Genomic DNA, 72,089 nt, shown 5'->3' with positions numbered 1-72,089 from the left:
CAATACAGCAAATGAAAGATAAACATCTTGTTAATCTACCCATCGTGTCCGATTTTTAAAATGTTGTACACTGCGAAAACACAACATATATTTATGTTAGATCACCACCAAATCCAAAAAAACACACCTTTTTTCCCAGCCAAAGATAGTCACAAAAGCAGAATTAGAGATAAAATTAAACACTAACCTTTGATAATCTTCATCAGATGACACTCATTTGACATCATGTTACACAATACATTTATGTTTTGTTCGATAATATGCATATTTATATCCACAAATCTCGGTTTACATAGGCGCCATGTTCAGAAATGCCTCCAAAATATCCGGAGTAATTACAGAGAGCTACGTCAGATAACAGAAATACTCATCATAAACTTTGATGAAAGAGACATGTTTTACATATAATTAAAGATACACTGGTTCTTAATGCAACCGCTGTGTCAGATTTTTTTTTAAACGTTATGAAAAAAGCATACTATGCAATAATCTGAGACAGCACTCAGACGTAAATATATTGGAGTCAACAGAAATATGAAATTACATCATAAATATTCCCTTACCTTTGATAATCTTTCATCAGAATGCAGTGCAAGGAATCCTAGTTCCGCAATAAATCGTTGTTTTGTTCGATAATGTCCATTACTAGTGTCCAATTAGCTACTTTTGCTAGCACGTTTAGCTCACATGTCCAAAAGCTGGCGCCGTTCCAGGCGAACTCGGACGAAAACTTCAAAAAGTTATATTCCAGGTCGAATAAACTGGTCAAAATAAGTAGAGAATCAATCTTCAGGATGTTATTATCATATATATCCAATAACGTTCCAACCGGAGCATTCTTTTTGTCTACAGAGTAATGGAACGCAAGGCGATATAATAAGTACTGTGCGTAACCAGGAACTGGCATTCTGCCAGACCAGTGACCCATCCGGTCCCACATCACACTAGAGGCTTCATTCTACGTTCTACTGACTGTTGACATCTAGTGGAAGGCGTAGGAAGTGCGAACAGATCCATATCTTATTTGGATGTGAATAGGCGATGAGTTGAAAATCAACCAGCCCCAGAATTTCCACTTCCTGTTTGGAAGTTTGCCTTCCCTATGAGTTCTGTTATACTCACAGACATAATTCAAACAGTTTTAGAAACTTCACAGTGTTTTCTATCCAATAGTAATAGTAATATGCATATATTAGCATCTGGGACAGAGTAGGAGGCACTTCACTATGGGCACGCAATTCATCCAAAGTGAAAATGCTGCCTATCCCTAAAAGGTTAAAGTAGCCATCCTTTGACTTGATGACAGCTTTACACACTCTTGGCATTCCCTTAACCAGCTTCATGAGGTAGTCATCTGGAATGCATTTTAATTAACAGGTGTTTCTTGTTGGAAGTTAATTTGTGGAATTTCTTTCCTTCTTAATGCGTTTGAGTAAATCAATTGTGTTGTGACAAGGTATTGTTTGTATACAGAAGATAGCCCTATTTGGAGAAAATAAACAAGTCCATATTATGGCAAGAACAGCTCAAATAAAGCAAAGAGAAACAACAGTCCATCATTACCTTAAGACATGAAGATCAGTCAATCAGGAAAGTTTCAAGAACTTTGAAAGTTTCCTCAAGTGCAGTTGCAAGAACCATCAAGTGCTATGATGAAACTGGCTCTCATGAGGACCGCCACAGGAAAGGAAGACCCAGAGTTACCTCTGCTGCAGAGGATACGTTCATTGGAGTTACCAGCCTCATAAATTGCAGCCCAAATAAATGCTTCACAGAGTTCAAGTAAACAGACACATCTCAACATCAACTGTTCAGAGGAGACCGCTTGAATCAGACCTTCATGATCAAATTTCTGCAAAGAAACCACCACTAAAGGACCCCAATAATAAGAAGAGACTTTCTTGGGCCAAGAAACACAAGCAATAGATATTAGACTGGTGGAAATCTGTGCTTTGGTCTGATCAGTCCAAATTTGAGATTTTGGTTCCAACCTCCGTATCTTTCTGAGACGCAGAGTATGTGAACAGATGAGCTCCGCATATGTAGTTCCCAGCGTGAATCATGGAGGAGGAGGTGTGATGGTGTGGGGTTGCTTTGTTGGTGACACTGTCTGTGATCTATTTAGAATTCAAGCACACTTAACCAGCATGGCTACCACAGCATTCTGCAGCGATCCACCATCCCATCTGGTTTGCGCTTGGTGGAACTAATCATTTGTTTTCAACAGGACAATGACCCAACAAATCAAATCAAATTTTATTTGTCACATACACATGGTTAGCAGATGTTAATGCGAGTGTAGCGAAATGCTTGTGCTTCCAGTTCCGACAATGCAGTAATAACCAACAAGTAATCTAGCTAACAATTCCAAAACTACTACCTTATAGACACAAGTGTAAGGGGATAAAGAATATGTACATAAAGATATATGAATGAGTGATGGTACAGAGCGGCATAGGCAAGATACAGTAGATGGTATTGAGTGCAGTATATACATATGAGATGAGTATGTAAACAAAGTGGCATAGTTAAAGTGGCTAGTGATACATGTATTACATAAAGATGCAGTAGATGATATAGAGTACAGTATATACATATACATATGAGATGAATAATGTAGGGTATGTAAACATTATATTAGGTAGCATTGTTTAAAGTGGCTAGTGATATATTTTACATCATTTCCCATCAATTCCCATTATTAAAGTGGCTGGAGTTGAGTCAGTGTATTGGCAGCAGCCACTCAATGTTAGTGGTGGCTGTTTAACAGTCTGATGGCCTTGAGATAGAAGCTGTTTTTCAGACTCTCGGTCCCAGCTTTGATGCACCTGTACTGACCTCGCCTTCTGGATGATAGCGGGGTGAACAGGCAGTGGCTCGGGTGGTTGTTGTCCTTGATGATCTTTATGGCCTTCCTGTGACATCGGGTGGTGTAGGTGTCCTGGAGGGCAGGTAGTTTGCCCCCGGTGATGCGTTGTGCAGACCTCACTACCCTCTGAAGAGCCTTACGGTTGTGGGCGGAGCAGTTGCCGTACCAGGCGGTGATACAGCCCGAGAGGATGCTCTCGATTATGCATCTGTAGAAGTTTGTGAGTGCTTTTGGTGACAAGCCGAATTTCTTCAGACTCCTGAGGTTGAAGAGGCGCTGCTTCGCCTTCTTCACGATGCTGTCTGTGTGGGTGGACCAATTCAGTTTGTCTGTGATGTGTACACCGAGGAACTTAAAACTTACTACCCTCTCCACTACTGTTCCATCAATGTGGATAGGGGGGTGTTCCCTCTGCTGTTTCCTGAAGTCCACAATCATCTCCTTAGTTTTGTTGACGTTGAGTGTGAGGTTATTTTCCTGACACCACACTCCGAGGGCCCTCACCTCCTCCCTGTAGGCCGTCTCGTCGTTGTTGGTAATCAAGCCTACCACTGTTGTGTCGTCCGCAAACTTGATGATTGAGTTGGAGGCGTGCGTGGCCACGCAGTCGTGGGTGAACAGGGAGTACAGGAGAGGGCTCAGAACGCACCCTTGTGGGGCCCCAGTGTTGAGGATCAGCGGGGTGGAAATGTTGTTGCCTACCCTCACCACCTGGGGGCGGCCAGTCAGGAAGTCCAGTACCCAGTTGCACAGGGCGGGGTCGAGACCCAGGGTCTCGAGCTTGATGACAAGCTTGGAGGGCACTATGGTGTAGTCGATGAACAGCATTCTCACATAGGTATTCCTCTTGTCCAGATGGGTTAGGGCAGTGTGCAGTGTGGTTGAGATTGCATTGTCTGTGGACCTATTTGGGCGGTAAGCAAATTGGAGTGGGTCTAGGGTGTCAGGTAGGGTGGAGGTGATATGGTCCTTGACTAGTCTCTCAAAGCACTTCATGATGACGGAAGTGAGTGCTACGGGGCGGTAGTCGTTTAGCTCAGTTACCTTAGCTTTCTTGGGAACAGGAACAATGGTGGCCCTCTTGAAGCATGTGGGAACAACAGACTGGGATAGGGATTGATTGAATATGTCCGTAAACACACCAGCCAGCTGGTCTGCGCATGCTCTGAGGGCGCGGCTGGGGATGCCGTCTGGGCCTGCAGCCTTGCGAGGGTTGACACGTTTAAATGTTTTCCTCACGTCGGCTGCAGTGAAGGAGAGTCCACATGTTTTAGTTGCGGGCCGTGTCAGTGGCACTGTATTGTCCTCAAAGCGGGCAAAAAAGTTATTTAGTCTGCCTGGGAGCAAGACATCCTGGTCCGTGACTGGGCTGGTTTTCTTTTTGTAATCCGTGATTGACTGTAGACCCTGCCACATACCTCTTGTGTCTGAGCCGTTGAATTGAGATTCTACTTTGTCTCTATACTGACGCTTAGCCTGTTTGATTGCCTTGCGGAGGGAATAGTTACACTGTTTGTATTCGGTCATGTTTCCGGTCACCTTGCCCTGATTAAAAGCAGTGGTTTGGGCTTTCAATTTCGCGCGAATTCTGCCATCAATCCACGGTTTCTGGTTTGGGAATGTTTTAATCGTTGCTATGGGAACGACATCTTCAACGCACGTTCTAATGAACTCGCTCACCGAATCAGCGTATTCGTCAATGTTGTTGTCTGACGCAATACGAAACATATCCCAGTCCAAGTGATGGAAGCAGTCTTGGAGTGTGGAATCAGATTGGTCGGACCAGCGTTGAACAGACCTCAGTGCGGGAGCTCCTTGTTTTAGTTTCTGTCTGTAGTCAGGGATCAACAAAATGGAGTCGTGGTCAGCTTTTCCAAAAGGAGGGCGGGGCAGGGCCTTATATGCGTCGCGGAAGTTAGAATAGCAGTGATCCAAGGTTTTTCCAGCCCTGATTGCGCAATCGATATGCTGATAAAATTTAGGGAGTTTTGTTTTCAGATTAGCCTTGTTAAAATCCCCAGCTACAATGAATGCAGCCTCCGGATAAATGGATTCCAGTTTGCAAAGAGTCAAATAAAGTTTGTTCAGAGCCATCGATGTGTCTGCTTGGGGGGGAATATATACGGCTGTGATTATAATCGAAGAGAATTCCCTTGGTAGATAATGCGGTCGACATTTGATTGTGAGGAATTCTGAATCAGGTGAACAGAAGGACTTGAGTACCTGTATGTTGTCATGATCACACCACGTCACGTTAACCATGAAGCATACGCCCCCGCCCCTCTTCTTACCAGAAAGATGTTTGTTTCTGTCTGCGCGATGCGTGGAGAAACCAGTTGGCTGCACCGACTCCGATAGCGTCTCTCCAGTGAGCCATGTTTCCGTGAAGCAAAGAACGTTACAGTCTCTGATGTCCCTCTGGAATGCTACCCTTGCTCGGATTTCATCAACCTTGTTGTCAAGAGACTGGACATTGGCGAGAAGAATGCTAGGGAGTGGTGCACGATGTGCCCGTCCCCGGAGTCTGACCAACACACCTCCAGGCTGTGTATGGGATATTTGAACAAGAAGGAGAGTGATGGAGATCTGCATCAGATGATCCAACCTCCACAATCACCCGACCTCATCCCAAGTGAGATGGTTTGGGAAAAGCAGCCAACAAGTGCTCAGCATATGAGCGAACTCCTTCAAGACTGTTGGAAAGGCATTCCAGGTGAAAATGGTTGAGAGAATGCCAAGTGTGTGCAAAGCTGACATCAAGTAAGTCTAGTAAGTTCAAGACAACTGGTAACTCGGGAAAAAGGAGCTACGACTTGGAAAATACGTTTTCGTATTTCATCTAGCTCAGAATTGTACATTTGGAACTCGGGCCTCTTTAAAGAGCTACGGCCTGAAGATCACTGACGTCATCATGATTCAAGCTTTTTTTTGTTGAGTTCCCAGTTGTCTTGAAAGCACCATGAATCCAGAGAATGCCAGACCTTGATGACAAAGTTTGATAACAAAATTTGCCCACGATTGACCGCCGCACCACCTTCCTGTTCAAGTGAGCACAGCACAACAAGTTGAGTCCAAAAATGTTTGTATGATTCTTCATAATTGATTTAATTAGGCAGGGAGAAATGTATACTGTAGCTAAGAAATTCATACTAAGTGTATGTTGTGTAGTAAGCTGCTAGTAGCCCATGTGCCTCACTGGATGAATGAACTATTTCGCTGCCAGACAAGGCTCTAGCTGATAGCCACGTGTAGCAGTGGTAAGGTGTTGGGACAGCTTTTAAAAATCCCCTTTTCCAAGTCTCTCACCATTTGCCGCTTGTTATAGATCCCCCTCAGCCCCCAGCGGTGCCCATGACACCATATGTGAATTTATTACCCCCTATCCATCTTCAGAGTCCGTACTGTTAGGTGACCTAAACTGGGATATGCTTAATACCCCGGCCGTCCTACAATAAGCTAGATGCCCTCAATCTCACACAAATTATCACAGAACCTACTAGGTCCAACCCTAAATCTGTAACCATGGGAACCATCATAGATATCATCCTGACCAACTTGCCCTCTAAATACACCTCTGCTGTCTTCAAACAGGATCTCAGCGATCTCTGCCTCATTGCCTGCATCCGTAATGGGCCCGTAATGGTCAAACGACCAACCCTCATCACTGTCAAACGCTCACTAAAGCACTTCAGCGAGCAGGCCTTTCTAATCGACCTGGCCCGGGTATCCTGGATATATTGACCCATCAGTAGAGGTTGCCTGGTTGCTCATTAAAAGTGCTTTCCTCACCATCTTAAATAAGCATGCCACATTCAAAAAAATGTAGAACCAAGAACAGATATAGCCATTGGTTCACCCCAGACTTGACTGCCCTTGACCAGCACAAAACATCCTGTGGTGTACCGCATTAGCATCGAATAGCCCCCGCGATATGCATATTTTCCTGGGATATCAGGAACCAATATACACAGTCAGTTACTAAAGCTAAGGCCAGCTTTTTCAAACAGAAATTTGAATCCCATATCACTAATTCCAAAAAGTTTTGGGACACTGTAGTGTCAATGGAGAATAAGAGCACCTCCTCCCAGCTGCCCACTGCACTGAGTCTAGGAAACTCTGTCACCAGCGATAAATCTACGATAACCAATACTTTTAATAAGTATTTTTCTACAGCTGGCCATGCTTTCCACCCGGCTACCCCAACTCCGGCCAACAGCTCTGCACCCTCGCAGCAACTTGCCTAAGCCCCCCCACCCGCTTCTCCTTCACCCAAATCCAGATAGCTGATGTTCTGAAAGACCTGCAAAATCTGGATCCCTACAAATCAGAGGGGCTAGACAATCTGGACCCTCTCTTTCTATAATTATCCGCCAAAATTGTTGCAACCACTATTACAAGCCTATTCATCCTGGCCAAGGCTTTCAACGATCAATCACTGCATTCTTATCGGCAGACTCAATATCCTTGGTTTCTCAAATGACTGCCTCACCTGTTTCACCAACTACTTCTCAGATAGAGTTCAGTGTGTCAAATCGGAGGGCCTGTTGTCCGGACCTCTGGAAATCTCTATGGTGGTGCCACAGGGTTCAACTCTCGGTCTGACTCTTTTCTCTGTATATATCAATGATGTCGCTCTTGCTGCGGGTGACTCTCTGATCCACCTCTACGCAGCCGACACCATTCTGTATTAGAGGTCGACCGATTAATCGGAATGGCTGATTAATTAGGGCCGATTTCAAGTTTTCATAACAATCCGAAAACTGTATTTTTGGGCTTCAATTTGCCGATTTATAAAAAGTGAATTAATCTATATACATATATATATTACCTTTATTTAACTAGGCAAGTCAGTTAAGAACACATTCTTATTTTCTTTCAATGACGGCCTAGGAACGGTGGGTTAACTGCCTCGTTCAGGGGCAGAACTCCAGATTTTCAACTTGTCAGCTCGGGGGATCCAATCTTGCAACCTTACATTTAACTCGTGCAACCTTACATTTAACTCGTCCAACCCAATAACGACCTGCCTCTCTCTCGTTGCACTCCACAAGGAGACTGCCTGTTACGCGAATGCAGTAAGCCAAGGTAAGTTGCTAGCTAGCATTAAACTTATCTTATAAAAAACAATCAATCATAATCACTAATTAACTACACATGGTTGATGATATTACTAGATATTATCTAGCGTGTCCTGCGTTGCATGTAATCTGACTGAGCATACAAGCATACAGTATCTAAGTTTCAAACGTCACTCGCTGTGAGCCTTCTAGTAGTTGTTCCCCTTGCTCTGCATGGGTAACGCTGCTTCGATGGTGGCTGTTGTCGTTGTGTTGCTGGTTCGAGCCCAGGGAGGAGTGAGGAGAGGGATCAAAGCTATACTGTTACACTGGCAATACTAAAGTGCCTATAAGAACATCCAATAGTCAAAGGTTAATGAAATACAAATGGTATAAAGGGAAATAGTCCTATAATTCCTATAATAACTACAACCTAAAACTTATTACCTGGGAATATTGAAGACTCATGTTAAAGGAACCACCAGCTTTCATATGTTCTCATGTTCTGAGCAAGGAACTGAAACGTTGGCTTTCTTACATAGCACATATTGACCTTTTACTTTCTTCTCCAACACCTTGTTTTTGCATTATTTAAACCAAATTGAACATGTTTCATTATTTACTTGAGGCTAAATTGATTTTATTGATGTATTATATCAAGTTAAAATAAGTGTTCATTCAGTATTGTTGTAATTGTCATTATTACAAAATATATATATATATAAATTGGCCGATTAATCGGTTTCAGGATTTTTGGTCCTCCAATAATCGGTATCGGTGTTGAAAAATCATAATCGGTCGACCTCTATTCTGTATACATCTGTCCCTTCTTTGGACACTGTCTTATCAAACCTAAACTCTCCTTCCAGACTCACATTAAGCATCTCTAATACAAAATTAAATCTAGAATCGGCTTCCTATTTCGCAACAAGGCCTCCTTCACTCATGCTACCTGGACTTCGGCGATGTGATTTACAAAATTGCCTCCAACACTCTTTTCAGCAAATTGGATGTAGTCTATCACAGTGCCATCCGTTTTGTCACCAAAGCCCCATATAATACCCACCTCTGCGACCTGTATGCTCTCGTTGGCTGGCCCTCACTACATATTCGTTGCCAAAACCACTGGCTCATCTGTAAATATCACACTCAACTACCTCATCCCCATATTGTTATATATTTATTCTCTTTTGTACCCCAGTATCTCTACTTGCACATGATCTTCTGCACATCTATCACTCCAGTATTAATGATAATTTGTAGTTATTTCGCCTCTATGGCCTATTTATTGCCTTACCTCCCTAATCTTATTACGTTTGCACACACTGTACAAAGACTTTTCTGTTATGCTATTAACGGTACGTTTGTTTAACCCATGTGTAACTCTGTGTTGTTTTTGTCGCACTGATTTGTTTTATTTTGGTCAGGTTGCAGTTGTAAGTGAGAACTTGTTATCAACTGGCCTACCTTGTTAAAAACTTCTTGACGCTATCCATTCCATTAGCGGGATAATTTTCAACAATAACTGCTGAATTGCAGAGAGCCACATTCAAATAATATTACTAAAAATATTTATATTCATGAAATCACAAGTGCAATATAGCAAAACACAGTTTAGCTTTTTGTTAATCCACCTGTCGTGCCAGATTTTGAAAATATGCTTTACAGCGAAAGCAATCCAAGCATTTGTGTAAGTTTATCGATCACTAGACAAAACATTATGAACACCTAGCATCAAAGTAGCTTGCTCATCTATCACTCCAGTATACTCCAGTACTTACCTTTGATGATCTTCGGATGTTTTCACTCATGAGATTCCCAGTTACACAATAAATGTTCCTTTTGTTCCATAAAGATTATTTTTAGATCCAAAATACCTCCATTTGTTTGGCGCTTTGTGTTCAGAAATCCACAGGCTCGAGCGGTCACGGCAACGCAGACAAATTCCAAATAGTATCCGTAATGTCCATAGAAACATGTCAAACGTTTTTTATATAATCAATCCTCAGGTTGAGTTTAAAGTATATAATCGATAATATATCAACCGGCACTGTCACTTTTTCAGTAAGAGAGGGAGAGTCAATGGCTGCCCCACTCTGTTCGGTAAGCAAAACTCATTCGAACACCCAGCTATCCACTACGCGATGTTATCTTTCTCGCTCATTTTTCAAAATAAAAGCCTGAAACTATGTCTAAAGACTTGAAACCTTGAGGAAGCGATAGGAAAGGGAATCTGGTTGAAGACAAATCCAGATCCAGACCTGATGGAGTCTGCAATAATTTTGCACGCCCAATTTTTCAGTTTTTGATTTGTTAAAAAAGTTTGAAATATCCAATAAATGTTGTTCCACTTCATGATTGTGTCCCACTTGTTGTTGATTCTTCACAAAAAAATACAGTTTTATATCTTTATTTTTGAAGCCTGAAATGTGGCAAAAGGTCGCAAAGTTCAAGGGGGCCGAATACTTTCGCAAGGCACTGTACATTGTAATCAATTATCTCAATAAATATGTACCAAATATGTACCTATTTACATTCAGTTGCTCTCAAAGGCACTCAAAGAGAAGACGTGTGATTAAAATAGATGAAACTGTACAACACGTTAGGTCCATGATGGATATAGAGTCACTTTCTTCCCCCAAACACCTTTTTGAATGATATTATAGAAGTGATTAGTGTGGTTTGTGAGAACCAGGACCAATATGGAGTGGCGTTACATGAGGGGGTTGAATAAGGCTCAGAAGTAAGGTATCACAATGATATCACAATGATCATCACAATGATGATGTCATGAAGGATATTGTGCACATAATGATAGGAACAGCCAAAATCGATTCATTTGAACTTGGTCGCTTTTCCAGCAGCCACATTTTTACTAGTATTTCAGATAAATCTATTGCGTATTCATCTCTGTATTGGGATTGTCACTTGCTTAATTGTAAGTAAACGGGAGGAAACGTGTGCACATCGTAAAGAGATGTATTATTCTTTGTTTAGCAACACACCACTTACTACAAGGTTTTGTATTTTCCAGAGTTATTGTTAGCTAGGAGGAAGACATGGAGGGTTCAACGCTGACACAGAGGAGGGCTGAGTGTCAGTTGAAGGAAAGGGAGATCCAGACAGACTACATGATGGAGCTGGGAGCCAGGTTGGCTCTGGTGAGACAGATCCAGAGGGAGCAGGAGAAGGAGATAAAGAGGATTTGGTTTGAGACGAGGAAAATGCCAAGCCTGATTGAGGAGGTAACTTAAGTCTACTAGAGTTGATGACCAATATTGATTAAAGCAAATATATGTCAATATTCGGGCAAAATGTGCCATATGCCATGGAATGTAAGTTAACAGTATTTTGTCTGATAACTTTTCTTGTGTTGTATTGTGTATGTCTCTAATTATTGTTATGTACATTGTCCTCAGTTATTATGGTTTCCTTGTCTTTAAAAAAATAAAAATAACAAGACCAAGCGATCTCTCGTAGACCTTCAAATCAGGATAATGTAGTTGTCCCACCTAGCTGCCTTAAGTTGAATGCACTAACTGTAAGTCGTTCTGGATAAATGCCTCTCATAAATGTCTAAAATGTCAAATGTTGTGCTGGGTGTAGTGCATGTATTTTTACACTTAGTTGACCCGTTAGCTAGAAGACCCAGGGTTGGTACAGACTGGTGCAGAGCATCTGAGAGGACACTAGATATATACAGTGTCTTAGGAAAGTATTCAGACACCTTTACTTATTCCATCTGTTGTTACTTTACATCCTCATTCTAAAATGGATTAAATCAAATAAAAATTCTCAGCAATCTACACACAAAACCCCAAAATTACAAAGTGAGCAAACTATTTTACATGTTCTTGTTGCTTATGTATTAAACTTAAAAACAGAAATATCTTATTTACATAAGAATTGCTATGAGTCTCGAAATTGAGCTCAGGTGCATCCTGTTTCCATTGATCGTCCTTGAGATGTTTCTACAACTTGATTGGACATGTTGTAAATGAAATTGATAGGACAAGATTTGGAAAGGCACACACCTGTCTATATAAGGTCCCACAGTGGACAGTGCATGTCAGATCAAATACCAAACCATGAGGTAGAAGGGATTGTCCGTAGAGTTCCCGAGACAGGATTGTGTCGAGAAACAGATCTAGGGAAGAGTACCAAAAAATCTATGCGGAATTGAAGGTCCCCAAGAACACAGTGGCCTCCATCATACTTAAATAGAAGAAGTTTCGAACCACCAAGACTCATCCTAGAGCTGGACGCCCGGCCAAGCTGAGCATTCGGAGAAGGGCCTTGGTCGGGGAGGTGACCAAGAACACGATGGTGACTGACAGAGCTCAAGAGTTTCTCTGTGGAGATTGGAGAACCTTCCAGAAGGACAACCATCTCTGCAGCAGTTCACAAATCAGGCCTTTACGGTAGAGTTGCCAGATGGAAGCCACTCCTCAGTAAAAGGCACATGACAGTCCACTTGGAGTTTCCCAAAAAGGCACCTATTGACTCTCAGACCATGAGAAACAAGATGCTCTGGTCTGATGAAACCAAGATTGAAATCTTTGGCCTGATTGCCAAGCGTCACGTCTGGAGGAAATCTGGCAGCTACGGCACAGTGAAGCACGGTGGTGGCAGCATCATGCTGTAGGGATGTTTTTCAGCGGCATGGACTAGGAGACTAGTCAGGATCGAGGCAAAGATGAACGGAGCAGAGAGAGATCCTTGAAGAAAACCTGGTCCAGAGCGCTCAGGACCTCAGACTGGGGGCGATGGGTCACCATACAACAGAACAACGACCTTAACCACAAAGCCAAGACAAGGCAGGAGTGACTTTGGGAAACGTCTCTGAATGTCCTTGAGTGGCCTTGCCAGAGCCCGGACTTGAACCGGATCGAACATCTATGGACAGACCTGAAAATAGCTGTGCCGCAACTCTCCCCATCCAACCTAACAGAGCTTGAGAGGATCTGCAGAGAAGAATGGGAGAAAGTCCCCAAACACAAGTATGCCAAGCTTGTAGCGTAATACCCAAGAAGATTCTATGCTGTAATCGCTGCCAAAGGTGCTTCAACAAAGTAATGAATACGAAAGCATATTCCCATTATTTTAATTTCAAATGAATTTGGAACTATTCTGTTCTTGCTTTGTCAATATGGGGTATTTTGTGTAGATTGATGAGCAAAAAAAATTATTTAACCAATTTTAGAATAAGGCTGTGAGGTAACAAAATGTGGAAGAAGTGAAGGGGTCTGAATACTTTCTGAAGGCATTGTATATGTGATGTATAAGTATATAGTGTTCACTCATAAAGTATGTATGTACTGAATGTGATCACTTTCATCATGTCTGTTTCTTTTATCCCACAGAATGTGAGAGATGTGACCAAACGTCCACTCACTGAGTTCATGGCTCCCTGTATTGACTCCCTCCCACCACTGGCTTTCACCAATCGGAGGCCAATACCAACCATGTTGCATCCCCCCTCTCCATTGGTCATACGCACTCAGGATGCACAGCGGTTCATTGTATTTTCCTACTTTGTCCCTGCTGAGTGCCCAGTTGCCACAGAGGCCACTGCAGATGTATCTGCTGGTAAAAGAGAGGACTTATCAACAGATACACATCTATCTTCAATACTGCATCGATACCTGCCACACTTCTTTAACGATGACTCCATTCCACCACAGCAGACAGTAGAGGGAACCCCTGAGGTCTCAGTTGCTCCAGTAGCAATATCTAATATCAAGGAAGAGGACAGATTCTATCCTTTCTCCCTCCCACCACTGGCTCAGCGGTTCATTGGCAATTCATTCAATGTCCCGGAAACATCCCAGCTTGCTGTTTCAGCCACGGAGTGCCGAGTTGCCAAAGTGGCCACTGCAGGTACAGCCACTGTCAGGAGAGAGAACCGATAGGCAGCTAGAATTCTTCCTTCAGTGCTGCCTCCAGAGCACACAGTAGAGGATGCCTATGAGGTCTCATTTGCTTCCACTTCAGGCACAGCTACTGTTGATGGAGTGGACAGATCAGCAGCTAAATGCCCTGTCCCAATGCTGCCTCCAAGTCTGCCACGTGTCTTTGACATGGACTACAAACTGCCAGCATGACTCTATGTAATACCTGCCTCCATAGATGTTCTGGACTTGAGGACTGTGAGGAGACCTCTTGTGGCATGTCTTGTGGGGTATGCAAGGGTGTTGCAGTCCTTTCAGTCTCTGTAGTAGCTGACATGTATAGAGTTGAGTCATTCTTACTAGACACCACTGGCTTTAAACAAAGCCAGTGGCATGTCATTAGTAAAGATTTTTTAAGTAAATGGGCCTAGAAAGCTGCCCTGGGGAATTCCTGAATCTCCATAGATTATAAAAATAATTATAATATTTAACCTTTATTTAACCAGGTAGGCCAGTTGAGAACAAGTTCTAATTTACAACTATGACCTGGCCAAGATAAAGCAAAGCAAAGCAGTGCAACAAAAAACAACAACACTGAGTTACACATGGGATAAACAAATGTACAGTCAATAACACAATAGAAAAATCTATATACAGTGTGTGCAAATGTAGTAGGATTAGTGAGGTAAGGCAATAAATAGGCCATAGTGGCAAAATATTTACAATTTAGCATTAACACTGGAGTGATAGATGTGCAGAAGATGTGCAAGTAAAGATACTGGGGTGCAAAAGAGCAAAAAAGAATAACAATGTGGGGACGAGGTAGTTGGATGGGCTATTTACAGATGGCTGTGTACAGGTGCAGTGATCGGTAAGCTGCTCTGACAGCTGTTGCTTAAAGTGAGGAGATATGTCTCCAGCTTCAGTGATTTTGCAATTCGTTCCAGTCATTGGCAGCAAAGAACTGGAAGGAAAGGTGGCCAAACGAGGAGTTGGCTTTGGGGATGACCAGTGAAATATACCTGCTGGAGCACGTGCTATGGGTGGGTGTTGCTATGGTGACTAGTGAGCTGAGATAAGGCGGAGCTTTACCTAGCAAAGACTTATAGATGGCCTGGAGCCAGTGGGTTTAGCGACGAATATGTAGCGAGGGCCAGCCAACGAGAGCATACAGGTCGCAGTTGAGGGTAGTATATGGGGCTTTGGTGACAAAACGGATGGCACTGTGATAGACTGCATCAATTTTCTGAGTAGAGTGTTGGAGACTGTTTTGTAAATGACATCGCCAAAGTCAGGATCGGTAGGATAGTCAGTTTTACGAGGCTATGTTTGGCAGCATGAGTGAAGGAGGCTTTGTTGTGAAATATGAAGCCTAGATTTAATTTTGGATAGGAGATGCTTAATGTGAGTCTGGAAGGAGAGTTTACACTCTAACCAGACACCTAGGTATTTGTAGTTGTCCACATATAAGTCAGAACCTTCCAAAGTAGTGATGCTAGTCAGGCGGGCGGGTGAGGGCAGCAATCGGTTGAAGAGCATGCATTTAGTTTTACTAGCAGGCCACGGAATAAGTGTTGTATGGCATTGAAGCTCGTTTGGAGGTTTGTTAACACAGTGTCAAAGAATGGCCAGATGTATACAGAATGGTGTTGTCTGGGTAGAAGTGGATCAGAGAATCACCAGCAGCAAGAGCGACAATGATATATACAGAGACAAGAGTTGGCCAGAGAATTGAACCCTGTGGCACCCCCATAGAGACTGCCAGAGGTCCGGACAACAGGCCCTCAATTTGACACACTGAACTCTATCTGAGAAGTAGTTAGTGGAGTAGTCATTTGAGAAACCAAGGCTATTGAGTCTTGCAGATAAGAATGCGGTGATTGACAGAGTTGAAAGCCTTGGCCAGGTCGATGAAGACGGCTGCACAGTATTGTCTTTTATCGATGGTGGTTGTGATGTCATTTAGGACCTTGAGCGTGGCTGAGGTGCACCCATGACCAGCTCGGAAACCAGATTGCATAGTGGAGAAGGTATGGTGGGATTCAAATGGTCGGTGATCTGTTTATTAACTTGGCTTTCGAAGATTTTAGAAAGGCAGGGTAGGATGGATATAGGTCTGTAACAGTTTGGGTCTAAGGTGTCTCCCCCTTTGAAGAGGGGGATGACCGCGACAGCTTTCAATCTTTGGGGATCTCAGACGATACGAATTTTGAGGATAATTTTAGAAAGAGAGGGTCCAGATTGTCTAGCCCAGCTGATTTATAGGGATCCAGAATTTGCAGCTCTTTCAGAACATCAGCTGTTTGGAATTGAGTGAAGGAGAAGCGGGGCGGGGGAGCATGGCCAGCCGTAGAAAAATGCTCATTGAAATTCTCGATTATGGTGGATTTGTTGCTAGTGACAGTGTTTCCTATCCTCAGTGCAGTGGGCAGCTTGGAGGAGGTGCTCTTATTCTCCATGCACTTTACAGTGTTCATCAACCCTTTAATAATGGGGTGAGAGACAGTGTTTCCTATCCTACAGTGGGCAGCTTGGAGGAGGTGCTCTTATTCTCCATGCACTCTACAGTGTCCATCAACCCTTTAATAATGGGGCTAGTGACAGTGTTTCCTTTCCTCAGTGCAGTGGGCAGCTTGGAGGAGGTGCTCTTATTCTCCATGCACTCTACAGTGTCCATCAACCCTTTAAGGGGCGAGTGACAGTGTTTCCTATCCTCAGTGCAGTGGGCAGCTTGGAGGAGGTGCTCTTATTCTCCATGCACTCTACAGTGTCCATCAACCCTTTAATAACCATGAGCTAACTACATGTAAACACCTTGAACTGTCTTGATTTGTTGTTGATAACATTGATAACCCTGTTGTTGTTATTGTTGTTTATGTTGTGTAGAACAGCTTACAGCCTGAAGAGTCCAGCCTGTCCTCAGACCCCAAATCCAGCCCTCGCATGTCCAGAGCTAGCGTCTTCATCACACAGATACTACAGGTAACACACACACACACCTTCACACACCTTCACACACACACACACACACACACACACACACACACACACACACACACACACACACACACACACACACACACACACACACACACACACACCTCCTCAGTAAAGTGCAATGTGTGTGTGTGTGTGTAGTTTGTCAGCAGGGTGGATAATAAGTATAAGCGTATGAACAGCAGTGAGCGTGTTCGCATTGTGAGCTCAGGAAACCCAATGCTGCCCAGACCAGGCTTCGAAACCCTGAGACAGGATGGTAAGCCTTGCACCCTACACCCTAAACACTACAGGAAACCCAATGCTGCCCAGACCAGGCTTCGAAACCCTGAGACAGGATGGTAAGCCTTGCACCCTACACCCTAAACACTACAGGAAACCCAACGCTGCCCAGACCAGGCTTCGAAACCCTGAGACAGGATGGTAAGCCTTGCACCCTACACCCTTTTATTTTATTTATTTATTTTATTTTACCTTTATTTAACCAGGTAGGCAAGTTGAGAACAAGTTCTCATTTACAATTGCGACCTGGCCAAGATAAAGCAAAGCAGTTCGACAGATACAACGACACAGAGTTACACATGGAGTAAAACAAACATACAGTCAATAATACAGTATAAACAAGTCTATATACAATGTGAGCAAATGAGGTGAGAAGGGAGGTAAAGGCAAAAAAGGCCATGGTGGCAAAGTAAATACAATATAGCAAGTAAAACACTGGAATGGTAGTTTTGCAATGGAAGAATGTGCAAAGTAGAAATAAAAATAATGGGATGCAAAGGAGCAAAATAAATAAATTAAAATTAAATACAGTTGGGAAAGAGGTAGTTGTTTGGGCTAAATTATAGGTGGGCTATGTACAGGTGCAGTAATCTGTGAGCTGCTCTGACAGTTGGTGCTTAAAGCTAGTGAGGGAGATAAGTGTTTCCAGTTTCAGAGATTTTTGTAGTTCGTTCCAGTCATTGGCAGCAGAGAACTGGAAGGAGAGGCGGCCAAAGAAAGAATTGGTTTTGGGGGTGACTAGAGAGATATACCTGCTGGAGCGTGTGCTACAGGTGGGAGATGCTATGGTGACCAGCGAGCTGAGATAAGGGGGACTTTACCTAGCAGGGTCTTGTAGATGACATGGAGCCAGTGGGTTTGGCGACGAGTATGAAGCGAGGGCCAGCCAACGAGAGCGTACAGGTCGCAATGGTGGGTAGTATATGGGGCTTTGGTGACAAAACGGATTGCACTGTGATAGACTGCATCCAATTTGTTGAGTAGGGTATTGGAGGCTATTTTGTAAATGACATCGCCAAAGTCGAGGATTGGTAGGATGGTCAGTTTTACAAGGGTATGTTTGGCAGCATGAGTGAAGGATGCTTTGTTGCGAAATAGGAAGCCAATTCTAGATTTAACTTTGGATTGGAGATGTTTGATATGGGTCTGGAAGGACTACACACTATACAATACAGGAAACCCAATGCTGCCCAGACCAGGCTTCGAAACCCTGAGACAGGATGGTAAGCCCTGCACCATACACCCTAAACACTACAGGAAACCCAATGCTGCCCAGACCAGGCTTCAAAACCCTGAGACAGGATGGTAAGCCCTGCACCCTGCACACTACACCCTAAACACTACAGGAAACCCAACGCTGCCCAGACCAGGCTTCAAAACCCTGAGACAGGATTCACAAACTACATCCTACCATAAACCTACATCCTACCATAAACCTACATCCTACCATAAACCATGTACACTACTACCTATACGCCCTGTTTCTCTCTCTATATACACACACACCTATACACTACACCTGTTTCTCTCTCTATATATACACACTCACACTTATACACTACACCTGTTTCTCTCTATATACACACACACACCTATACACTACACCTGTTTCTCTCTATATACACACACACACCTATACACTACACCTGTTTCTCTCTATATACACACACACACCTATACACTACACCTGTTTCTCTCTCTCTACACACACACCTATACACTACACCTGTTTCTCTCTCTCTCTCTACACACACACCTATACACTACACCTGTTTTCTCTCTCTATACACTACACCTGTTTCTCTCTCACACACACACCTATACACTACACCTGTTTCTCTCTCTCTCTCTATATATACACTACACCTGTTTCTCTCTCATACACACCACACCTATACACTACACCTGTTTCTCTCTCATATATATACACACACACCTATACACTACACCTGTTTCTCTCTCATATATATACACACACACCTATACACTACACCTGTTTCTCTCTCATATATATACACACACACCTATACACTACACCTGTTTCTCTCTCATATATATATATGCTGTATATTATTATACACCCTACACCCTGTTTCTCTCTCTCTCTCTATACACACACACCAACAGTGGGGAGAACAAGTATTTGATACACTGCCAATTTTGCAGTTTTTCCTACATACAAAGCATGTAGAGGTAATTTTTATCATAGGTACACTTCAACTGTGAGAGACGGTATCTAAAACAAAAATCCGGAAAATCACTATGATTTTTAAGTAATTAATTTGCATTTTATTGCTTGACATAAGTATTTGATCACCTACCAACCAATAAAATTCCGGCTCTCACAGACCTGTTAGTTTTTCTTTAAGAAGCCCTCGTTCTCCACTCATTACCTGTATTAACTGCACCTGTTTGAACTCGTTACCTGTATAAACGACACCTGTCCACACACTCAATCAAACAGACTCCAACCTCTCCACAATGGCCAAGACTAGAGAGCTGTGGAAGGACATCAGGGATAAAATTGGAGACCTGCACAGGGTTGGGCTACAGGACAATAGGCTTGGTGAGAAGGCAACAACTGTTGGCGCAATTATTAGAAAATGGAAGAAGTTCAAGATGACGGTCAATCACGCTCGGTCTGGGGCTCCATGCAAGATGACGGTCAATCACGCTCGGTCTGGGGCTCCATGCAAGATGACGGTCAATCACCCTGGGGCTCCATGCAAGATGACCGTCTCACGCTCGGTCTGGGGCTCCATGCAAGATCTCAATCACACTCGTCTGGGGCTCCATCAAGATGATAATCACGAATGCAAGATGACGGTCAATCACCCTCGGTCTGGGGCTCCATGCAAGATGACGGTCAATCACGCCCTGGGGCTCCATGCAAGATGACGGTCAATCACGCTCGGTCTGGGGCTCCATGCAAGATGACCAATCACGGTCATGCATGACCAATCACGCTCGGTCTGGGGCTCCATGCCAGATCTCACCTCGTGGGGCATCAATGATAATGAAGAAGGTGAGGGATCACAGAACTACATGGCAGGACCTGGTCAATGACCTGAAAAGCTGGGACCACAGTCTCAAAGAAAACCATAGTAACACACTAAAATAACACATCCTAGATCTGAATGAATGAAATATTCTTATGAAATACTTTTTCTTTACATAGTTGAATGTGCTGACAACAAAATCACACAAATTATCAATGGAAATCAAATATATCAACCCATGGAGGTCTGGATTTGGAGTCACACTCAAGATTAAAGTGGAAAACCACACTACAGGCTGTTCCAACTTTGATGTAATGTCCTTAAAACAAGTCAAAATGAGGCTTAGTAGTGTGTATGGCCTCCACGTGCCTGTATGACCTCCCTACAACGCCTGGGCATGCTCCTGATGAGGTGGCGGATGGTCTCCTGAAGGATCTCCTCCCAGACCTGGACTAAAGCATCCGCCAACTCCTGGACAGTCTGTGGTGCAACGTGGCGTTGGTGGATGGAGCGAGACATGATGTCCCAGATGTGCTCAATTGGATTCAGGTCTGGGGAACGGGCGGGCCAGTCCATAGCATCAATGCCTTCCTCTTGCAAGAACTGCTGACACACTCCAGCCACATGAGGTCTAGCATTGTCTTGCATTAGGAGGAACCCAGGGCCAACCGCACCAGCATATGGTCTCACAAGGGGTCTGAGGATCTCATCTCGGTACCTAATGGCAGTCAGGCTACCTCTGGCGAGCACATGGAGGGCTGTGCGGCCCCCCAAAGAAATGCCACCCCACACCATGACTGACCCACCGCCAAACCGGTCATGCTGGAGGATATTGCAGGCAGCAGAACGTTCTCCACTGTGTCTCCAGACTGTCACATGTGCTCAGTGTGAACCTGCTTTCATCTGTGAAGAGCACAGGGCACCAGTGGCGAATTTGCCAATCTTGGTGTTCTCTGGCAAATGAAAAACGTCCTGCACGGTGTTGGGCTGTAAGCACAACCCCCACCTGTGGACGTCGGGCCCTCATGGAGTCTGTTTCTGACCGTTTGAGCCGACACATGCACATTTGTGGCCTGCTGGAGGTCATTTTGCAGGGCTCTGGCAGTGCTCCTCCTGCTCTTCCTTGCACAAAGGCGGAAGTAGCGGTCCTACTGCTGGGTTGTTGCCCTCCTACGGCCTCCTCCACGTCTCCTGATGTACTGGCCTGTCTCCTGGTAGCGCCTCCATGCTCTGGACACTACGCTGACAGACACAGCAAACCTTCTTGCCACAGCTCGCATTGATGTGCCATCCTGGATGAGCTGCACTACCTGAGCCACTTGTGTGGGTTGTAGACTCTGTCTCATGCTACCACTAGAGTGAAAGCACCGCCAGCATTCAAAAGTGACCAAAACATCAGCCAGGAAGCATAGGAACTGAGAAGTGGTCTGTGGTCCCCACCTGCAGAACCTATAATTTCCACCTGTTGTCTATTCCATTTGCACAACAGCATGTGAAATGTATTGTCAATCAGTGTTGCTTCCTAAGTGGACAGTTTGATTTCACAGAAGTGTGATTGACTTGGAGTTACATTGTGTTGTTTAAGTGTTCCCTTTATTTTCTTTGAGCCGTGTATATTAGCATTGTATATATTTATGCTGTATAGTAATCAAAATCAAATCAAATCAAATTTATTTATATAGCCCTTCGTACATCAGCTGATATCTCAAAGTGCTGTACAGAAACCCAGCCTAAAACCCCAAACAGCAAGCAATGCAGGTGTAGAAGCACGGTGGCTAGGAAAAACTCCCTAGAAAGGCCAAAACCTAGGAAGAAACCTAGAGAGGAACCAGGCTATGTGGGGTGACCAGTCCTCTTCTGGCTGTGCCGGGTGGAGATTATAACAGAACATGGCCAAGATGTTCAAATGTTCATAAATGACCAGCATGGTCGTATAATAATAAGGCAGAACAGTTGAAACTGGAGCAGCAGCACGGTCAGATGGACTGGGGACAGCAAGGAGTCATCATGTTAGGTAGTCCTGGGGCATGGTCCTAGGGCTCAGGTCCTCCGAGAGAGAGAAAAAAGAGAGAATTAGAGAGAGCATATATTATTATACACTCTACAACCTGTACCCTTTACAATGTGTGTGTGTGTGTGTGTGTGTGTGTGTGTGTGTGTGTGTGTGTGTGTGTGTGTGAAGACTGTGCAGACCCATACAGTGATGTGAGTAGGAGTGTGAACCTGGTTCCGTACAGCCTGGTCTCCCCTCAGCGGGTCCAGAGGAAGAGGCCGGTTCTGATCAGTCCAAACAGTCTGGCCCGGACCATTATTCAGAAGATACTCAACATGGGTGGAGCCATGGACTTCAACATCTGCAAACCAGGTCGGGTTGTGTGTGTGTGTGTGTGTGTTTAATATTATTTTGTTATATTATATTAATAAAAGGTCATGTATTCCAGATGTCCTAACTAAAGAAGAGTTCTTAATGAGACAGAGGATTGAACCCATCATCTCCTCCAGAGAGAAGAACACCAACACCTACGAGGTTGTCTCTCCTGAGAACATAGAGGCTGTTGCTGCAAAGGTACATACTATTTTACATCTTGACTGATTTATTTTATAGAACCTTTATTTTAGCAGGGAGTCCCATTGAGACCAAGGCCTCTTTTCCAACGTAATAAAACCACACAATATGACAAGCAATTTAAAAAGAAAACACATTCCTCAACAACGAGGTCCTTCATTTTAAAGAGCGACTGCATTTAAAAAAAATGAAAAGCAATAAATCCCGAAGTGTAAATAGGATCCTTTTGGTCATAAAGTCTCGTCTAAAACGGAGTTTGGAACATCCGTGCGTCACAACGGGTAAATGAATGTTGGGTTTCTATCTAATAGCATAGACAGTGAGACAGACCTGCCCAGCAGCTCCAACTTGGTTACATAAGACGACACGACGCCCATTTCTTTACTTGAGAAACCAAACACCTTAGTTAGATGTAAAAATGTGCAACTAAAACATCCTTGGCAAAAACAGATTTCTTAAATTGTCTTAGATTAATTCTGGGGGGTTTTGAGTGAAATAGGCTTCTTCATCTACAGTGGCTCAAGGGGGACAAACATCATTAACCAAACGCAGAATTGGTCAGGAAAACTATTTTCTAATGAACAACAGAAAAACACACGTGCCAATCGGTTGTTCAGTAGTGTAAACAACTTGAACTGCCCAGGAGCATCAAGGTGCAGAGTGCTCTGCAGATCATTCCATTGAGGTCCTCCATTAACAACTTGAACTGCCCTGGAGGCCCCGGAGCATCAAGGTGCAGAGAGCTCTGTATTACATCTGCTAAACATGTGTATGCGACCAACATGTTTAATTTGATAATTTCATACACGGGTTCAAAACAACAATGCAGATTCCCTGAATTCTGTAGTTAACCATCCCTGTGACCAGGTCTGGTGACTCGTATGTCACTCATTTAACAATGAAGTAAGGTATGGAGGAAGTTTTCACAAGAGGGCTTTCTAAACAAAAAAATTGAATCAAGTCACATCTAATTTAATTTGTCACATGTACCGAATACAACAAGTGTAGACTACCAGCCAATGTACAGAAAAATCTGCTATATTTATATTTACCATGTCCTTGATCAGCCACTATTGAAGTACATTTTGAAGCTGAGTGTTGAGTGTTGATTGAAGATTCTAAAATGTTCGCTAGACAGTTTAGAGATCAGGAGATCATTACTCAGGGGTCATCACATGGGCAGCCTTCCAGAAACATGAGTGACAAGACAGTTTAGAGATCAGGAGATCATTACTCAGGGGTCATCACCTTGGTAGAGAGGGAGCACATGGGCAGCCTTCCAGAAACCTGAGTGACAAGACAGTTTAGAGATCAGGAGATCATTACTCAGGGGTCACCACCTTGGTAGAGAGGGAGCACATGGGCAGCCTTCCAGAAACATGATTGGATTTAAATCAGTGTATTTTAGTATTTTCAAATACATGCCAGTACTTTCCAAGTGTATTTCCAAGTACATTCCAATATTCAACTACTTGTTCAATTTGTAAATGTATATGAAAGGAATTGAGATATTTGAAATAGTATTTGAACCCAGGTCTGTTGTGTGCAGGGTAAACACTGTTTGATGGAGGCTGACGTGAGCTGTGTTAAAGACCTTTTGAGGAGAGAGATCTACCCAATCATCATCCACATCAAGATCTGTGACAAGAACATCAGGAAGCTAAGGTACGCTGACCTCTAACCCCTTGCATCTGTCTCCTACAGGAAGCTGTCCCTGCGTGTGGACAGTGAGGAAGAGTTTGTCAGAGTGTGTCGGAGCAGAGAGAGAGAGCTGGAGAGTATTCCTAACCCCTCACCTCTAACCCCTTGCATCTGTCTCCTACAGGAAGCTGCCCCTTCGTGTGGACAGTGAGGAGGAGTTTGTCAGAGTGTGTCGGAGCAGAGAGAGCTGGAGAGTGTTCCGTGTCTCTATGCGTGTCTGGAGCCTGAGGAATGGGCTGGGCCTGATGACCTCATCAGAGTGGTGAAAGACAGAATCCAGGAGGAACAGAGGAAGACTGTCTGGGTGGAGCAAGACCTGCTGTAACACACACAGATTAATGCATGCACACACCTCACACACACACAAGGTGTGCAAGATGGCGACGCTGGGTTAGATGCCACAAAATAGTTGGGAGTCCCCGGTAGGGGCTGCACACAATTGGCCCAGCGTCGTCTTGGTTTGGCTGGGGTACGCCGTCATTGTAAATAGCAATTTGTTCTTAACTGACTTGCCTAATTAAGTAAAGGTTAAATAAAATACAAAATTGTTGAGAGGTAAACCTGTAGTCAGCATTTCATTATTATGTCACATTGGGTGAACCTGTGGTCAGTGCTCAGGTCTGTTCGACGCTGGTCCGACCAATCTGATTCCACGCTTCAAGATCGCTTCGATCACGTGGACTGGGATATGTTCCGGATAGCCTCAGATAATAACATTGATGTATACGCTGACTCGGTGAGCGATTTTATTAGCAAGTGCATCGGTGATGTGGTACCCACGGTGAATATTAAAACCTTCCCCAACCAGAAACTGTGGATTGATGGCAGCATTCGAGCAAAACTGAAAGCACGCGAACACCTGCTTTTAATCATGGCAAGTCGACCGGAAACATGACCGAATACAAACAGTGTAGCTATTCCCTCTGTAAGGCATTTAAACAAGCTAAGTTTCAGTATAGAGACAAAGTAGAGTCGCAATTCAATGGCTCAGACACGAGACGTATGTGGCAGGGTCTACAAAAAGAAAACCAGCCCCGTCGCGGACACCGATTTCTTGCTCCCACACCAACTAAACAACTTCTTTGCTCGCTGTGAGGACAATACATTGCCACTGACATGGCCCGCTACCAAAACCTGCGGACTCTCCTTCACAGCAGCCAACGTGAGTAAAACATTTAAATGTGCATACGTATATACTGTACTCTATATCATCTACTGCATCTTTATGTAATACATGTATCACTTGTTGGAGAATAATCAGAATTAGTTGGTAACATAGGTAAGATGTTTTATATTCATCATATGTTTGTAAGTTACTTCTCATCAGAATGTTTTTGTATAATACTGTGGCGGGGTTTGCAGTCATCTGGTCTCTGTCAAGACTAAGTTGCTTGGGCCGGAGAGAGGGGAGAGGTCAAGCGTGGATCTCTTGGCTCCACAATGTCTGTGTGCCAGTAAATGTGTGATCTTGTCAAGATAGGATGGATTTGATATATGCCTGTTGATATGGAGGATTTGTTTATGGTTCTGAGTTTGAGAAAATAACATAGTTTAGGAGACAAAGCTGAACGATAAATTATGCCTATGCTGTCTGGCTATGTGTGTCTTTGCTATAAAGGATCTCAGTTGCAATGTGTAAGGGACTCTCAGAGAATTCATTGATAGACACTGAATTCATCTGAGAGTCACAGGGTTGTGATGGAGCTCATATAATTAAAGATGGACTTTGTGATAACTAACTCTGACTTGTGTGTGGTTTGCTCTCATGATTTGGTAAATACAGAAAATTTCCACGACACACTAGCCACTTTAAACTATGCCACTTTGTTTACATGCCCTACATTACTCATCTCATATGTATATACTGTACTCGATACCATCTACTGCATCTTGCCTATGCCGTTCTGTGTGCCATCACTCATTCATATATCTTTATGTACATATTCTTTATCCCTTTACACTTGTGTATAAGACAGTAGTTTTGGAATTGTTAGTTAGATTACTCGTTGGTTATTACTGCATTGTCGGAACTAGAAGCACAAGTATTTCGCTACACTCGCATTAACACCTGCTAACCATGTGTATGTGACAAATACATTTGATTTGATTTGGCCATAGGTAGATTTTCCAACAAGACAATGACACAAAACATACCTCAAGATCCACACAGAAATGGTTCTGTGACAACAAAATCAATGTTCTGCCATGGCCATCTCAGACTTTAATCCAATCGCAAACCTGTGGGCTGAGTGGAAGAGGGCAGTTGATAAGCGTAAACCCAAGAATGTGAAGGATCTTGAAAGGATCTGCATAGAGGAATGGTCCAAAATCCCTCCAAAAATGTGTTCCTTAACCTTGTCAAACATTACAGGAAAAGACTCCATGCTGTTATCCTTGCCAGAGGTGGTTGCACTAAGTACTAAATGAGGAGTGCCAATAATTATGAAACCTTGATTTTGGTTAAATTTATTTTTGTATTAAATAATTGTATGATTTTGCATGGTTCCATTGAAACATTAATAAAGTACAGTATTTCTCACATGTTGGTATTTTGAGTTTCTCTCTATAATGATTTTTAAAGTATTGTTTGTGCATTACCAGTCAGGGGTGCCAGTAATTTGAGCCCAGTGGTTTATTGTACAGCGTACCATGCCTGTCCTGTGCATATGACAAATACTCTTGACTTGACACACACACACACACGGTTGTGAACAGTTATAGAATAAGGCCAAACCCAGGAGGTTCTGATTAAAGACATGTACCCTACTCACAGTGGTGGACTCGATTCTATTCTACTCGAATCTATTCTGTTCTCTTTTGTTCTACTCTATTCGGTTCTACTCTATTCTGCTTTGTTCTATTCTTTTCGTTCTACTCTATTCTATTCGGCTTTGTTCTATTCTGTTCTACTCTATTCTGCTTTGTTCTATTCTATTCGTTCTACTCTATTCTGTTCTACTCTATTCTGCTTTGTTCTATTCTATTCGTTCTACTCTATTCTGTTCTATTCTGTTTTGTTCTATTCTATTCGTTCTACTCTATTCTGTTCCATTCTATTCTGCTTTGTTCTACTCAAATCAAATCAAATTTATTTATATAGCCCTTCGTACATCAGCTGATATCTCAAAGTGCTGTACAGAAACCCAGCCTAAAACCCCAAACAGCAAGCAATGCAGGTGTAGAAGCACAGTGGCTAGGAAAAACTCCCTAGAAAGGCCAAAACCTAGGAAGAAACCTAGAGAGGAACCAGGCTATGTGGGGTGGCCAGTCCTCTTCTGGCTGTGCCGGGTGGAGATTATAACAGAACATGGCCAAGATGTTCAAATGTTCATAAATGACCAGCATGGTCGAATAATAATAAGGCAGAACAGTTGAAACTGGAGCAGCAGCACAGTCAGGTGGAAGTTGAAACTGGAGCAGCAGCATGGCCAGGTGGACTGGGGACAGCAAGGAGTCATCATGTCAGGTAGTCCTGGGGCATGGTCCTAGGGCTCAGGTCAGTTGAAACTGGAACAGCAGCATGGCCAGGTGGACTGGGGACAGCAAGGAGTCATCATGTCAGGTAGTCCTGGAGCTCAGGTCCTAGGGCTCAGGTCCTCCGAGAGAGAGAAAGAAAGAGAGAAGGAGAGAATTAGAGAACGCACACTTAGATTCACACAGGACACCGAATAGGACAGGAGAAGTACTCCAGATATAACAAACTGACCCCAGCCCCCGACACATAAACTACTGCAGCATAAATACTGGAGGCTGAGACAGGAGGGGTCAGGAGACACTGTGGCCCCATCCGAGGTCACCCCCGGACAGGGCCAAACAGGAAGGATATAACCCCACCCACTTTGCCAAAGCACAGCCCCCACACCACTAGAGGGATATCTTCAACCACCAACTTACCATCCTGAGACAAGGCTGAGTATAGCCCACAAAGATCTCCGCCACGGCACAACCCAAGGGGGGCGCCAACCCAGACAGGATGACCACAACAGTGAATCAACCCACTCAGGTGACGCACCCCCTCCAGGGACGGCATGAGAGAGCCCCAGTAAGCCAGTGACCCAGCCCCTGTAATAGGGTTAGAGGCAGAGAATCCCAGTGGAAAGAGGGGAACCGGCCAGGCAGAGACAGCAAGGGCGGTTCGTTGCTCCAGAGCCTTTCCGTTCACCTTCCCACTCCTGGACCAGACTACACTCAATCATATGACCCACTGAAGAGATGAGTCTTCAGTAAAGACTTAAAGGTTGAGACCGAGTTTGCGTCTCTGACATGGGTAGGCAGACCGTTCCATAAAAATGGAGCTCTATAGGAGAAAGCCCTGCCTCCAGCTGTTTGCTTAGAAATTCTAGGGACAATTAGGAGGCCTGCGTCTTGTGACCGTAGCGTACGTGTAGGTATGTACGGCAGGACCAAATCAGAGAGATAGGTAGGAGCAAGCCCATGTAATGCTTTGTAGGTTAGCAGTAAAACCTTGAAATCAGCCCTTGCTTTGACAGGAAGCCAGTGTAGAGGCTAGCACTGGAGTAATATGATCAAATTTTTTGGTTCTAGTCAGGATTCTAGCAGCCGTATTTAGCACTAACTGAAGTTTATTTAGTGCTTTATCCGGGTAGCCGGAAAATAGAGCATTGCAGTAGTCTAACCTAGAAGTGACAAAAGCATGGATTAATGGATGGATTCTACTCTATTCTGCTTTGTTCTATTCTACTCTATTCTGCTTCTTTTCTATTCGTTCTACTCTATTCTGTTCTATTCTGCTTTGTTCTATTCTGTTCTATTCTCTATTCTGCTTTGTTCTATTCTATTCTGTTTTGTTCTATTCGTTCTATTCTCTATTCTGTTTGTTCTATTCTGTTTTGTTCTATTCTATTCTGTTCTACTCTATTCTGTTCTATTCTGCTTTGTTCTACTCGATTCTGCTTTGTTCTATTCTATTCTGTTCTATTTGGCTTTGTTCTATTCTATTCTACTCTATTTGTTCTACTCTATTCGGCTCTATTCTGTTCTACTCTCTTCTGCTTTGTTACATTCTATTATATTCTGTTCTACTCTATTCTACTTTGTTCTATTCTACTCGTTTATATTATATTCTTTATATTCAATTCTGTTCTGTTCTATTCCATTTTTCTTTGTTCTATTCTACTCTACTTATTTACTGTAAAATAGCATTGTATTTGGTCAAAAGTTTACTAAGGGTTGGTAACAGGCTGATTGGTTGGGTATTTGAGCCAGTAAAGGGGCTTTACTATTCTTGGGTAGCGGAATTACTTTTGCTTCCCTCCAGGCCCGAGGGAACGCACGTTTTAGGGGTGAATAGCGGGAACTGGTGCAAAATCAGGATCCCTTTAAATCAGCTGGGCTAGACAATCTGGACCCTCTCTTTCTAAAATTATCTGCAGAAATTGTTGCAACCCCTATTACTAGCCTGTTAAACCTCTCGTATCGTCTTGAGATCCCTAAAGATTGGATAGGTGCCGTGGTCATCCCCCTCGTCAAAGGGGGAGACACTCTAGACCCAAACTGTTATAGATCTATATCTATCCTACCCTGACTTTCTAAGGTCTTCGAAAGCAAAGTTAACAGACAGATCACCGACCATTTCACATCCCACCATACCTTCTCCACTATGCAATCTGGTTTCCGAGCTGGTCATGGGTGCACCGCAGCTCAAGGTCAAAAACAATATCTTGTATATTTTGGTAAGCAGTCATGTCTGTTCTAGTGGGCAAATATGTTAAGAACTTTCTTTCCCATTGTTTTTGTTTCATTACTTTTTGTTTCTGTTTGCTTCTTTCTGTTTGCTTCTTGTACTTCCGGCGCCGACAGATGGCCTCCTCGCTTAGCGTTCCTAGGAAACTATGCAGTTTTTAGTTTTTTTACGTGTTAATACTTACATTGGTACCCCAGGTCATCTTAGGTTTCATTACATACAGTCGAGAAGAACTACTGAATATAAGATCAGCGTCAACTCACCATCAGTACGACCAAGAATATGAGGGTAGCAAGTTTTAAGTTCCTCGGCATACACATCACAGACAAACTGAATTGGTCCACTCACACAGACAGCATCGTGAGGAAGGCGCAGCAGCGCCTCTTCAACCTCAGGAGGCTGAAGAAATTCGGCTTGTCACCAAAAGCACTCACAAACTTCTACAGATGCACAATCGAGAGCATCCTGGCGGGCTGTATCACCGCCTGGTATGGCAACTGCACCGCCCTCAACCGTAAGGCTCTCCAGAGGGTAGTGAGGTCTGCACAACGCATCACCGGGGGCAAACTACCTGCCCTCCAGGACACCTACACCACCCGATGCTACAGGAAGGCCATAAAGATCATCAAGGACATCAACCACCCGAGCCACTGCCTGTTCACCCCGCTGTCATCCAGAAGGCGAGGTCAGTACAGGTGCATCAAAGCTGGGACCGAGAGACTGAAAAACAGCTTCTATCTCAAGGCCATCAGACTGTTAAACAGCCACCACTAACATTGAGTGGCTACTGCCAACACACTGTCAATGACACTGACTCTACTCCAGCCACTTTAATCATGGGAATTGATGGGAAATGATATAAATATATCACTAGCCACTTTAAACAATGCTACCTTATATAATGTTACTTACCCTACATTGTTCATCTCATATGCATAAGTTGATACTGTACTCTATATCATCGACTGCATCCTTATGTAATACATGTATCACTAGCCACTTTAACTATGCCACTTGGTTTACATACTCATCTCATATGTATATACTGTACTCAATATCATCTACTGTATCTTGCCTATGCTGCTCTGTACCATCACTCATTCATATATCCTTATGTACATATTCTTTATCCCCTTACACTGTGTATAAGACAGTAGTTTTTTTGGAATTGTTAGTTAGATTACTTGCTTTTTATTACTGCATTGTCGGAACTAGAAGCACAAGCATTTCGCTACACTCGCATTAACATCTGCTAACCATGTGTATGTGACAAATAAAATTTGATTTGATTTGATCTAACTTTTATAGATGCCTTGGTGGGTGGGTGGTTTGGAGGGAGGGAGTGCAGGGTTGGAGAGAGGGGATGGATGGGAGAATGAGTGGCTGGTGTTGTACTGTTTTTGTTGTTATATCTGAACATCTATACATAAAGTTAATTTAAAAATAATAATAAATAAGAACAGAGTAACAGCAGCATATGATGAGGGTAAAAGTGTGTGTATGTTTGTGTGTGTTGGATTAAGGGATGGACCCAATCATCACCAGTCTAACACCAAAGGATCCATATGTGGCAACTGGCCTTAACAAGTCAGGGTTAGGGGTCAGGGTGATAACACAGCAGCAGACTTGGTTCATGCCTTAGTTTATATTTCTCACATGATATCCTGATGAAATATACATCATTCTGAAATCCAATAAAACTAGAGTACTGAAATCAAGACATGGACCCACATCAGAATAATGTTAGTCATTCTGTATAGAAGAGAAACATGAAGATTCTGCTCTGAGGGATTCTAGAACAACATGCTGATTCTGCTCTGAGGGATTCTAGAACATGATGACTTTGCTCTGAGGGATTCTAGAACAACATGATGATTCTGCTCTGAGGGATTCTAGAACAACATGATTATTCTGCTCTAAGGGATTCTAGAACAATCCTGTTGATGTACTGTCAGATGGAAACACTCTAACCCAACATGTAAATTCTACTCTGTGAATGATGAGGTTTGTGGCACAGATCATTATCATGAAATAACAGACAACAGTTCACAGTAAACACAGACTATCATTGTGCACACCCCTATAACATAGCATCAGCAAGGTACATAAAACACTGACACCATCCCTTTAAGCCCGATAGATAGGTCATCCCTTTAAGACCTCAAATATACAGATGTTCTGTATATTTGAAAAATGAGTTAAAAAAATTATTTACAAAAATACTTTGCTGTGTAAACTTTTCATTTTCATTCTAACCAAAGGCCCTAAACCTCTAACCTCGTCTAACTTGAACCCTCTAACCCTGTCTAACTCTAACCCTAACCTCCTGTTTAACCCTGCCCCTTGTCTAACCCTAACCCCCTGTCTAACCCTAACCTCCTGTTTAACCCTGCCCCCTGTCTAACCCTAACCCTGCCCCCCCTGTCTAACCCTCTAACCCTAACCCCCTGTCTAACCCCCTGTAACCCCCCCTGTTTAACCCTAACCCCCTGTCTAACCCTAACCCCCTGTCTAACCCTAACCCCCTGTTTAACCCCAACCCCATCTAACCCCAACCTCCTGTCTAACCCCAACCTCCTGTCTATCCTTGTCTTCCTCTTTTTATCCGGTAACATGTTGTAACATGTTTCCCCATGCTTCCAGTAGTAGCACACCCATTGGGTTTGTTTCAGAAAATCATTCCCTTCAACATAACCCTACAACTCCTCAGGTCCTGATGGCTTCCTTATAGAAGGGTGATAATGTTGACATCAGTCACTGTGAAACAAGGCATTTCCTTTCCACATTAAAACATAAAACATAAAAAATCCCTTTCATGCTTAACTTTAATGCTGGAAAATAAGTGAACATTAAAAACAACTTGAAAACAACGAATTCCCAAACAGTCCAACTCCTCATAGGATGATCAGTAGTGACCAGGGTTCCATCCGGGTTCCATGATGATATGACAGACACCGGGGTTCCATGACGACATGACAGACACCGGGGTTCCATGACGACATGACAGACACCGGGGTTCCATGACGACATGACAGACACCGGGGTTCCATGACGACATGACAGACACCGGGGTTCCATGACGACATGACAGACACCGGGGTTCCATGATGACGACATGACAGACACCGGGGTTCCATGATGACACCGGGGTTCCATGATGACACCGGAGTTCCATAATGACACCGGAGTTCCATAATGACATGACAGACACCAGGGTTCCATGATGACATGACAGACACCGGGGTTCCATGATGACATGACAGACACCGGGTTTCCATGATGATATGACAGACACCAAGGTTCCATGATGACATGACAGACACCAGGGTTCCATGATGACATGACAGACACCAGGGTTCCATGATGACATGACAGACACCAGGGTTCCATGATGCCATCAAAGCCACCAGGGTTCCAGCAGTCAGGAGTCCAAGTCTTCTCCAAAGGAAATTGAACCTAACTCTAACTTTCCTCTGTTCTCCTGCTGAGTCTAGAACAGGAGCAGAAGATGCAGCACTCTGGTCTGGCTGGTCTTAGAAAAGAATGTTCAACCTGGAACCATAAAGGATTCTTCGATTTTCCCCATAGGAGAACCCACTGACAATAGCTATTTTTGGTTCCAAGTAGAACGGTTTAATTAATTCAAGGTTCTACGTGGAACAGTTCCATCACTAAAAGGTTCTAAGTAGAACCTGTTTCACCACCAAAAAGTTATACCTGGGACCAAAAAGGGTTCTCCTATGGGGACAAGAAAAGAGCCCTTTTAGAAAAGCCTTTTTTTCTGAGTGTAGTTGTAGTCAGTCAGTCTAGCAGGGAGTCTGGTCTGGAGTAGCCAAACAGTCTGAAGTCTGGTTCATACAGCCTGTAGAGACCCCTCCTGGCCACTAGGGGCACCCTGCTGAACCAGTCCTCCTGCCAGCTGCTGGCCGTGTGGTTCCTGTGAGAGGGGGGGAAGTCAACCACGTTGTCCACCTTCAAAACCCTCAGCAGCTGTTCAGCATCCTCCTCAACCGTCTCCAGCTGACCCACAAAGTCATACTGGGAGGGGGCAGGGGAGAGAGGGGAGAGACAGAGAGAAAGTTAACCCAAACAAATTGACTAGCACGCACCAGCATCAGTCTGTGTTGTCTGTTTTCTTCTTTGTTAACAGTATCCCTTTCCGTCTCATAGTGAGAGACTGAACAGCAAACCTGGTTTCAAGAAACAGATAATGCAACGGCTCTCCCCTATTGGACCTAGATAGTGTGTGTGTGTGTTTGTGTATGTATTGATATGTAGGCTGTGCCATTTTTAAATGTATGTAGTTCTGTCCTTGAGCTGTTCTTGTCTATCAACGTTCTGTATCATGTTCTGTGTTCTGTGCTCTGTGTTCTGTGTGCTCTGTGTTCTGTGCTCTGTGTTCTGTGTTCTGTGCTGTGTGCTCTGTGCTGTGTGCTCTGTGTTCTGTGCTCTGTGTTCTGTGTTCTGTGCTTTGTGCTGTGTGCTGTGTGCTCTGTGTAGACCCCAGGAAGAGTAGCTGCTGCTTTTGCAACATCATTTGCCTCATCAATTTACACACAATAACCCATAATGACAAAGGGGATACTGGTTTTTACAAATAAATTACCAATATTTACCCTCAGTAGACAGGGGTAGTTTTCATAGAAATACAATTTGTTTTGTTGACAGGTCCACAATTGATATCTTTGAACATCTGTCTGTAACATTTGATTTGCCCCAAGACACAGTTTTGGAAATCCCTACAATTGCAGAGTTGTCTGACTACCAACCCAATTGAAAGGTTGCTGCTTAAACAAAACAGTAGAAAAGGCTTGACTTCCCTTATATTCTTGTCTACTAGATGAAATGGCTGACCCATTGGCAAAGGTGAAAAAACAATGGGAAGCAGATTTACACAGTGACATGTCCTCTGATGAATGGTCCTTATGACTGAACATGTTCAATAAAACCTAGAAAGAAATGGGTAACACATTTATACAAGCTTGCTGAATGGCTGTTGGAGATACAGCTGAGCCACAGGATCAATCAGTCCCATCTTAAGGACCCGTCCCTCTACTGCACTGGTAGAATAGTAGAATCCATGTTATTTGTAAAGTAGTGGGGACTGATGTTTGCTGGTCTGATAAATGCAGAATGTTGGGCTCTACATTAGAGTTAGATAACAGAGTTCACTCTTCTTTCACAAGAAGGTGGATCTTGTTGGCCCTTACTTCTGCCAAAATACTTATTCTTAGACATTGGATAATAATCTAATATTTTCATATATTACCTGTATTTGACAGGGGTGGCATAGCCGGTAGACCTGTCTCCAGTGCTCGTTGAAGGGGGCGTCGCTCTCCGTCTTGGGGTCCAGTAGGTATTGGACGAACTCTGAGAAGGAGGGGCGGATTCCCGCAGGAAACGCGTCGCCCACTGCCGCGGGAGGTTCAGAGTGGTTACCATAGCGACGGAGCATGAGCAGAGCGAATCGGCGGTAGAACTCCTCGTTGGGCTGCTCAAACTTGTTCCGATACGCTGAGATGAGGCGGACGAACGGATCTCTGACAAACAGGAACTTAGTGTACTTCTGGAGCTTCACCTTGACAATAAACAAAACCACCTTTATTAAAACCACCTTCAAAACAAATACACAGTGCATTTGGAAAGAATTCACATTTTGTTACGTTGCAGCCTTATTTTAAAAATGGATTCAATATGTTTTCCCCCCTCAATCTACACACAATACCCCATAATGACATCACAATACCCCATAATGACAAAGGTACAAGTTGATACAGGTTTTTAGAAATGTTTTAAAATGTATTACAAATAAAAACAGATATACCTTATTTATAATAAGTATTCAGACCCTTTGCTATGAGACTTGAAATTGAGCTCAGGTGAATCCTGTTTCCATTGATCATCCTTGAGATGTTTCTACAACTTTATTGGAGTCCACCTGTGATAAATTCAATTGATTGAACAGGATTTGGAAAGGCACACACCTGTCTATATAAGGTCCCACAGTGTATGTCAGAGCAGAAACCAAGCCATGAGGTTGAAGGAATTGTCCGTAGAGCTCCGAGGCAGGATAGTCTTGAGGCACAGTACTGGTTGAAGGGAACCAAAACATTTCTGCCGTATTGATGGTCCCCAAGAACACAGTGTCCTCCATCATTCTGAAATGGAAGAAGTTTGGACCCACCAAGACTCTTCCTGGAACTGGCCGCTGAGCAATCGGGGAGGAAGGGCCTTGGTCAAAGAGGTGACCAAGAACCCGATGGTCACTCTGAAAGAACTCCAGAGTTCGTCTGTGGAGATGGGAGAACCTTCCAGAAGGACAACCATCTCTGCAGCACTCCACCAATCAGGCCTTTATGATAGAGTGGCCAGACGGAAGCCACTTCTCATTAAAAGGCACATGACAGCCCACTTGGAGTTTGCCAAAAGGCACCTAAATACTCTCAGACCATGAGAAACAAGATTCTCTGATGAATCCAAGATTGAACTTTTTGGCCTGAATGCCAAGCGTCACGTCTGGAGGCTCCATCCCTAGAGTGAAGCACGGTGGTGGCAGCATCATACTGTGGGGATGTTTTTTAGCTGCAGGGACTGGGAGACTAGTCAGGATCGAGGGAAAGATGAACGGTGCAAAGTACAGAGAAATCCTTGATGAAAACCTGCTCCAGAGCGCTCAGGACTTCAGACTGGGGTGAAGGTTCACCTTCCATCTCTGGAGAGACCTGAAAATAGCTGTGCAGCAACGCTCCCCATCCAACCTGACAGAGCTTGAGAGGATCTGCAGAGAAGAATGGTAGAAACTCTCCAAATACAGGTGTGCCAAGGGTGTAGCATCATACCCAGGAAGACTCTACGATGTAATCGCTGCCAAAGGTGCTTCAACAAACTACTGAGTAAAGGGTCTGGAAACTTATTTAACCTCTTGAGCTTATGGCTCAATACTGCCCCCGTTGGAGGAAGTGCGTGCCCATAGTAAACTGAAAATATTTTTTTACAAAATTGCTAATATATGCATATAATAATAATTATTGAATAGAAAACACTCTAAAGTTTCTAAAACCGTTTAAATTATGTCTGTATGTAAAGCAGAACTCTCAGGGCAGCCTTTCTCCCAAACTCTCTCTTGTCAAGAGAAAAGTTGGGTCAACTTTGACGTCATCGCCCCCACCCTTCCCAGGCAGCTACCGATCTGGGAACAGTATGTATTTGTTCAGCGCGATGTCTGCTTTCAATTGGCACGTTCATTGTTTGAATTTCCCGCTCCCTCATCCTTTGGCGGGCGAAAATGCCCGGTTCACTCTCACATACATGCACTCTATTGCGCGCGGCCGATTTGGGGAACGTTCTTTTCCAATAGACACCAGTTGAAGCCGGTTCGTTTGTTCGCGATGATCATTGTTTTACATGATAAAAACATCATTTTGCTCGATTCTGCACTTAGTTTGACCAGTTTAGTCAACATATAATATGTAATTTTGAAGTTTGATTGCGCAAGAGTGCGGGACCAGAAGGAGCAGAAGTTATTTTGGGTGCATTTCAGCTGAAGCTGTTAGCATATGCTAATACAAAGACGCACAACTTGAAACCAAACGATGTATTGGGTAAGTATGACTCCTTCTACGTCTTCTGATCGAAGAACATCAAAGGTAAGGGAATATTTATGTGGTTATTTTGGGTTTCTGTGGACTCCAAACGTAGAGGAGACACTGCTAATATCTGAGCGCCGACTCATAGCATAGACTAGTGAACGAATTCTGTAACGTTAAAAATAAATGTAACACAGCGGTTGTATTAAGAAGAAGTGTATCTTTGTAACTATATGTAGAACATGTATATTTAGTCATGTTTATTGCTTGTTATCTGACGTTATCTGTCCGAGCTATCATAATTTCTCCGGACATTTTGAGTAGCATTTTTTGAAATGTCGTCATTGTAAACAGAGATTTATGGATATTAATGGCATATTATTGAAAAAAAAAAAAAATGTACTGTGTAACATGTAATATTACTGTCATCTGATGAAGATTTTCAAAAGGTTAGTGAATGATTTATTTTTTAATCCTACTTTTAAATTTTATATTTTCTGGGACAAAATGGCCGCCGCTTGCATTTTGTTTCGGTGGTGGTCTAATATAAATGTGTGCTATGTTTTCGCCGTAAAACATTTTAGAAATCTGACTTGCTGGGTAGATGAACAAGGTGTTTATCTTTCATTTGAGCTATTGGACTTGTGTAGGTGTGGAGGTTAAATATGTCTAAGAATATTTTTTCACATTTTGCGTTATGCTAATGAGCTTGAGCCGTAGTCACGATCCCGGATCCGGGATGGGTTAAATAACATTGATGTTTTATTTTTAATATATTTGCACACATTTCTAAAACTGTTTTTGCTTTGTCATTATGGGGTATTGTGATGTCATTATGGGGTATTGTGATGTCATTATGGGATATTATGATGTCATTATGGGGTATTGTGTATAGATTGATGAGGGGGAAAAAAACAATTTAATCAATTTTAGAATAAGGCTGTAACGTAACAAAATGTGGAAAAAGGGGTCTGAATACTTTCCAAATACACTGAATACATCACTTTCAGCTTTATATAATAAATTAAACCAAATGTGCCAGCTGTGAACTGACCACCATCAGGGTTCGTGTCAGCTGTTAACTGACCACCATCAGGGTTCATGTCAGCTGTTAACTGACCACCATCAGGGTTCATGTCAGCTGTTAACTGACCACCATCAGGGTTAGTGTCAGCTGTTAACTGACCACCATCAGGGTTCATGTCAGCTGTTAACTGACCACCATCAGGGTTAGTGTCAGCTGTTAACTGACCACTATCAGGGTTCATGTCAGCTGTTAACTGACCACCATCAGGGTTCGTGTCAGCTGTTAACTGACCACCATCAGGGTTCATGTCAGCTGTTAACTGACCACCATCAGGGTTCATGTCAGCTGTTAACTGACCACCATCAGGGTTCATGTCAGCTGTTAACTGACCACCATCAGGGTTCGTGTCAGCTGTTAACTGACCACCATCAGGGTTAGTGTCAGCTGTTAACTGACCACCATCAGGGTTCATGTCAGCTGTTAACTGACCACCATCAGGGTTCGTGTCAGCTGTTAACTGACCACCATCAGGGTTCATGTTAGAGGTAAGAGATTAGAAGTGAACTGACCTTCATCAGGTGTCGTGAGAACTTCCCGTAGCGTTTCCAGAACTTGTTGAAGGTGAAGTGGAGGCTGCTGTTGTGGACCATCTCCTGAGGAACCGCCAGAGGGTCCCTGTACGGAACTCCCTCCTGGAGCAGACTCTCACTGAGCACGATCATGATCCTCTTCCAGTTACTACACGCCACCTACAGTCAATATAAATATACATACAATATACAGTGGGACAAAAAGGTATTTAGTCAGCCACCAATTGTGCAAGTTCTCCCACTTAAAAGATGAGAGGCCTGTAATTTTCACCATAGGTACACTTCAACTATGACAGACAAAATGAGAAAAAAATCCAGAAAATCACTTTGTAATATTTTTAATGAATTTATTTGCAAATTATGGTGGAAAATAAGTATTTAAAAAAAAAAAAAAAGTAATAAGAAACCCAGCCTAAAACCCCAAACAGCAAGCAATGCAGATGTAGAAGCACGGTGGCTAGGAAAAACTCCCTAGAAAGGCCAGAACCTAGGAAGAAACCTAGAGACGAACCAGGCTGTGAGGGGTGTTCAGTCCTCTTCTGGCTGTGACGGGTGAAGATTATGGCCAAGGTGTCCAAGATGTTCAAATGTTCATAGATGACCAGCAGGGTCAATTAATAATAATCAGGGGGTGCAACAGGTCAGCACCTCAGGAGCTAACCACTGTCAAATCAAATCAAATTTTATTTGTCACATACACATGGTTAGCAGATGTTAATGCGAGTGTAGTGAAATGCTTGTGCTTCTAGTTCCGACAATGCAGTAATAACCAACAAGTAATCTAACTAACAATTCCAAAACTACTGTCTTATACACAGTGTAAGGGGATAAAGAATATGTACATAAGGATATATGAATGAGTGATGGTACAGAGCAGCATAGGCAAGATACAGTAGCTGATATCGAGTACAGTATATACATATGAGATGAGTATGTAAACAAAGTGGCATAGTTAAAGTGGCTAGTGATACATGTATTACATAAGGATGCAGTCGATGATATAGAGTACAGTATATACGTATGCATATGAGATGAATAATGTAGGGTATGTAAACATTATATAAGGTAGCATTGTTTAAAGTGGCTAGTGATATATTTACATCATTTCCCATCAATTCCCATTATTAAAGTGGCTGGAGTTGAGTCAGTGTCAGTGTCAGTGTGTTGGCAGCAGCCACTCAATGTTAGTGGTGGCTGTTTAACAGTCTGATGGCCTTGAGATAGAAGCTGTTTTTCAGTCTCTCGGTCCCAGCTTTGATGCACCTGTACTGACCTCGCCTTCTGGATGATAGCAGGGTGAACAGGCAGTGGCTCGGGTGGTTGATGTCCTTGATGATCTTTATGGCCTTCCTGTAACATCGGGTGGTGTAGGTGTCCTGGAGGGCAGGTAGTTTGCCCCCGGTGATGCGTTGTGCAGACCTCACTACCCTCTGGAGAGCCTTACGGTTGAGGGCGGAGCAGTTGCCGTACCAGGCGGTGATACAGCCCGCCAGGATGCTCTCGATTGTGCATCTGTAGAAGTTTGTGAGTGCTTTTGGTGACAAGCCGAATTTCTTCAGCCTCCTGAGGTTGAAGAGGCGCTGCTGCGCCTTCTTCACGATGCTGTCTGTGTGAGTGGACCAATTCAGTTTGTCTGTGATGTGTATGCCGAGGAACTTAAAACTTGCTACCCTCCCCACTACTGTTCCATCGATGTGGATAGGGGGTGTTCCCTCTGCTGTTTCCTGAAGTCCACAATCATCTCCTTAGTTTTGTTGACGTTGAGTGTGAGGTTATTTTCCTGACACCACACTCCGAGGGCCCTCACCTCCTCCCTGTAGGCCGTCTCGTCGTTGTTGGTAATCAAGCCTACCACTGTTGTGTCGTCCGCAAACTTGATGATTGAGTTGGAGGCGTGCGTGGCCACGCAGTCGTGGGTGAACAGGGAGTACAGGAGAGGGCTCAGAACGCACCCTTGTGGGGCCCCAGTGTTGAGGATCAGCGGGGAGGAGATGTTGTTGCCTACCCTCACCACCTGGGGCGGCCCGTCAGGAAGTCCAGTACCCAGTTGCACAGGGCGGGGTCGAGACCCAGGGTCTCGAGCTTGATGACGAGCTTGGAGGGTACTATGGTGTTGAATGCCGAGCTGTAGTCGATGAACAGCATTCTCACATAGGTATTCCTCTTGTCCAGATGGGTTAGGGCAGTGTGCAGTGTGGTTGAGATTGCATCTGTGGACCTATTTGGGCGGTAAGCAAATTGGAGTGGGTCTAGGGTGTCAGGTAGGGTGGAGGTGATATGGTCCTTGACTAGTCTCTCAAAGCACTTCATGATGACGGATGTGAGTGCTACGGGGCGGTAGTCGTTTAGCTCAGTTACCTTAGCTTTCTTGGGAACAGGAACAATGGTGGCCCTCTTGAAGCATGTGGGAACAGCAGACTGGTATAGGGATTGATTGAATATGTCCGTAAACACACCGGCCAGCTGGTCTGCGCATGCTCTGAGGGTGCGGCTGGGGATGCCGTCTGGGCCTGCAGCCTTGCGAGGGTTAACACGTTTAAATGTCTTACTCACCTCGGCTGCAGTGAAGGAGAGACCGCATGTTTTCATTGCAGGCCGTGTCAGTGGCACTGTATTGTCCTCAAAGCGGGCAAAAAGTTATTTAGTCTGCCTGGGAGCAAGACATCCTGGTCCGTGACTGGGCTGGATTTCTTCCTGTAGTCTGTGATTGACTGTAGACCCTGCCACATGCCTCTTGTGTCTGAGCCGTTGAATTGAGATTCTACTTTGTCTCTGTACTGACGCTTAGCTTGTTTAATAGCCTTGCGGAGGAATAGCTGCACTGTTTGTATTCAGTCATGTCACCAGACACCTTGCCCTGATTAAAAGCAGTGGTTTGCGCTTTCAGTTTCACACGACTGCTACCATCAATCCACGGTTTCTGGTTAGGGAATGTTGTAATCGTTGCTATGGGAACGACATCTTCAACGCACGTTCTAATGAACTCGCACACCGAATCAGCGTATTCGTCAATGTTGTTGTCTGACGCAATACGAAACATCTCCCAGTCCACGTGATGGAAGCAGTCTTGGAGTGTGGAGTCAGCTTGCTCAGACCAGCGTTGAACAGACCTCAGCGTGGGAGCTTCTTGTTTTAGTTTCTGTCTGTAGGCAGGGATCAACAAAATGTAGTCGTGGTCAGCTTTTCCGAAAGGGGGCGGGGCAGGGCCTTATATGCGTCGCGGAAGTTAGAGTAACAATGATCCAAGGTCTTTCCACCCCTGGTTGCGCAATCGATATGCTGATAAAATTTAGGGAGTCTTGTTTTCAGATTAGCCTTGTTAAAATCCCCAGCTACAATGAATGCAGCCTCCGGATAAATCGTTTCCAGTTTGCAGAGAGTTAAATAAAGTTCGTTCAGAGCCATCGATGTGTCTGCTTGGGGGGGGATATATACGGCTGTGATTATAATCGAACTGTGATGATTATTATTTGACCCTGCTGGTCATTATGAACATTTGAACAACTTGGCCATGTACTGTTATAATCTCCACGCAGCACAGCCAGAAGAGGACTGGCCACCCCTCAAAGCCTGGTTCCTCTCTAGGTTTCTTCCTAGGTTCTGGCCTTTCTAGGGAGTTTTTCCTAGCCACCATGCTTCTACATCTGCATTGCTTGCTGTTTGGGGTTTTAGGCTGGTGTAAAAATGGCTTCATGAACATATTTGATTTGATTAGAGGCATCACTACAGGTTCGAATACAGGCTGTATCACAACCGGCCGTGATTGGGAGTCCCATAGGGCGGCGCACAATTGGCACAGCGTCGTCCGGGTTTGGCCATCATTGTAAATAGGTCAGTTAAGAATTTGTTCTGAACTGACTTGCCTGGTTAAATAAAGGTTAAATAAAACAATATGAGCCCGTGGCCGTTTGTGTGTGTGTGTGTACCTTGGGGACGTAGCAGTATATGATACCGTGGCGGTCGTCGACGATCAGGTGATCCAGCTCCCTGTTGGGGATGTCGTCAAACGAACGGTTCTTCCCCGGAAAAGCCAGGTCATCACCATGGTGACAGAGGTCATGGAGACGCTGCCGCCTTCTCTCCTGAAAAGAGAGAGAGTGGGGAGAGAGCGGAGGGGGGAGAGAGCGAGAGGCATGAAAACAAGAGTGAGAGGTGAGAGAGAGAAACAAATTTGACCCCAATAACTACTGTGGGATATTTGTCCACAGCAACCTTGGGAAAATCCTCTGCATTGAGCAAATGTCAAATTGTATTTTTACCAAATTACTGTATGATAGACCACGTATTCACCCTGCATACCCTAATTAACAAACAAACTAACTAAAAGAAAGGCAAAGTCTTCTCATGCTTTGTTGATTTCAAAAAAGCTTTGACTCAATTTGGTATGAGGGCCTGCTATACAAATTGATGGAAAGTGGTGTTGGGGAAAAAACATACGACATTATAAAATCTATGTACACAAAAAACAAGTGTGCAGATTGGCAAAAAAAACATCAATTTCTTTCTACAGGGTTGTGGAGTGAGACAGGGATGCAGCTTGAGCCCCACCCTCTTCAACATATATATCAAGGAATTGGTGAGGGCACTAGAACAGTCTGCAACTGGCCTCACCCTACTAGAATCTGAAGTCAAATGTCTACTGTTTGCTGATGATCTGGTGCTCCTGTCCCCAAACAAGGAAGGCCTACAGCAGCACCAAGATCTTCTGCACAGATTCTGTCAGACCTGGGCCCTGACAGTAAATCTCAGTAAGACAAAATGGTGTTCCAAAAAGGTCCAGTTGCCAGGACCACAAATAAAAATTCCATCTAGACACCGTTGCCCTAGAGCACACAAAAACTATACATAACTCGGCCTAAACATCAGTGCCACAGAGCTGTGATCGATCTGAGAGACAAGGCAAGAAGAGCCTTCTATACCATAAAAAGGAACATACCATTTAAAATCCCAATTAGGATCTGGCTAAAAATACTTGAATCATGTTACAGAACCCATTGCCCTTTATGGTTGTGAGGTCTGGGGTCCGCTCACCAACCAAGAATACACAAAATGAGACAAACACCAAATTGAGACATGCATGCAGAATTCTGCAAAAACATCCTCTGTGTACAACGTAAAACATGCAGAGTAATGTATGCAGAGCAGAATTAGGCCGATACCTGCTAATTATCAAAATCCAGAAAAGAGCTGTTAAATTCTACAACCACCTAAAAGGAAGCAATTCCCAAACCTTCCATAACAAAGCCATCACCTACAGAGAGATGAATCTGGAGAAGAGTCCCCTAAGCAAGCTGGTTCTGCGACTCTGTTCATAAACACAAACACAAACAGACCCCACTGAGTCCCAGGACAGCAACACAATTAGACCCAATCTTGAGAAAACAAAAAGATAATTACTTGAGACATTGGAAGGAATTAACAAAAAAACAGAGCAAACTGGAATGCTATTTGGTCCTAAACAGAGAGCACCGTGGCAGAATACCTGACCACTGTGACTGACACAAACTTAAGGAAAGCTTTGACTATGTACAGACTTAGAGAGCATAGCCTTGCTATTGAGAAAGGACGCCGTAGGCAGACCTGGCTCTCAAGAGAAGACAGGCTATGTGCACACTGCCCACAAAATGAGGTGGAAACTAAGCTGCACTTCCTAACCTCCTGCCCAATGTATGACCATATTAGAGACACATATTTCCCTCAGATTAAACACAGACCTACAAAGAATTAAAAAACAAACCCAATTTTGATAAACTCCCATATCTACTCGGTGAAATACCAGTGCGCCATCACAGCAGCAAGATGTGTGACCTGTTGCCACAAGAAAAGGGAAACCAGTGAAGAACAAACACATTTAAGTTTGATTTATTTTCCCTTTTGTACTTTATCTATTTGCAAGTGATAAGACATTTGAAATGTCTTTATTCTTTTAAACTTTTGTGAGTGAAATGTTTTCTGTAAATTTGTATTGTTTATTTCACTTTTGTTTATTATCTACTTCACTTGCTTTGGCAATGTAAACATATGTTTTCCCATGCCAACAGAGCCCTTACATTGAATTGCATTGAGAGGGAGGGTTAGGATTACCTGTCCTAGTCGTTTCTCGGGGTCGATGGGCGTCAGATGGACTTTCCACTCCCTCCGGGGGAATGTACCGCTCCTCAGCGTGCTCTGATTGGTTGGCAGAGTCTGGGGGCGGAATCTGTAGGATCATTGGTTCCCTCCAGGAACTGGTTTACGAAGGCATTGATGTCGGAGAGGAAGGAGGGGGTTGGGTGTGGGGGGAGTGGTGAGGGGCGGGCCGGGTGAGAGGGGGGCAGGTAGAGGTGAGAGGCTCCAACGTCGTCCCAGTAGAGAATAATCAACAGGATCATAAAGACTGAACCCAGAACCAGAGAGACACGGAACCACCTCCACTTCCCCATGTTGACACCCTTAACACAAGCAGCAGAGAACATAGACTGTTACACAAACACTGTTACACAAACACACTAGAGGTCGACCCATTAATCGAAATGGCCGATTAATTAGGGCCAAATTTCAAGTTTTCATAACAATCGGGAATCTCATTTTTGGACGCCGATTATAGCCGATTACATTGCACTCCACGAGGAGACTGCGTGGCATGCTGACTACCTGTTACACGAGTGCAGCTAGGAGCCAAGGTAAGTTGCTAGCTAGCATTAAACTTATCTTCTAAAAAACAATCAATCTTCACAACTACACATGGTTGATGATATTACTAGTTTATCTAGCTTGTCCTGCGTTGTATATAATCGATGCGGTGCCTGTTAATTTAGCATCGAATCACAGCCTACTTCGCCAAACGGGGGATGATTTAACAAGCGAATTCACAAAAAAGGCAGTCTTTGCACCAATGTGTGCCTAACCATAAACATCAATGCCTTTCTTAAAATCAATACACAAGTATATATTTTTAGACCTGCATATTTTGTTCATATTGCCTGCTAACATGAATTTCTATTAACTAGGGAAATTGTGTCACTTCTCTTGCATTCTGTGCAAGCAGAGTCAGGGTAACTGCAGCAATTTGGGCTGCCTGGCTCGTTGCGAACTGTGTGAAGACCATTTCTTCCTAACAAAGACCGTAATTAATTTGACAGAATTGTACATAATTATGACATAACATTAAAGATTGTGCAATGTAACAGCAATATTCAGACTTAGGGATGCCACCCGTTAGATAAAATACGGAACGGTTCCGTCTTTCACTGAAAGAATTCATGTTTTGTTTTCGAGATTATAGTTTCCGGATTTGACCATATTAATGACCTAAGGCTCGTATTTCTGTGTGTTGTTATAATTAAATCTATGATAGAGCAGTCTGACTAAGTGGTGGTAGGCAGCAGCAGGCTCGTAAGCATTCATTCAAACAGCACTTTCCTGCGTTTGCCAGCAGCTCTTCATTGAGCTGTTTATGACTTCAAGCCTGTCAACTCCCGAGATTAGGCTGGCAATACTATAGTGCCTATAAGAACATCCAATAGTCAAAGGTATATGAAATACAAATGGTATATAGAGAAATAGTCCTATAATAACTACAACCTTGTCGTATTGATGAGACCAAGGCGCAGCGTGATATGAATACATACTTATTTTAATAAAGAAAGAACACTAAACAAAATAACCGTGACGCTATATAAACCGAGTGCTGACAGGCAACTACACATAGACAATAACCCACAAAACCAAAAACGGAAATGGCAACCTAAATAGGATCCCCAATCAGAGACAACGATAAACAGCTGCCTCTGATTGGGAACGAATTCAGGCCACCATAGACCTACATTTACCTAGACATACCAAAACCCAAAAACCCTAGACAAGACAAAAACACACATAGCACCCTCGTCACATCCTGACCTAACCAAAATAATAAAGAAAACAAAGATAACTAAGGTCAGGGTGTAACAAAACCTAAAACTTCTTCCCTGGCAATATTGAAGACTCATGTTAAAAGGAACCACCAGCCTTCATATTGTAACGGTTTTGACTTGAGGTTATTATTTATAGGGGTGCCAGGTAGGTTGTGCCTACCAGAGAAAACATTAGTTTCTCCTTTTAGTTTGGGTGGGGATGAGTCCCATCTGATCCGTCAAGTCTACACCAATACAAAGGACTTATGTAAAAGTCAGGATGGAAATAAACTTTTCATAAACCCTTAAAACATTGGAAAGAACTTCAAAAACAACTATATTCTTTTGCGTGGGTTGTATTAGCAACAACAATGATTACACACATATAATAATATCACAATGAGTTCTGGTTCCTCCAGAAATGTCCTGTACCTCGGGCCTAAAAAGAGTCCAGCCCGGTAAAGGAGTTCAGTGAACTCAAGTGACTTTTGTCACGCAATGTTTGTCCGTTCATTCCGTGTAGCGTAAACCCAGTATTAAACATACAATCAATATAACAATTATTTTACCACAGAACTTTAAAGCGTATCAACTCTTACTAAGTCCTCAACTACAACTAACTACATAAATCAAAGTATACATCGCATCAAAACAAATGAAATACCGTATACAAAAAGGTGGTAGTCAGTCGGTCAGTCAGACAATCCAATCCGCCAATAGATCTCCAGCGGAGAAAGGCCACGAAGAACGGAGAGGTGTAGTCCATGGACGCAAAGAGTGGATCCGATCCTGGGTAAACTCTCTTAGGCTACAAAACACACGTTTAACGGCAACAAAACAAACGGAATAGAGAAGCTTCGGCACTGAGGGTTGAACACATCCTCATTCACGTCTCCATCACAACCCCACTTTTGCGCAGCTGATGCTGGCTATTTAATTGGGAATTAAAGGGAAAGCGCCCTATTGGAAGGAGCTGCACTGAGACGGTTCAGAATAATTCAGGGCCGTCACACACCCCTCCCCTGGAAAAAGCCGACCATTGCCCTGGAAGGCACATCTTGGTCGGGGAAACCGAGAAAGGTCTCATCGCTTTCCTCTACAAAAATATTCATGACTTTTTGGAGCTCACGCTCCTCAGCTGAAGGATCACAGGCCTTAAGGTGTGAGACTTCTGAGTCTGGGAATCCAAGAAAAGTCTCCTCACTTTCCTCTTCAAAGATATCCAGGACCTTGCGGCGCTCAATCGCCTCAATTCCTCAGCCGAGGGGTAACAGGCCTTAAGGCGTGAGACATGGACAACGCGCATATCTTCACCTGTGTCCTCTTTCACCACTCGGTAGTTCAAAGGGCCCATCTGCTCCACAATCCTATATGGTCCTTGCCATTTAGGAGCGAGCTTGGCAGAGAAGAATTGTTCAGCTTTCGAGTAAGGATGAGAGCGAAGCCACACCCGATCACGAAGCTGGAACTGCATGTCTCGTCTGTTCTTATCATAATTTCTCTTCTGCTTGAGTCGAGCCTGGATCGTGTTCTTTGAGACAAGAGCTCTCAAGTCGTGGAGATGGACTACCTGGTCATAGCAAGCAGCGTCTGGAGTAAGCTGCTGGGGCTGTAGCACCATATCCAAGGGTCCTCGGAGAGGACGACTTAGGTTCAGCTCTGCAGGTGTGACTCCAGTGGACTCTTGCACAGCAGAATTCAGGGCAAATCGAAACTCGTGAAGGTGCTTGTCCCAGTGTTTGTGCTGGGTCCCTACATAGGAAGCAATCATTGTCTTCAAGGTTCGATTTACTCTCTCAGTGAGATTGGTCTGTGGGTGATAGGCCGTGGTCAACTTCTGTCTCAGGTTCCATCTTTGGCAGGTCTCCTCAAAGAGATCAGAGACAAATTGGGAACCTCGATCAGACAGGATGTAATCAGGCACTCCCCAGCGAGTCAGGATCTCTTTCGTAAGGATGTTAGAGACGGTCCTTGCTGTGGCCTGACGCAGGAAAATAGCTCCACCCACTTTGAATAATAATCAACAAAAACAAGCATGTACACATTCTGATTGGAGCTTCTAGGAAATGGACCCATCAAATCCACTCCTAACATTTCCCAAGGTCGGGTAACCACCGTTTGCTGCAACTTGCCAGCAGGCTTTCTACCTTCTGGTTTGTACATTTGACAAACCTGACAGTTTCGGATGTGCGACTTCACATCCATGCCCAGATTTGGCCAGTACAGTAACGCTTGCAACCGCTTGTAGGTTTTGAACCTGCCCAAATGACCAGCTAATGGGTCTTCATGGAAATGTTGAAGCAGTTGAAGGCGTAGAGTTTCAGGTATGTACATTTGGTAGAGTGTTCTGTGAGGTAGTTGTACAACACGGTAGACTTTGTCTTCAATGATGGTCAGCTTTGTGGTAGGATTGACCATCTTTTCTCCATCTTCCAGGATAGTCTGGTACAAAGCCTGTACTTCTGGATCATCCTGTTGGGCTTTCCATATGGCCTCATCAGAGATGGGAAAGTCCGTTTTGGGCGAGTCTCGACTGCTTGACAGGACAGTAGCACATGTAAGAGGAGGGCCACCGTTATCACAAGCAGGAGCTCTGGACAAGGCATCTGGAACAGTGTTGTATTTTCCTTTCCTGTATTCTACTGCAAAGGTGAACTCTTGCAACCGTAGAGCCCATCTTATGAGTCTGGTACTTGGTTTGTTGGTCTTGAACACCCACACAAGGGAGGAATGGTCAGTGACCACAATGAAGTGTCTTCCCTCCAGGTAGTACCTCCACTTTTCCAAAGCCCAGACAACTGCAAGGCACTCTTGCTCGGTTGTGGAGTAGTTCCGTTCTGCTCCATTCAATGTCCGACTGGCGAACGCTAGCACTTCTTCAGTGCCAAGTCCAGTCTGTTGGACTAGGACAGCACCAAGTCCAACATCACTTGCATCAGTGTAAACAACAAAAGGGCAATCAAAGTTGGGATGACCTAAAATGGGAGGTGTGACGAGGTGTCGTTTCAGGGTTTCAAAGGAGGTCTGGCACTCTGCCGTCCATTGGAATTTCACTCCTTTTCGCTTCAACGCGTTGAGGGGTTCTGCCACCTGGGAGAAGTTCGACACAAACCGATGGTACCATCCAGCCATACCAAGGAACCGTTGAAGGGCCTTGAGTGTGGTTGGCACAGGGAAGTCTTGTACAGCCTTCGTCTTTTCAGGATCCACATGAATGCCGTCAAAAGACACAATATGGCCAAGGAACTTCAGGGAGGTTTGGCAGAAGTTGCTCTTCTTCATATTCAAGGTCAGACCAGCTTCTCTTAGCTTGTCCAACACTGCTTGAAGATCTTGAAAGTGTCTTTCTCTGTTCTGAGAGTAGATAATTATATCGTCCAGGTAGACGAAACAGATCTTCCCTTTGAGCTCACCTAACGCAATCTCCATGAGTCTTTGGAAAGTGGCAGGGGCATTCTTTAATCCAAAGGGCATCACCTTAAAGGAAAACAAGCCCTCAGCACAGACAAAAGCAGTCTTGTCCTTGCTTTCCTGGTCCATCTCAACCTGCCAATAACCACTATTGAGGTCAAGGGTAGTGAACACAACAGCGCCAGACAATGACTCCAGGATCTCGTGGATGGTGGGAAGAGGATAGGCATCAGTCTGGGAAACATTGTTGGTCTTCCTATAGTCCACACAAAATCTAAGACCACCAGTCTTTTTTGGGATGAGGACAACAGGAGCAGCCCAGGGAGAGGAGGAAAGTTCTATTATATCTTGTGTTAACATATCATTAATGAGTCCCTTTTGGATGATTAGCTTCGCTGGGGACAAACGATATGGCTTTTGCTTGATCGGCATTTCCTGTGTAAGGAATATTTTGTGCTTCAGGAGCCCGGTGCGTCCTAGCTTTGAAGTACATACATCAGCATTATTCTGCAGCTGTTCCAACAGCCTTAACTCCTCTGGCTGTTCCAGCTGAGCTCTTCTCACAGCCTGTAAAAGGAGATCGTCAGAAGGATTATCAAGGGTTAGTGGTACCGGAGCAACGGCAGAGAAGAGTGCCACATTTGAACCCCAATCATGTAACTTTGTAGCTTCTGATTGGTGCGGTATTAACTGAAAGGAAGGGGATGTCGATGGGGGGGCGTAGGCAGTGACTCTTGGAGTTTCAGCTCTGGTTAAAGCACCCAGAGTAGGATGGTCATTCCTGCAAAGAGAGTTAGGTGTGTTGGCCTGTTGTGATTTGTGGTTTCTGGAAGGGTTTACTTGATACGGTCTTGGACATGTAGCTGAAGAATGTCCCTTTTGGCTACATCTCCAACAGAACATGAGAGGGGTCTCGGCTGGAGACTCTGGCTGTTGTTGATGGTCTGTCTTGGGTAACTGTTTGGGTGTCTGTTTCTTTCTCTGGTCATATTGCTGTTGGCATTCTCTGTCCTTCTCAAACTGCTGTCCCAAGCGAACCAGTCCATTGACAGTGGTGACTCGTTCTCGGAGTTGACTGGCTAGTAGTGGGTTGATGTTCTTCAAGATCAATTTAATGACCTCTTCCTCCTCAATGCCAGGTTTCCACCTTCTGCACAGGGAGTGGTAACCGTATGCAAAGTCACGGATACTCTCTTTCTCGCTTTGCACTCGATTCCTGACTCTGTCTGCCAGCTCATCTGTGTAATCCTCAGACAGAAATGCAGAGGAAAACTTGGCCTCAAAGTCAGCCCAGGAGGTAGTGGTGAGACGTGCCACATCCCACCAGTCTCGAGCTGTCCCATGCAACACATTCCTCAATGTGGCAAGGAGTTCTTCGTCAGCCAGGGGATTGAGGGCAAGAAAGTCACAACATCTTTCTAGATACATTAGCGGATCAGGACTGTCATCTTTTTCCCAAAGGTGGGAAATTGCAATTTAATGGGCATCGCCCCCACATGACGTCTACTCATATCACCATGAACAAACGAGCTAGGAGGGATTGAGGAAGTAGAGGGGAGGGTGTTATTGGACAATGAAAATGAACACCAGGATGCATGGTAGATTGCATCCTGCAAGGGGTGGCTGCAGCATGGCCTTGTCTTGGCTGTTCAGAGGTGCCAGCTTGGCCCTCAGTGGTCTGAACAGAAGTGGACACCAGGGAAACTCTGTGTAAGGAGTTGTGCCTAATGGAGGCCATGTCCACAGACACGTCATCCAACATTTTAACACAATTAGAGAGTTCTGTCTGCAAGTGGCCTACAGTGTTAACCATGGGAGAAAACACAGAATTAACGTCCTTGAGGACCTCAGTGTGGTGATGTTGCAGGCGCCATTGGAGAGTGGCAGTGAGTTGGTTTCGTTGGTAGTCAAACTGCCTGTCCATGGCACCAGTAATTTCCGTCTTCCACTCTCACTGAGCTCTGTCAGCGTGTGGGTTAGAGTGCTCAGTGAGTTTCTGAATTCCATGGCACTCTGTTGTTGCTCTTCCCTCAGACATTTGAAATTATGGTGGATAAGAGTTTGGAGATGTTGTTGAGTCCGACGAATATCAAGGATGTCACCTTGAAGTTGTAGGACTACAACCTCTGGAGATAAACCAGACAATGGAGGAAGGTTGGGTGTCAGAGGGAGGGCTAGCTCAGTACTTCCACACAGATCCATGTCAATAAGTGAGTAACTGGTTAGACCTCCTGTGGCCTGTGGTCCAGACCGAGCATTCAGATTCCCAGGGCTCTGGCCCAAATCAACTCCATTATCTCCATTCACCTTAAGATTTGTATTGTCAGCTTGATGGTCAGAATGGCCCTGTGTATTCCCATTGACAGGTATGACATGGATGAGCACATTATCTTGGGGTGAATCCATTGTTTTAATTCCACACAAAAGATTTGCTTTGGTTAGTTCTCAATGTTGAGCTGTCCCATCTGGGGTGCCATTTTTTATGTAACGGTTTTGACTTGAGGTTATTATTTATAGGGGTGCCAGGTAGGTTGTGCCTACCAGAGAAAACATTAGTTTCTCCTTTTAGTTTGGGTGGGGATGAGTCCCATCTGGTCCGTCAAGTCTACACCAATACAAAGGACTTATGTAAAAGTCAGGATGGAAATAAACTTTTCATAAACCCTTAAAACATTGGAAAGAACTTCAAAAACAACTATATTCTTTTGCGTGGGTTGTATTAGCAACAACAATGATTACACACATATAATAATATCACAATGAGTTCTGGTTCCTCCAGAAATGTCCTGTACCTCGGGCCTAAAAAGAGTCCAGCCCGGTAAAGGAGTTCAGTGAACTCAAGTGACTTTTGTCACGCAATGTTTGTCCGTTCATTCCGTGTAGCGTAAACCCAGTATTAAACATACAATCAATATAACAATTATTTTACCACAGAACTTTAAAGCGTATCAACTCTTACTAAGTCCTCAACTACAACTAACTACATAAATCAAAGTATACATCGCATCAAAACAAATGAAATACCGTATACAAAAAGGTGGTAGTCAGTCGGTCAGTCAGACAATCCAATCCGCCAATAGATCTCCAGCGGAGAAAGGCCACGAAGAACGGAGAGGTGTAGTCCATGGACGCAAAGAGTGGATCCGATCCTGGGTAAACTCTCTTAGGCTACAAAACACACGTTTAACGGCAACAAAACAAACGGAATAGAGAAGCTTCGGCACTGAGGGTTGAACACATCCTCATTCACGTCTCCATCACAACCCCACTTTTGCGCAGCTGATGCTGGCTATTTAATTGGGAATTAAAGGGAAAGCGCCCTATTGGAAGGAGCTGCACTGAGACGGTTCAGAATAATTCAGGGCCGTCACAATATGTTCTCATGTTCTGAGCAAGGAACTTAAACATTAGCTTTCTTACATGGCACATATTGCACTTTTACTTTCTTCTCCAACACTTTGTTTTTGCATTATTTAAACCAAATTGAACATGTTTCATTATTTATTTGAGACTAAATTGATTTTATTGATGTATTATATTAAGTTAGAATAAAAGTGTTCATTCAGTATTGTTGTAATTGTCATTAATACAAATATATATATAAAAATCGTCCGATTAATCAGTATCGGCTTTTTTTGGTCCTCCAATAATCGGTATCGGCGTTGAAAAATCAGAATCGGTCGACCTCTAAAACACACACACTGAATTAATAATTTAATTAATTTATCCAAATAGTTTAACCTTCTTTTTGCTGGTCTGGCTTTCAAGTTTGTCTATGAAAATGCCCTTTTTTATTATCACAATTAAAACCAGAATCATGCTTAATGCACATTCACTAATAATGACTCACTTCACGTAGCAGACATTATAGAAAATTACCAAAGATATCATAAACAATCTCTCAAGCACAAGCCTAGGTGCTAGTGCAGGGGTGGGCAATTCCAGTCCGCAGGGCCTGATTGGTATCAGTTTTGTCCCAGCTAACACACCTAACTCCAATAATTACCTAATCATGAGAAAAAGTCGCTAACTATAGTGACAAAGCTGCTAAATATAGGGACAAAGTCATTGGAAGGGTCTGAAAAGTTGCTAAATATAGGAACAAAGTAACTAAATATAGGGACAAAGTAACTAAATATAGGGACAAGTCATTACATATAGCGACAAAGTAACAAAATATAGGGACAAAGTAACAAAATATAGGGACAAAGTAACTAAATATAGGGACAAGTCATTACAAATAGCGACAAAGTAACTAAATATAGGGACAAGTCATTACAAATAGCGACAAAGTAACTAAATATAGGGACAAGTAACTAAATATAGGGACAAAGTCACTGGAAGGGTCTGAAAAGTTGCGAAATATAGGAACAAAGTAGCTAAATATAGGGACAAAGTAACTAAATATAGGGACAAGTCATTACATATAGCGACAAAGTAACTAAATATAGGGACAAGTCATTACAAATAGCGACAAAGTAACTAAATATAGGGACAAAGTCACTGGAAGGGTCTGAAATGTTGCTAAATATAGGAACAAAGTAACTAAATATAGGGACAAGTCCTTACATATAGCGACAAAGTAACTATATATATGGACATATATGGATATATGGTCATTACATTAGCAGCACTGGTAAGAATTGTTAGTGCCAGTTGCTATCAAACGGAGCACAGCCATTGGTTCCCCAACATTCTGGGCAGTGCTTAGCGAAAGGTCAACTGAATATAAAATAGGCCTACAGTATCAGTTCAAATGAACTGTCTGGGAAAGGAGATGGTGTGATCACTTTGGCCGCTCATGATAACATTGTTGCACTGATGCATTGCAAATAGTTGCACAGGACAGACAGAGAGATGAGCAGTCTTTATCAAACCCAGGTATGTGGACCGGCGCCGGTCCATGGAGGAATGCTTGTCGGTCTGCAGAATATTTGTCTTGAATATGATTGGGGGGTTATTTGGTCCGCGCCATATATTTGACTCTAATACACACTTGCCCTAGGACCACTTGCGAAGTATAGCAACACCAAATACACACACACAAGCTAGCCCTGCTCCACAGTCTGCATGCTCTCTCTGGCCGTGTCTAGACTTGACAGTTCATGCAGCTTTTGTATTCTGATCATTGAATTCTGACACGTCATGGATCTACACCTACATTTAAATGTGTCTACTTTGTCCACATTGTGTCCAGATTCCCTTGACTGAAATGCCAGTATGCATTCTGCAAACGGGGAACAGGCTAAATCTGATAATAACACGACCACCTGATAGCAGTTGCCCACTACTTCAGATAACTATCCAGCTAACTTATGTAGCTAGACAGCCAGCTAGCAAAGCTAAAGAGACACGCTAGGAATGGATTTCCTCCAACGTTTAATGAAAAAAGGTGCCTCGCTCCCAAAACACGTTTTCTGGAGATTTGTGGGTGAAGTACTGATTTGTGGGTGAAGTCTCCCACTCTTATGTGCTTTCGGCAGCCTGATAGTCCAGACTGAGGAAAAATCCGCACATAATGCATCCCTGACCACCCCCAGGAGTGGTCACCCAAATATGAACACAATCAGACTTTTGTGCATCTAGACTTGTCTTTTCAATGCGATCTTCGTATTCTGTTAGCAGAAGTCGCATGTAAGTGTCAAGCGTAGACACCCAGCCTCTTTCTCCCTGGTTTCAAAGGACAGCTGCCTACCAAAACCGGTCTGTGTGATATGTCAGACCTGCAACAATGCTATGAAACCATAAAACATTTGCTGACATTTAGAAACAAAGCATCAACATCTCAAGGATAAAATAGAGCTACAGAGCTACTATTTTTATTTCTTAACTGGTTATTGAAGCGCTCTTCCCATTCTCCATTGAAGTGCTTAGGTAATGGTAAGTAGGCTTCAGCGTGTCACACACCACTGCAATGAGCTGGAGGCAGAATGCATTTTAAAAACATACTTAATTGTGTGAAACCTTAACGTTTTACTTCAAATTATGAGGCACTTTGCTTCAAAGTAGCCGAGCCAAAATCCATTTCTATAAATGTGGAGGCATTTATTTTAGGGCAGCAGGTAGCTGAGTGGATAAGAGCATTGGGCCAGTAACCGAAAGGTTGCTGGTTTGAATCCCCGAGCCAACTAGGTGAAAAACCTATTGATGTGCCCTTGAGCAAGGAACTTAACACTAACTGCTCTGGAAAAGAGCATCTGCTAAATGACTAAAATGTAAAAAAATAAAGATTTCCATATGACATTGAAACCAGTAACCTATTTCTCTTGTGTTTTATTAGTTTTCAAATACATTTTCTTTAATTTTACAGTGGCCAAAGGCACAATCCTAGTCATATTAGCATCCCATGCTAGTTGATGATAATCCTGGTCATATTAGCATCCCATGCTAGTTGATGATAATCCTGGTCATATTAGCATCCCATGCTAGTTGATGATAATCCTGGTCATATTAGCATCCCATGCTAGTTGATGATAATCCTAGTCATATTAGCATCCCATGCTAGTTGATGATAATCCTGGTCATATTAGCATCCCATGCTAGTTGTTGCATCTTTAGATCTCCCCTCATTCTAAGTTTCTAACAGATATTTTCAGTCACATGAAACCGCTCGTATGTGCAGTGTGCTTTTGACAAGGTGTGTTCCACTAATTGCACTATGGAACGAACATTTGCGCATAGCCTACTGCTGTGTGCGCATTGCTGCGCAGTTGTAATGTGAAGGAATAATATTTTATCAATATTTTTAAATAAAATGTTTTGATCTGTTGCATCAGCCTCAATACTTTTAAATACGTTTTGGGATGTAGCCTAGGCTCACTGGTATGAATTTGGGATCTATTGTCCCACAACTGTCCCAGAGTTTGTTTGGAATAGGCTATTTATTTTTCTCACAGAATGACGAGCTGACCAATAGAATAGGTACACTTTTGTACTATTGGGGACAGTACTGTGACAGACTAGTGATTTTGCTGTCCGTTACTGGTTGGCTGAGGAAAAGTAAACGTGGACAGTTACTCTAACTGCTTCAAAGTGCATCGGAATTTGGTAAGAAGGACATCATTGCATCCTGGAGTTGCATGTTCTGCCAAAATGAATTACCATAATGTAAATGTCATTCTGTCATTCTGAGCACAGTGGGTGAACTACCATAATGTAAATGTCATTCTGTCATTCTGAGCACAGTGGGTGAACTACCATAATGTAAATGTAATTCTGTCATTCTGAAAGCACTGTGGGTGAATTACCATAATGTAAATGTAATTCTGTCATTCTGAGCACTGTGGGTGAATTACCATAATGTAAATGTCATTCTGTCATTCTGGGCACTGTGGGTGAATTACCATAATGTAAATGTAATTCTGTCATTCTGAGAGCACTGTGGGTGAATTACCATAATGTAAATGTCATTCTGTCATTCTGAGCACTGTGGGTGAATTACCATAATGTAAATGTAATTCTGTCATTCTGAGCACTGTGGGTGAACTACCATAATGTAAATGTAATTCTGTCATTCTGAGAGCACTGTGGGTGAATTACCATAATGTAAATGTCATTCTGAGAGCACTGTGGGTGAATTACCATAATGTAAATGTCATTCTGAGAGCACTGTGGGTGAACTACCATAATGTAAATGTGATTCTGTGGGTGGATGCCATAATCAGATTACCAACCAATGCATATGGGTCCAGAGACACATTTTCCTAACGGAAACCCTGGTACGTACGCACACGCACACTAAGGACCTATAACCTATTACTACTAATAATAAAGGTTATGTGGCTGTCATTCCAATTATTATTATTTTTATAGATGTTTTGCTAGTGGTATTTTTCCTACTGTTCTTGCTATTGCAGTTGTTGTTGTTGTTGTTGCATCTGCCCCTCTCAGATAAAAAGATAGTAATTACTATTCCATCTCTTCTGAAGTGTTCTCTGTGTTAAAACACAGAGCTTCACAGTTCTTTTCCAACCATTCTAAATATGGAACTCTGCAGCTATAGTGTGTCACTTCCTCTTCCTGTAGAGATGTACACACACAATTCTGTAGTTAGAAGCAGAGGAGAGAAGAGGGAGGGGAGGAGAGGAAGACAGGAGAGAGGAGAAGAGGAAGAGAGTGGAGAGATGAGAGGAGGGAGAGAGGGGAGGAGAGATGAGAGGAGGAGAGACGAAAGGAGGAGTGGAGAGGAAAGGAGGAGAGGAGGATAAAAGGGAGGAGAGGAGGATAAAGGGGAGGAGAGGGGGATAAAGGGGAGGAGGGAGAGGAGGACAAGGGAGAGGAGGGCAGGAGAGGAGGGGAGGAGAGATGAGAGGAGGTGAGAGGAGGGAGAGGAGGAAAGGAGAGATGAGAGGAGGAGAGATGAGGAGAGGTGAGAGGAGGACAGGAGAGGAAAGGACTGGAGAGAGGAGGATAAAAGGAGAGTGGGGGAGAGGAGAGAGGGGAGGAGTCTGTATGCTCCAGGAAGAAATAAGACTATTAGTCCGATTCCTTCACTCACTGTTCCACACAACTCACATAGGAAACATGGGACTGACACACACACACGTCTCACCTTCAGCTAGATTATATAAGAGCAGATGGGTTAGATTATGGTTAGGTTATGGGTTCAGATACACCGTTATTACAGCGGGGTTTAGTCACGTGCAGCAGCAGCAGCCCGGTTGGGTCTCGCGAATACAATGTCGCCTTTCACAGCGCAAGGCGAGGAGCGAACAGAACGGGCTTTACATCCGGAGCTGTTTAGAAACGGATTGAGCTGCGACTGATGAATATACATACTTCTAAGGGTGTGGGTTAGATGCATACACATGTTAGGGAAAGGAGAGTCGGGCTGGGATGGAGAGAGGAAGGACAATTATCTGTGACTAGTTGCAGACCAGCGGTCTCTTCTCCTTACTCAGCCCTGTCAGACACCCTGTTTCCCAGCGGAGCGCAGATCAGTGACACGGAGCTGTATCTCTCTGTACCATGTACTCTAACACTATCTATCATGACGTTAGAGACTCTTTATTACCGGAAACACAACTCACCTCCGCCAGGGTCTCGAGCTCACCCCGTTCCCGCCGCGTCAGCTGAGATGCGCAAGCAGCTTATTTGTGTCCAGACCGAGAGGCTGTTCACAAAGCACGGAAACATCGCGAGAGTTTCTGCTCTGTTTCTACAGAGCGAGATGAATCAAAAGTATGGGGCCAATTGCATGTATTGAATTTAAAATAAAATAAATCATAAACATGGAAAATAAAGTTGAAAATGTAAACATGATATTTTCAAGGAAAGGTGAAATAATGGATGTTGAAATCATTTTTTTTTTGTATACTGTGGAGAAAGATGCTGTGCATCTTGCCTCATTCTATGTGCATGGACATCTCGAGACTCCGATATAAAGTGTTTTTTCTCAAAGTTGTGGGGATGTCACGTGTCCTATCTACATGCTTACGAAACTTCTATTGGGTCAAATAAACCTCACATAGCAAATAAATACATAGCAAATAAGCCATCTATTTTTTTGTTGACCAAATTCGACACTGATTGACCTCCATGCAAAACTCCTTGCTTGGTGAGCGAAACTACACCACCTGCTGGAGGCAGAGTTTCCTACAAGTCGGTCCTTTCTTCCTCATTTATCTAGACAATTCAGTTAATAAGAACAAATTCTTATTTACAATGATGGCCTACCATGGAACAGTCTGACCCTTGTTCAGAACGACAGATTTGAACCTTGTCAGTTTAGTGATTCCATCCAACAACCTTTCAGTTACAGGCCCAACACGAACCACCTGCCACCCCAATCTGACCCAGGAATGGGAGAGTTTTCTATGGGGCCAATTACACACCATATGTATTGAATTTTAAATATAATATATCGTAAACATGAAAAATAAAGTTGAAAATGTAAACATTATATTTTCGAGAAAGAGGGAAATAATGGATGTTGAAATCAAAAACCAAACAATTGAAAGCAAAATGTATAGAATTGTAAACAAAAATAATGATATCAAAAGTGTAGTAACCTGGTATATATGTATGTTAAGTATTATGTTTACCAACAGATGGCAGTATTGGTTCAATACAGGGTTTACTCAGCCAGCGGTGATTCATTTGCAGTCTGGACGCGGAGGGGTGAACATCTCCTGCTCTGACTGCTGCTCGAGGACTGGGCCACATGTGAGTGCTTTGGGACGGGGGTGGGGCCCAGGGTGGGGCCCATGGCAGCACCTGCTGCTCATTGAGAAGAGTAAGAACGATACGTGCGTTCACATCAGAGTCTCCAAAAGTCTCTAATAACACCAGAAAAAGTCCCTAGATTTGTCGCTATTTTGAAAATGTGTCCTTAGAGGGGTCTGAATACTCGCTAAATATAGCGACTGAGTCGCTAAGTTGGCAACAGTGCCTTGAAGTAATTGTTTCCCTTGCTCTGCAAAGGCCACAGCTTTTGTGGAGTGATAGGTAACGATGCTTCGAGGGTGTCAGATGTTGATGTGTGCAGAGGGTCACAGGTATGGGTGAGGAGAGGGACGGAAACAAAACTGTTACACAGCATGAGAAGAGCTAGGGAATTGATGGGGGAACATGTGTCCGAGTTGAGAACTAGCACTGGACTGTAACTATGGGAATACATTATCGGAAATGCTACTCGATCGGCTGGTGTGTGGGATTAATGATGACAGGATACAAATACGCTTGTTATCAGAGCCTAATCTCACGTTTAAGAATGCAATCCTACTGTCCCTGGCCATGGAGTCTGCACATAGAAATGCTCTGGATTTGCAGGCAAGGGGCACGACTGTGTCATACAGTAAAACAGCTCTGAGCGCGCTGTGTTTCGAAGAAGGGAAAGCCGCGGGGCAGCAGCCAATAGAGCCGGTTATCGTTGCAAAGGCAAACATGCCTCGTTTGACTGTAAATTCAAACATGAAAAGTCTTATGCATGTGGGATAATAGGACACCCCCATTAAACTCAACATGTACACAGGGGAGAAGATGACTATGATTGGAGTTGCTGATATTAAAGTGGAATATCAAGGACAAAAGAAAAGTCTCTATCTCTTAGTATTGGAAGGAAATGGCCCCAGTTTACTAGGGAGAGGGTGGCTGGAGGAAATACAATTGAACTGGGATGAAATCAAACATGTCACCACAGAGACATTGACACTACAGCAGGTGGTTTCAAAGCATGAGTGTGTTTTCAAAGAAGAGCTAGAGACATTAAAATAGGTTCAAGCTACCATTCATGTTGCTGCAGATGCTACTCAAATCAAATGTATCTTCTTACATCAGCTGATATCAGCTGGAGGGGGAAGGGAGGGGGTGCACTCCACATCATATGCGCGTAGGCCGGAGGGGTCATATGCGCGTAGGCCGGAGGGTCCGGGCGCAGCCGGCCAAAGTTGTAGGCTTTGCAGGTGTAAAGGGTTAGTTAGGGTTAAAGGGGGGTTAGGTTAGGTTTAGGGTAAGGTATAGTTTTTTAGAATGGTTAAGGTTAGGTTTAGGTAGGTCTGTCAACTCTACGTAGGATGAGGCAAAACCCTTGAGTTGCGTACCTTATGCAGGTCCGGTCCTCGGTTGGTTGCCATGTGTCCATGTCGAGTGGTATGGTTGTAATGTCTAGGTCCGCTTTGTCAACGGAAGTGGAAAGCATAGTGCAACCTAGGAGTTTACTCTCTGTCGGATCCTTCTTTTTTAGCTCCACGTTGTCTATGTATTTACTACCGTGTTCGTCAGTCTTTGGTCCTGGATGTTTTCAATCATGTGTGTAATTAGGGGTTATTCCCTTCCAGGATCTTAACTCCAAATCAACCCATGTCTAGTCAAATCCAGCTGGTCTGTATGGGTATACTCTACGTAGGATCAGGCAAAACCATCGAGTGGCGTACCTTGTGCAGGTCCGGGCCTCAGTCGGTTGCCATGTGTCCCTGTCAAGTGGTCAGTCTTTCAACTACCAGTGGTTTGAGCAGACAAAAACCAGAAGGCGAGCCCTCTCTACGGCTGTCATGCATCCGCCCCTGGAGTCTCGTCCTGTGTTTTGGTAGTGTATGGAGGGTTTAGGAACAGGCAAACCTTCTCTGGCTTACGTATGAAACGTCCGGCAGTAGTAGAAGTTAATTGTCATGTGTCCATCCCCACCATCTCAGTCGTAGGTGATTCAGTGGTTTTGGGTGATAGTGACCAGTGGAGTTACTCCCTTCCAGGATCGTAATGTTTCCAGAGGTATATCATCCTAGACAGTGAATTTGTTCGTAGTCAGGTAAAAAAGTGGTTCGGTTGTCCAGGCTAAGTGCGGCGGGGTAAGGGATCCCACCATGGGAAATTATTCCGTGGGATCCAATTCTCCGCCAGACATTATCTGGGCACCCCAGGGATTACACGGCCGACGCGAGTCCTCCAGGCGCAGCGCCCGACCCAAAAGCCCCTCTTTTGGACTTAACTGCCCCAACCCGCTAGGACCACCCACGCGCTACTGAACATACTGCCAATCCAGATCTAAACTGGGGTAGATAGTCGTCCAGCGCGTTACGTGAGTCTCCCGTGTGTAAAGGGGCTGGGAGGGTTGAGCCGATTGGTCTGCCAACAGAACCCCGAGAGGTCCCGAAGGAGTCCGGTCTATCCATATCCTCCTGTCTTCTTGCTTGGTGTATGGAAGGGCCTAATTGCTTAGGGTTTACTCGCTGCGGGGAGTCACCAAGGTCGTGGTCCCCAGAGTAGTTGGAGAAAAAGGTTCTCGTCCGTTGGGGGTGCTGGGTTTTCTCCAAAAGATTTTTGGAAGAATGGTAGGTTGGTGAAGGTTTTTTTGTTAAATTTTTAGTCTATTTGTGTTCTATTTTATTGTTTCTTTCCATCAAGGGTCCATGGTCATGGTAACTCTTTATTTCAAGAAACAAATTATGAAAATATTTTTATTTTTTTGAGAGTCCGTGGTAAAGTGCTAGTAAAGTGGCTGAAGGAAAGCATATAAGTCCGTGGTCATGACTCTATAGTGCTAGTTTGAAGGAAAGCATTATTGAGAGTCCATGGTCATTAACTCTATGGTGCTAAAAGTAGCTAAAAGAAAGTTGTATTGAGAGTCCATGGTCATGGTAACTCTATGGTGCTATTGGAGGTCTGTTTTTGTGGTCTTAATGACCCCTGTCTTTTGTATGGGATGTGGGGTGTGTAAGGTGCAGGTGCAGTGTTTGTTTAGATGTCCTCCGCGTTTCTAAAGGGAGGTCCAGCTGTACTGAAGGCCTCAGTGGTCCAGCCGTAGTGGTGGTTTTATCCTGGAGGTTCCCGGGGGTTTCATCCATTGTGGGTTTCTTAGATGTCATCGTGGTCTGGTTTTTTATTATGGAAGTGGCTGTTGACCAAGGAATCTTCCTGGAATCCATGGTTCTGAGATGTTTGGTTCCTTTTGAAGGCCAGGATGGGTGTGTGGAGAGGGTTTCTTAGAGTTTTTGTGCTGGAAGTGGCTGTTGACCAAGGAATCTTTAAGATTTTTGTTCCTTTTGAATGCCAGGATGGGAGTGTGGAGAGGGAGTAGTTTTTTGGTTTTGAGTCTGTTTTGGATGCGGGTAGCCACCCGGTAGCTGGTTGAGTTGAAGGTTGTGATGATCGGTATGATTTGGTGGTTTCCTTTGGTTTGTTTTTTCTGTATGTTTATCCTGGTGTGTTGTTCTGCTTTTTTGAGTGCTGAGCGGGTGTAACCTCTGTTTTTGTTTAAGGTTTTGGAGAGAGTATGCGTTGCAGTGTGTAGGTCCTTGGGTTGGGTGCATATCCTATGGTATCTCAGAAATTGTGATTTCAGTATGCCTCCCTTGGTGTGTGGAGGATGGAAGCTGGTGGCATGCAGGAGGGCATGTGTGTCTGTTTTTTTGAAGTATATTTTGGTGTCCAGTCTGTTTTTCCTACTGAGGTTGGGTCCTTTGTAGGTGATGGTGTCCAGGAAGTGTACTTCAGAGTGGTTTAGTACGTGCGTCAAGTGGATGGAGGGGTGGTGTTTGTTGAGGATAGCGGTGAATTGTAGAAATTCTGCTGCGCTGTGTTGCCATATGCCCCATATATCATCCAGGTATCGGTAGAGGCGGAATGGTTTGAGTGGGCAGAGTGGGTAGACGGTGTTTTCCCATTCTGCTAGGTAGATGTCTGCATATGCTGGGGCAAATCTTTTTCCCATGGCTACCCCTTTGACCTGTAGGTAGGTGGTGTTGTTGAATTGGAAGTCGTTGCGGGTGAGTGCTATTTCCAGGAGGCGTAGAGGTGGTCATCTGGTCTGCCTGGTAGTGGGTATTTTAGTAAGTAATTTTTGAACTGCTGTGAGTCCTGCTTCTAATTCGATGTTGGTGTAGAGGCTCTCGATGTCCATGGTGAAGAGGAAGTCATTGGTGGTTATTGGTGTGTTGGCGATTTTTTGAGGAAGTCAGGGGTGTCTTTGATGTAGCTGTTGTGTTTGGAGCGAGGGGGCGTAGGTGTATGTCAATCCATTGTGAGATGCCATAGGTTTCACTGCCACAGTCTGAGAATGATGGGTCTCCTGGAGGTACTTTCAAATGGGAGGGGCCAGGAGGAGGGTCTTTGTGGATTTTGGGGAGTAGGTAGAAGCACCTGCTCCTAGTGGGTTTGTCCCCTGTGAGGTAGTCTGTTTTTTTGGTGATGTGGTTCTTCCGTTCCATTTGTAGGAGCTTCTCTTTTTATGAGTGCAGCTGATCGGAGGTAGATGGGTGGAGTCTTTTCCCTGAATTTATCCGGTGTTTGGAGAGGAGAGGTCTCAGCCTGTGGGGGTGGAGAGGTTCGTGGTTCAGAAGTGATCTGAATGTTATCCTGGTGTGGGGTGGTAGCAAGGAGGTTGGATTTTTCCACCTGAGATGCTGCATCCATGAGTACTTTGTCGTCGATAAGGTTAATCTCCAACAGGTGCTGTGGGGGTGGTGGTAGTGGAGAGAGTGGTGGTCCTGAAAGTGCAGGTGGGTTGGTGGTAAGTATCTGAAAGGTGGGGAGGTTTTTGTCCGTGGCTGCCCAATCGTTGATGTTTTTTTTAATGCCCTCTGATTGGGGGGGATGGTTCTTGTCCCCGTGTGGTACGTGGCTAGCCGAGCGTTTACGTGGCTTGGTTGTAACCTGTTCCAGCTGCTTTACATGGCATTCCTCCCTGGTTTGGGTATGGGATGGCATGGAAAGATCAGAGGCCACCTTAGCACTAGCCCCCTGTACCTTACCCTTCATCACCCTGGTCGGGGTATGATGTCGGGGTGGTCTAGGAGGTTTTGTGTTTACCGGGGGGGGCCCTCCCTGTGCCACCCTGGTCAGGGTATGGCTGGGTCCCCGGGTATGGTGGAGGTAAGTATCTAGTTGTAGGGGGTATCCTTGTTTTTTTGTGTTGGGTAGGGGAAATATTTTTCCCTGGAGTGGTGTGGTTTGATGATTCCTGGAGAGGGGAAGTAGTATCTTCCTTCAGGGGATATCGTACCGATGTGGGGTGTCTGTGGGTCCGTGGAGATGAAGAGGGCCTACTGGTGTGTGTGGCCGGTAGGGTAGTATCAACCTCATCCTCGCTGTGAGGTTGGCAGTGGGTGAGAGGTGGTTGGAATTGGCTGTTGTCTCTAGTTGGCCAGTTCCCGTAGAAGTTAGGGAGTGAGTCCCTGATGTCCTGTAGTAAATGGTCCAAGAGTGGTTCGCTGAGGAGCTTCTGGGCCCATATGATGCCTAGGTACCAGGCTTCCTGCCAGTCAGGGCAGGATGGTGTGTTGCAGAGTGTGGTGTATCTGTGGGATAGTTCCTCCCTATAGTGCTGTTGTAGGATCTGATGGCTGGTTTGGATCCAGAGTGAAGATGCTGTAGCGAGTGCCGCTAGTGTAGTATCGGATGCTCCTGATGGTGTGACGGTAGCCGTGAGTGTTCTGGCCTTGTGGAGGTAACCAGGAGGTATCAAATCAAATCAAATTTTATTTGTCACATACACATGGTTAGCAGATGTTAATGCGAGTGTAACGAAATGCTTGTGCTTCTAGTTCCGACAATGCAGTAATAACGAGCAAGTAATCTAACTAACAATTCCAAAAAAAACTACTGTCATACACAGTGTAAGGGGATAAAGAATATGTACATAAGGATATATGAATGAGTGATGGTACAGAGCAGCATAGGCAAGATACAGTAGATGATATCGAGTACAGTATATACATATGAGATAAGTATGTAAACCAAGTGGCATAGTTAAAGTGGCTAGTGACATGTATTACATAAGGATGCAGTCGATGATATAGAGTACAGTATCAACGTATGCATATGAGATGAACAATGTAGGGTAAGTAACATTATATAAGGTAGCATTGTTTAAAGTGGCTAGTGATATATTTACATCATTTCCCATCAATTCCCATGATTAAAGTGGCTGGAGTAGAGTCAGTGTCATTGACAGTGTATTGGCAGTAGCCACTCAATGTTAGTGGTGGCTGTTTAACAGTCTGATGGCCTTGAGATAGAAGCTGTTTTTCAGTCTCTCGGTCCCAGCTTTGATGCACCTGTCCTGACCTCGCCTTCTGGATGGCAGCGGGGTGAACAGGCAGTGGCTCGGGTGGTTGATGTCCTTGATGATCTTTATGGCCTTCCTGTAGCATCGGGTGGTGTAGGTGTCCTGGAGGGCAGGTAGTTTGCCCCCTGGTGATGCGTTGTGCAGACCTCACTACCCTCTGGAGAGCCTTACGGTTGAGGGCGGTGCAGTTGCCATACCAGGCGGTGATACAGCCCGCCAGGATGCTCTCGATTGTGCATCTGTAGAAGTTTGTGAGTGCTTTTGGTGACAAGCCGAATTTCTTCAGCCTCCTGAGGTTGAAGAGGCGCTGCTGCGCCTTCCTCACGATGCTGTCTGTGTGAGTGGACCAATTCAGTTTGTCTGTGATGTGTATGCCGAGGAACTTAAAACTTGCTACCCTCTCCACTACTGTCCCATCGATGTGGATGGGGGGGGAAATGTTCCCTCTGCTGTTTCCTGAAGTCCACAATCATCTCCTTAGTTTTGTTGACGTTGAGTGTGAGGTTATTTTCCTGACACCACACTCCGAGGGCCCTCACCTCCTCCCTGTAGGCCGTCTCGTCGTTGTTGGTAATCAAGCCTACCACTGTTGTGTCGTCCCCAAACTTGATGATTGAGTTGGAGGCGTGCATGGCCACGCAGTCGTGGGTGAACAGGGAGTACAGGAGAGGGCTCAGAACGCACCCTTGTGGGGCCCCAGTGTTGAGGATCAGCGGGGAGGAGATGTTGTTGCCTACCCTCACCACCTGGGGGCGGCCCGTCAGGAAGTCCAGTACCCAGTTGCACAGGGCGGGGGTCGAGACCCAGGGTCTCGAGCTTGATGACGAGCTTGGAGGGTACTATGGTGTTGAATGCCGAGCTGTAGTCGATGAACAGCATTCTCACATAGGTATTCCTCTTGTCCAGATGGGTTAGGGCAGTGTGCAGTGTGGTTGAGATTGCATCGTCTGTGGACCTATTTGGGCGGTAAGCAAATTGGAGTGGGTCAAGGGTGTCAGGTAGGGTGGAGGTGATATGGTCCTTGACTAGTCTCTCAAAGCACTTCATGATGACGGATGTGAGTGCTACGGGGCGGTAGTCGTTTAGCTCAGTTACCTTAGCTTTCTTGGGAACAGGAACAATGGTGGCCCTCTTGAAGCATGTGGGAACAGCAGACTGGTATAGGGATTGATTGAATATGTCCGTAAACACACCGGCCAGCTGGTCTGCGCATGCTCTGAGGGCGCGGCTGGGGATGCCGTCTGGGCCTGCAGCCTTGCGAGGGTTAACACGTTTAAATGTCTTACTCACTTCGGCTGCAGTGAAGGAGAGACCGCATGTTTCCGTTGCAGGCCGTGTCAGTGGCACTGTATTGTCCTCAAAGCGGGCAAAAAAGTTATTTAGTCTGCCTGGGAGCAAGACATCCTGGTCCGTGACTGGGCTGGGTTTCTTCCTGTAGTCCGTGATTGACTGTAGACCCTGCCACATACCTCTTGTGTCTGAGCCGTTGAATTGAGATTCTACTTTGTCTCTGTACTGGCGCTTAGCTTGTTTGATAGCCTTGCGGAGGGAATAGCTGCACTGTTTGTATTCAGTCATGTTACCAGACACCTTGCCCTGATTAAAAGCAGTGGTTCGTGCCTTTAGTTTCACACGAATGCTGCCATCAATTTATCGGTTTTGTTTGGAATCCACGTTGTTTCTGGTTAGGGAATGTTTTAATCGTTGCTATGGGAAGGGTTCATCTTCAACGCACGTTCTAATGAACTCGCACACCGTATCAGCGTATTCGTCAATGTTGTTGTCTGACTTCAATGAGGAAACATCTCCCAGTCCACGTGATGGAAGCAGTCTTGGAGTGTGGAGTCAGCTTGGTCAGACCAGCGTTGGACAGACCTCAGCGTGGGAGCTTCTTGTTTTAGTTTCTGTCTGTAGGCAGGGATCAACAAAATGGAGTCGTGGTCAGCTTTTCCGAAAGGAGGGCGGGGCAGGGCCTTATATGCGTCGCGGAAGTTAGAGTAACAATGATCCAGGGTCTTTCCACCCCTGGTTGCGCAATCGATATGCTGATAAAATTTAGGAGTCTTGTTTTCAGATTAGCCTTGTTAAAATCCCCAGCTACAATGAATGCAGCCTCCGGATAAATCATTTCCAGTTTGTAGAGAGTTAAATAAAGTTCGTTCAGAGCCATCGATGTGTCTGCTTGGGGGATATATACGGCTGTGATTATAATCGAAGAGAATTCTCTTGGTAGATAATGCGGTCTACATTTGATTGTGAGGAATTCTAAATCAGGTGAACATAAGGATTTGAGTTCCTGTATGTTTCTTTCATCACACCATGTCACGTTGGCCATAAGACATACGCCCCCGCCCGTCTTCTTACCAGAAAGATGTTTGTTTCTGTCGGCGCGATGCGTGGAGAAACCCGTTGGCTGCACCGCTGGAGTGGATTGCGTCTTCCAGTTAGCCATGTTTCCGTGAAGCAAAGAACGTTACAGTCTCTGATGTCCCTCTGGAATGCTACCCTTGCTCGGATTTCATCAACCTTGTTGTCAAGAGACTGGACATTGGCAAGAAGAATGCTAGGGAGTGGTGCACGATGTGCCCGTCTCCGTCTGACCAGAAGACCGCTTCGTTTCCCTCTTTTTCTGAGTCGTTTTTTTTTGGTCGCTGCATGTGATCCACTGGTTACACTGGTTGTAAGGCAGAACACAGGATCCGCATGGCGAAAACATATTCTTGGTCGAACTGATGGTGAGTTGACGCTGATCTTATATTCAGTAGTTCTTCTCGGCTGTATGTAAATAAACCTAAGATGACCTGGGGTACTAGTGTAAGAAATAACATGTAAAAAAACAAAAAACTGCATAGTTTCCTAGGAACGCGAAGCGAGGCGGCCATCTCTGTCGGCGCCGGAAGTACTCTAAAGGTCGTTGTCAGAGAGGTAGAAGCTGATAGTCTCCAGGTGGTGTCTAGCTCTGATGAGCTTGGAGAGTGACCGTGCTGTGGTGTTGAGGTTGGGGGGATAGGTGGTACCCCAGTGATGTAGTGTTCCTCCGTTTTGTTACTGGTTGGTGAGACCAGGTTAACCGGGTGGTTCGGGGTGGTGCCCTTAGAGGTCTGCTGATCTGTTGGGCTACCAGTACTCAAGGGAGTGGTGCCGAGTGTAGGGGGTACGGTCCTGTGGAGCTGTGTGGGTAAAGGTGTTGGTTGGGGTGGGGTAGGTGGCTCAACCTGGTCTGCTGGTTGGGTCCAAGATGTAGAATGTCTAGAGAAGGGTTTAAGGCGTGTACCCCAAATGTATGGTTTTGGGGTGTGATGTCCATCTCTATGTGCATGGTGTTTGGGAGTATCCGTTGGATGTGGTGGGGTAGAGGGGTGCCTGGCATAGGGGTAGCTCCTAGGTTTCCGCCCGCCGTGTCTGTTCCCATTGCCAGAGGGCTGGTATTCAGGTGGTCTGTCCCTGTATGAGGGGTTGTTTTTCGGGGTGTCTGTATTCTGGCTGGATCGTCTTGGGGGTGGTGTGGGGTGGTGGTGTCCTGTAAGAGGGGGGAGTAGGGGGGCCAGAAGAGGGGGTGGGAATCTGGGTAGAGGGTCTGAGGTGGGTTTTTCTGGGTATCCAGGAGGTCCTGGAATGGGGTGGGGTGAGGTAGGTTGTGGAGTGTGGTTGTCTGATGGGGATGTCATCAGGAGATGTGTCTTTACGTCCCCGGTGTGATGGTGTAGGGGTGTAGTCATCCAGTGGCTTGGTCCTATGGAGACCGTGGAGAGGTGCTGTCTGGTGGGAGAGAAGGCCCATTGGTGTGGGATGTTTCTCCCGCTGTGTAGAAGCCTTAGAGAGATGTTCATTATGCGACGTTTCTATAATGAGACCAGGCTGCCGGTCTGAACTTTTTTCGGCCGGTCCCTTGGTGCGTATCTTCTGGAATTGTTCAGAGAGTCTATGTAGGTCACTAGGCCCCGTCGAGATTATGGGGCTAGTCTGGACGTGGAGTGGGGGGGTCTGGATAGTCATCCGAGTCCCCAGAGTATGCGCTGTCCCGTAGATCTTCCATGTGTAGTGTGTACCTATGTAAAAGGGTTAGGGGGTTAGAGGGTTAGGGTTAGAGGGTTAGGGGTTAGGGTTAGAGTGGGATAGGGTTAGAGTGGGATAGGGTTAGGGGGTTAGGGTGTTAGGGTTAGAGGGTTAGGGGTAGGGTTAGAGGGTTAGGGTTAAGGGTTAGGTTTTGAATATAATTGTGTTTCGTTTCAACTAGTTAGGCCTGTGCACTGTAAAACTATCTCCTGTTTATCCCTCCCATTTCTGATGATCTAATATAATAGGTGTAGTACTTAAAAAGGCCCGTAGATGTCCTCCTACGATCATAAATTAAACTGAGGTAGGCTCCAAGTTCAAAATCAAATCAAATTTTATTTGTCACATACACATGGTTAGCAGATGTTAATGCGAGTGTAGCGAAATGCTTGTGCTTCTAGTTCGAAATGCTTGTGCTTCTATATCGAGTACAGTATATACATATGAGATGAGTATGTAAACAAAGTGGCATATGTAGAGAAATGCTATTTCTTATACAGGTGACCAAACTATTGTTAATACAGGGCTACAACTCAAAGTAAAGCTTATGGGGTCCCCTACAGGATAGCTCCCGCATTACACTAATTGCCAAAACCAGCGCACACACACATAATCTCCTTTGTAGCTGAACATTGTGTGCCCGAAGAGGATTCTACGATGACGGACAGACAACTGAGCCAATGGCGGAAGACTACAGACTACACCCCAGCTGAACCAATCCAAAGATCCGATCTTCCAGAATCAACCTACTTTCTGTTCTATATATAAGTGGTGTACTGATTGTAACGGTCTCTTTGCCTGCAGTTCCGTACGAACCAGCGGAGGAGCCGTATTTACGCTGTTCTAGATATCTTCACTCTGAATAAACTGTCGCTTGTCATACAATTTACCACCTTGTCTGAATCGATCCTTGACCGACTCGCCCGTCTACATATCTAATTTCTAACACATAGTTAAAGTGGCTAGTGATACATGTAT

General features: G+C 44.3%; 2 protein-coding genes across 4 annotated transcripts; one reads left to right on the top strand and one right to left on the bottom strand.

The window, feature by feature from the left end:
• The first annotated feature begins 16,669 nt into the window (after nt 1-16,669).
• Nucleotides 16,670-25,103, top strand: LOC112240332 (caspase recruitment domain-containing protein 11-like). 3 transcript variants are annotated; one of them, XM_042313556.1, is made up of 6 exons: nt 16,670-16,799; nt 16,956-17,073; nt 22,278-22,460; nt 22,537-22,661; nt 24,211-24,326; nt 24,487-25,102. In XM_042313556.1, exons 1-6 carry the CDS (start codon nt 16,761-16,763, stop codon nt 24,626-24,628), a joined length of 723 nt encoding a protein of 240 aa, XP_042169490.1. In that variant the 5' UTR covers nt 16,670-16,760; the 3' UTR covers nt 24,629-25,102. The 3 variants fall into 3 exon arrangements, with proteins under 3 accessions (XP_042169490.1, XP_042169491.1, XP_042169492.1); XM_042313557.1 differs by lacking the exons at nt 16,670-16,799; nt 16,956-17,073 and adding an exon at nt 17,080-17,237 and having other exon boundaries at nt 24,487-25,103; XM_042313558.1 differs by lacking the exons at nt 16,670-16,799; nt 16,956-17,073 and adding an exon at nt 18,189-18,319.
• Nucleotides 25,104-33,190: 8,087 nt separating this feature from the next.
• LOC112251475 (carbohydrate sulfotransferase 12-like) lies at nt 33,191-59,699 on the bottom strand. The gene is given in 7 exon segments (XM_024422463.2): nt 33,191-34,104; nt 35,336-35,644; nt 39,249-39,428; nt 43,196-43,351; nt 45,354-45,463; nt 45,466-45,700; nt 59,584-59,699. Coding segments are annotated over 6 exon segments (1,218 nt in total). The 5' UTR covers nt 45,692-45,700; nt 59,584-59,699; the 3' UTR covers nt 33,191-33,867.
• Nucleotides 59,700-72,089: the final 12,390 nt, after the last annotated feature.

The sequence above is a fragment of the Oncorhynchus tshawytscha genome, unplaced genomic scaffold, assembly GCF_018296145.1.
Source record: "Oncorhynchus tshawytscha isolate Ot180627B unplaced genomic scaffold, Otsh_v2.0 Un_contig_344_pilon_pilon, whole genome shotgun sequence".
NCBI lineage: Eukaryota > Metazoa > Chordata > Actinopteri > Salmoniformes > Salmonidae > Oncorhynchus > Oncorhynchus tshawytscha.
The sequence above is the reverse complement of the archived record's forward strand: the minus strand, read 5'-3'. Positions and strand labels throughout refer to the sequence as shown.

What these genes read in the sequence shown, in the direction of transcription:
- LOC112240332 (XM_042313556.1), top strand. Translation starts at nt 16,761, where the DNA reads ATGTCCAGAGCTAGCGTCTTCATCACACAGATACTACAG. An exon ending in CTTCAACATCTGCAAACCAG is followed by an intron (nt 22,461 to 22,536) that starts GTCGGGTTGTGT and finishes CATGTATTCCAG; the next exon opens with ATGTCCTAACTAAAGAAGAG. An exon ending in AAGAACATCAGGAAGCTAAG is followed by an intron (nt 24,327 to 24,486) that starts GTACGCTGACCT and finishes TGTCTCCTACAG; the next exon opens with GAAGCTGCCCCTTCGTGTGG.